This window comes from Nicotiana tabacum, chromosome 23 (genome assembly GCF_000715075.1).
Source record: "Nicotiana tabacum cultivar K326 chromosome 23, ASM71507v2, whole genome shotgun sequence".
Taxonomy (NCBI): domain Eukaryota; kingdom Viridiplantae; phylum Streptophyta; class Magnoliopsida; order Solanales; family Solanaceae; genus Nicotiana; species Nicotiana tabacum.
In genome coordinates this window covers 119,923,818-119,995,906 of record NC_134102.1, presented here as the reverse complement: position 1 = coordinate 119,995,906, position 72,089 = coordinate 119,923,818, and the positions used below count along the sequence as shown (strand labels likewise).

Here is a 72,089-nt window from a genome sequence, read left to right as displayed (position 1 = left end):
GAACTTTGGAGCGAGGTAAGTCCCATGTCTAACTCTGTGAGGGAGAAACTACCCCTAGGTGATGTGTTTGTTATATGCTACTTGTTGCGGGGGCTACGTACACACAAGGTGACGAGAGTCCATACGTAGCTAGATTCATATTATATCCAGGTAGACTTAGGTTCCAGCCATGCTATAACTATACTATATGAGTTGTCTCTGGCCTATTAAATTCCTTTATTTTACATTACGACTTGAGACTAGGCTCGCGTAGAGTGATAGACTTGCTATTGTAGATATTTGACGGATTCATGATAAGCCGCTGATTATTTGTACTCTCCTTACGAAATACTCCCGCATTATGCGTTCTTATCGAAAAGTTTCCTTAAAATCTATAACTCACACGACTATTCATGAGTGGGGTCGAGGGCCCGTCAAAGCTTCTTATTCTAATGGGATTGGGCCGTTTGCCTCGGCAGGATAGATACACCTATGGTTCGTGTCGTTCGACCCTCGGTAGTGCGCACATTATGATGGATCGGGCCGTACAGGATTATGTACCACACTCTCATGGGAGCTGGCCGTTCGCCTCAGCAATATAATAGATGTATCTATGATTCGGAAATATCATGATGGATCGGTTCGTACGCCTCGACATTTTTATAAAATACTCTTATGAAATCATGCGTAATAATCGATAAGAAGGCAGTATATCTTCGAGTTTTCCTGATTTGAACTGTGGCGACCTATCTGGTGAGGTCCATTATATATACTCCGATTGAGGAGGTAATTACTAGCTGAGAGTTTGAGTTATTGCTGAGAGGAGAATTTTACCACGTATTTATACTTGTTATTTTGTTTATTTTCTCTGACTCACATCTTTCTACTTATACTGTAACTGTCTTATTGGACTACTAGTAAGTGTTGATGTCGACCCCTCATCACTACTTCTCTGGGGTTAGGCTAGATACTTACTAGGTACGCGTTGACTTACGTACTCATGCTACGCTTGCTGCACTTTTTGTGCAGGTACACACATGTCTGGTGATCTTTTGGGCGCATAGGCGCGGCTATTACCGGGACTTTACTGTGAGATGCATTTCATGTCACGATCCGCAGCCTGCAGAGTCTCTATCAGAGTTATTTATATTCCCCTATCTAATTTATATTCCATACAAATGTTATATTTTATTATATTTTCTAGTTGATGCTCGTGCACTTGTGATACCGGATTTTGGAGGTTCCTACGGGTTATTCGTTATTGTAATTCGTGTTATTCTATCTCATACTATTTAATTAATAAAAACTATGATTTTAAGGTACTAGAATGAGTGATTAAATTGACCAATCACTGTTGGCTTGCCTGACGGCGGTGTTAGGCGCCATCACGACCTACAGTGGATTTTGGGTCGTGACAGCTTGGTATCAGAGCATTAGGTTTACTTGGGTCTCACGAGTCATGAGCAAGTCTAGTAGAGTCTTGCGGATCGGTATGGAAATGTCTGAACTTATCTTCGAGAGGTTACATGACTGTTAGGAGCACTTCCCTTCTTGATTTCCTCATCGTGTGGTTTGATTCCATTGAGGCTTGTGCTTTTATTTCCTTCCTACTCAATCTTATGCGACGTGAAATGCTTGTTGTCAGTTGGACGTCGAGTAGTGGTATTGATACTACAGACGTGGTGCAGAATGCTTTTCCCTGCGTGTTCGGGCAGGATATTATCGGCGCCTTGCGGAAGGGTGTTCTGTCGTTTTAGTTCAATATCGGTACTTTCTAAGGTTTTGAGGCTATGCACAGATTGCTATGATGTTCATGCATTATTTTCACACAGTGTTGGTGTACTGGTAGGGTGCTCATTTATGTGTCGAGGCAGTGAATGACTTGAAAGGAGGAGTTCTCAGTGAGTGATTTAGAGGCTTAGCATTTAATTCCAGCAGAGGAAAGGAAATCGGACAATGAATGTTTAGGCTTTGGTTGATGGAGTAACGAGACTTGAGATTTTCGAGCGTGGTGGAATTTTCATTGTGATGGGATGTCGTCATCCTTGTTTGAACGCATTACGGTTTGCCGGAGTTATGGTCCTCTTTGATTTTGCTTTCGGGGCAGGGTGTTGTGAAATGGTACCTGAGAAGCTGTTGTCATAGATAGCGGGGTGTAGCGGTTTTAGAATCAAAGGAGTGTTTATAGTGTTGATGGCTTGATAAAGATGATCTTTTAGGAGGTTTAGAGTTGGTAGCAATTCATTAGATCCGGTGCTACAGGTATGGATTTGATTTGAGGCAATATTTGCGCAGCAAAGTATGAGGAAGGACATGGCGGGAGGTGTCTAGCGGCAGATGAGTTACTTGCAGGTGAAGTATGAGAAGTAGAGGTCGATAAGTTGCTTAAATGAGATGGTTTGACCGAAGTAGGAGTGGCAGAGTATCATATGGATTCTGTGGTAGGATAGCCACGTACCTTGAGGATGATTTGAGCAATTTGGAAGGCATGGTGGGAGTGACTAGGTCCACGGATTATAATTGGAATGATGGTTACTGTACGGAGAAATATTAAATATGGCAGAGAGGAGTTTGCTTGAAATAAAGAGGGGTGTAAAGATTTGATTATCGTTACGGATGCAACACAGCTTTGAGTTTGGAAGGTATTGTTGAACTTTCAGTTGATGTCAGCGGGGAAGGAACAGGCTTGTACAACTGGTGGACGAGCATGTGCTCAGGAGAATTTACTGATTACGTAGTAGTTGTAACCAGTGCCGCACCGTTGGAAGATGTCGGCATGGAATACCATAAGCGGGCTATCTCCTTTGGACAGGTCAGCGGTTGTGTGATTTGTTGAAGTTTCTACGAAGAGTTCTACGTACTACGAAGCAGAAGGTCGAGTATATGATTATACCTGATAATTCGGGATGTTCATGAAAAGTTTAATAATAAACTACAAGAAGTTTGGCGGGTTAACGGTACGGGATTATGGTAAATAAGAAGGAGGAATCGTTGTGGGCTCTACATTATGAGATGGTAGCTTAAAGCTAAGTGGGGGAGCTCCACTGTCTACGATTGAATCGCGTAGTTGTCTGCTTGTGCGGTTTATGGTTATCGATGCATTGGTGGATTATTTATGACTAAGAAAAGAAAACATTAGGGTAATTCGAGCAAGGAACTTGATGAATGTGTGTTATACTTTGCCTTATTGATTGAGGTGTAGGATATAGGAAGACTCAGAGTTTATGCTTCTTATGGATGTAGTGTACAAGGAAAAGAATTCAACCAGTTGCTTTTTTGATAGGATGTTCATGTACTAGTAGAGCATTGAAGTTCGGTTATGTTCGAGATCAGGTCAGAGTGGGTGACTCTCAAAAACGGTCCTAGTGGGTTCAAGAACTAAAGTGCAGTGCCTAAGGATTTTGGGTCCGTTGTGTAGTTAAGGACTAAGCTTTTGCAGTGGATTGCGAACGAAACTTGGAATGTTCTATGTCACTGTCGGTTATGCGATGCAGTATTGGAGTAAAGGAAGAAATAGCTTCGGATTCGCGGAAGGTCTTGCAAACTGGGGTTACCAATTGGAGATGTTATTGTGCGCTTGAGAAGGGTATGAGGTGGTTCATGGGTATTGAGACGATGTGGTCTCGCGATTTGGGTCACTCGGGATGAGTGTGGATTGAGTTCATTATGTTGTGAATGGGGCTATTATATTTCTAAGTCTGGTCAAGAGTAAATTGAAAGAAGTTGGGTCGGTTAGTAATTGGCTGAATCAGCATAATCGTGGCAATGATCAGTCCCTTCGGTGTGTTAAGTTATACATGTGGTTTGTAGTTGTACGTGCGGGCTTGACAACCACCATAACTTGAGTGATTTGGGAAGTATTGGATTCAGATGGTCTCATTGTGTAAATGGATTCCGGAAGAGTCCCGACGGTTTAGGTCATGACTTGAGGTTGGTATTTTCTGCGATTTGGGAATTCAGTTGCGTGTTGCATGGGTTCTTTGGAAATGAGTTAAGTGAAAGGCGTCTAGCCAATGAAGTGGTTATTCTACTAGTAGTTCAAGGGTTATGGTGAATGCGTGTGTTATCACGTAGCGGCATGATGGGTGCAGTGAGCGACAGGGGAATTTGAAAGTGGAAGATCAAAGTTGTGGTTCGGTGTTGATAAGAATGTCACGAGCTCGAATTAGTAGGGAAGAATTCAGATATTTAGAGTATGCTGGCGTTATCTAAATGTCTCCTGAGAATGGTGTTCTGTGGAAGAGGCATTGTGTATTGATTTGCGGGCTGTGATTTGCCTTACAGAGTTAGTACGGTTGGTGGTATGGATGTGCAGACTTTGCTACCTGGTGCGAAAGATTTTGGGAGAGTATTCCACGGGGAAAATTGTATAAGTATGTCGTATTAGTCACTTGATTGTTAAAGAATGAAACCAACTATGGAGATTCTGATACTGTCGCTAATGTGAGAGTTTATGATTGGAAGACGCCCTAGTCCCTTGGTTGTGGACTGTGGGAGTTTGTCCCGGATTGAGATAGCTTGATTATTCGCACACGTAGTCCCGTGTCGCTTGTGGTATTAGATAAGCAACATGGCTCTCGAGATGCATATCATTTATCACAACTTAGTCGTGCTTGGGTTTTGTGGCGTATTGCGCTATCCATCTCCCCAAAGTTGTACTTTTTTGCACTTAGCGTGCTTATGGCCGATATTAGGTATTCCATTGGTAGAAGCATTATGGCTTGATGAGTATGTCCTTATTATTGTTATGAGTGGATCGGGTGGCACGCCGCCACGTGTGCGTTCTTTGGATCGGGTTGCACGCCGCAACTGTATCATATTTGGATCGGGTTGCGCGCCGCAACAGTATCATGTTTGGATCAAGTTGCACATCGCAATAATCATATATGAGTACGGTTCCCTATACCTATTCATGCGTATTTTGTTTCTCATTCTCTGATAAGGGTTCATAACATCTGTTCGGCCGTTTTATTCATTACAAGGGCTGGGTAATTCTTTTCCAGATCTCGTTCCTCCTTATGTGTCACATTCGAGTTTGTAGCTTGTTGGCGCATTGTAGGCGTCATATAAGATTTTTGGCAGTGTCTGAGATGGCTTATTTCCTGAGTAGCTTGTACTGGGTGAGATGAGATTATTGGACCGAAAATTAGTGCAATCAGATTTATGTAAGGTACATTACAGAGAAAATATCATTATTCAATTCGGAATGAGGTAATGGTTCATGTCTAGAGGGGAGACTCCATGATTTATTGATTCGGCAGGTGGTTATTAGTTTCTACACATCTCTGCCGTCGCGAAAGTATTTCGAAAGTTAGAACATGACTTATATGCGTCATGAGGTGTATTGTAGGCACCAGATTCGTGAAATTTCTAGTTATTGTGGTCGGAGAATGTTATTATGGGCAACCGACTTATGCGGTGCATGGTGTGATTTCAGTATAGGTGCACAATCATGTTTTGGTATAGTGTATGGTGATTTGGTACGGTGTTCGTATGTTAGAATCAGGTCTTGTAGAGAAATTCGGAGGCTGGAATTTGGTTCTAAGGCTTATAGATTAAATAAAAGGGGGGATCTTCAGTCTGACTCGAGCTAATATGTTCAACTGGATTGTGGTGGCACGGGTAGGTGCACAAGGTGTTAAACAGTGATTTCGGACACTTCAGAGCAGTCCTTAGCACGTTCGAGGATGAACATATGTTTAAGTAGGGGAGAATGTAACGACCCGGCCGGTCGTTTTGAGCTCTATCGTGTCATTCGGCGGTTTGAGGCTTTGAGTAGCTTCACTTCAAGTATATTGACTTGTACGTGTGGCCGGAATTGGATTTCGGAAAGTTCGGGATGGATTTGGAAAGAAAATTCTAATTTCTGAAGCTTTAAGTTGGAAGAATTAGCTAAGATTTGACTTTTGAGTAAACAACCTCGGAATTGGGATTTGAAGGTTCCAATAGGTTTGTATGATGATTTCGGACTTGGGCGTATGTTCGGGTTGAGTATCGGATCACCTAGGAGCATTTCAGCGCTTATTATGGGAAGGTTGGCATTTTAAAGGTTTAAGAATTTCACAAGTTTGGTTTGAAGTGGATTTTAATGTTATCGATGTCCGTTTGGGGATCTGAGCCTTGGAATAGATTCGTTATGTCAATTATGACTTGTGTGCAAAATTTGAAGTCAATCAGACTTGATTTGATAGGCTTCGGCGTCGAATGTAGAAGTTTGAAGTTCTAAAGTTCATTAAGCTTGAATTGGGGTGTGATTCATGATTTTAGCATTGTTTGATGTGATTTGAAGGCCCGACAAAGTTCGTATTATATTTTGGGACGTATTGGTGTATTTGGTTAAGGTCTCGAGGGCCTCGGGCGAATTCTAGATGGTTAACGGATTTATTTTTGGACTTAAGAAATGCTTAAGCTGGGCAGCAGCTGGTGTGATCGAGTCTGCGATTTCTTGGTCGCAGAAGAAACATCTCAGAAGCGAGTTCGATCTCGTTGAAGCGAAATGGGAAGGGGCAAGGCAGTGGACGCAGGTGCGAAGATATTCCCGCACCTGCGGAATCGCAGAAGCGAGAATGAAGACGCAGAAGGGGCTGGTCCCCTAATGCGCAATTGGCCATCGCAGAAGCGCCTGCGCAGAAGCGAAAATGCTTCCGCAAATGCGAGGTCTCAGATAGGCAGTGTACTCCGCAGATGCACATTTGGACTCGCAAAAGCGAGGCCACAGATGCACAAAAATGTCCGCAGAAACGAAAATTGGCGGAACATAAGGGAATCGAACTTGGTCATTTCGTCACTTTCATTTTGGATTTTTAGAGCTCGATTCTTGGGCGATTTTGAGGAGTTTTCATCATGCAACACAAGGTAAGTAATTTTCCACTTGTTGTGAGTTTAATGTAAGGTTTATATGTGGATTTAAGGAGGGAAAAATTAGGAAAATTGTAGGATTTTGGTAGAAGACCTAGAATTTATAATTTTGGATTTTGACTATGATTTTGGAAATGGAATTAAGAATAAATTACATATTTGAGTTATTAATGTTATGGGTAAGGTTTATCTTCAAAAAAATTTGGAATCCAGGTACGTGGGCCCGAGGGTTGACTTTATTGACTTTTCGAGCGGAGTTGAAAATTATTTAAATTGATTAATTATGGGTATTAGAATATATTTTGATTTGTTTGCACATTGTTTGAATAGTTTTGGATCGACGGGCATTGGGTTGAGGTGTTAGAGAGGCTTTGAAGCTGGTTATGGAACTTCGGGGCGAGGTAAGTCTCTTGTCTAACTCTGTGAGGGGGAAACTACCCTCACAGAGGTAAGTCTCCTGTCTAACATAGGTGATGTGTTTGTTATGTGCTACTTGTTGCGGGGGCTACGTATGCACGGGGTGACGAGAGTCCGTACGTAGCTAGATTCATGTTATGTCCGGTAGACTTAGGTTCCCGCCATGCTATAACTCTATTTGAGTTGTCTTTGGCCTATTAAATTCCTTTATTTTATACGACTTGAGACTAGGCTCGCCTAGAATGATAGACTTGCTATTATAGAGATTTGACAGCTTCATGATAAGCCGCGGATTATTTGTACTCTTCTTACGAAATTCTCCTGCATTATGCGTTCTTATCGAAAAGTTCCCTTAAAATTCTATAACTCACACGACTATTCGTGAGTGAGATCGAGGACCCATCAAAGCTTCTTATTCTAATGGGATCGGGCCGTTTGCCTCGGCAAGATAGATACATCTATGGTTCGTGCCGTTTGACCCTCGGCAGTGCGCACATTATGATAGATCAGGCCATACGCCTCGGTAGGATTATGTACCACACTCTCATGGGAGCAGGCTATTCGCCTCGGCAATATAATAGATGTATCTATGGTTCAGAAATATCATGAGGGATCGGGCCATACGCCTCGGCATTTCTTTAAAATACTCTTATGAAATCATGCGTAATAATTGATAAGAAGGCAGTATATCTGCGAGTTTTCCTAATCTGAACTGTGGCGACCTATATGGTGAGGTCCATTATATATACTCCGATTGAGGAGGTAATTACTAGCTGAGAGTTTGAGTTATTGCTGAGAGGAGAATTTTACCACGTATTTATACTTGTTATTTCGTTTATTTTCTCTAACTCACATCTTTCTACTTCTATTGTATCTGTCTTATTGGACCACTAGTAAGTGTTGATGTCGACCCCTCGTCACTACTTCTCTGGGTTGGCTAGATATTTACTAGGTACACGTTGACTTACGTACTCAAGCTACACTTGCTGTACTTTTTGTGCAGGTACACATATGTCTGGTGGTCTTTTGGGCGCAGAGGCGCGGCTATTGCGGGGACTTTACTGTGAGCTACATTTCATGTCACGATCCGCAGCCTGCAGAGTCTCCATCAGAGTTATTTATATTACCCTGTGTAATTTATTTTCTAGACAGATGTTGTATTTTATTATATTTTCTAGTTAATGCTCATGCACTTGTGACACCGGAGTTTGGGGGTTCCTACGAGTTGTTCGTTATTGTAATTCGTGTAATTCTATCTCATACTATTTAATTAATAAAAAATATGATTTTAAAGTACTAGAATGATTAATTAAATTGGTCAATCACCGTTCGCTTGCCTAACGGCGGTGTTAGGCGCCATCATGACCTACAGTGGATTTTGGGTCGTGACCAAAATATCTCCTAAAACCATACCCCAACTGTCATTGAAGAAGGCAAAAATTTAGTAGTTACAATTTTGGTTCTTTTTGTTAGTTACAAAACCTGTTCTCATTCTCATGACTATACATATTTTTTGTTTTCTGTATTTGTAGAAATTTTATCTACATTGTGTATATTTATTGTTGGTTATCAACTTTTCTACATTTCCCTGGAAATTCTATATTTCTTGTATATTATTCAAAATAATTTTTTTAGGAAATGTACTACATGATTTAGTTGGTTATATTGGTTATTATTTGCTCTATTTGAAGATGTTAGTTTCATTTTCTCTAGTTGTTAGTTTCTAATTTCTTGCTCTAAACATAATTTTATCAGTGCATTTGTAGCTTCAATGTAGTCAGTTGTTATATATGTTTACTAATTTTATATCTTACTTATATGCAATGTATTAATGTCTTTCTGACTGTAACTAAAGTGTAGTAGAATTGTGATTATTTTGTTTTTTGGTCTTTAAACAAGTTTTATTAACTTACTGTTTCTTTTGATGCATAATCGAACATTTTTTGCTCCACATGATGTTGATTATGGCATCACTAGGTTCCAGACATTATCCGACCCTACTGTTCCTCCCCAAATCAAGGTGTTATTGTATGAAAATGGGTTAAAGTTGCTTAAGAAGGCATGTTTTGGGCACTTTCTTTCCCTGCCCAAAATATGTATCCAAAATCAGGCCATTCACCTTCTCATAAAGTATGAATTGAACGCATCTGGTTCTCATTTTTTTACAACATAGATAAAGGGTGAGAGGCTGAACTTTGGGTTGAGGGAGTTTGCCCTTATCACTGGCCTTAGGTGTTTTATAGAAGTAACGGACTTTGGTTACACAACTAAGTATGACAGTAAAATAATGAGGAGCTATTTTTCGAACAAGGAAAAGTTGAGAAGTCGTACTTGAAACAAATTGTAACTAGCCGTAGATGGGTGAATGATGAGGATGCAGTCAAGCTGTATATTCTCTATGTGATAGAATTCTTCCTTTGTCCTTCATAGAAAGATAATGGTTTGATAGACCATTTTAGGTTCTATTTGGTGGACTCGGGGAAGTATGTGAATTTCACATGGGGTATTGAATCTTATACACAATTGCTTCAGTCTGTTAGGCATAAGCTGAACCCTTCTGTGCATTTTTATCTCATTTGAGGTTTTTCACTCGCTATGCAAATCTGGTTGTATGAGTGTTGCTTTACATCAACACTGATATAGCTACAAGGGTTGGTAATTCGATCCCCCGCATACTTAACTGGACAGCTAATAAGGACAAGATATGGATTTCTGCATTGGAAGATGTCAAGATCCAATTTTCCCTCCGTTGGGTATCGTGATGGCACCTAGTCTTAGGGACTAGGTAAGCCTAGCATTAATTGAAACAACAATATTATTTAAATAACATCTAATAATTTTAAATAGAAATCTCTTAAAATTTATAATTCCCAAAACCGGTAGTACAAGTCATAAGCTCTACAGAGCGTTTGCTAGAAAACTTCTAAATACAACTGTCCAAAATAAGAATAAACAGTGCAAAATGAAAACTTGAAGGTGACTCCGAAGCATGCGAACATAGCAGCAGGTTTACCTTGAGTCTCCACAGCAATGACCCGCATAGCTGCTAATGAACAAAAACCTGGATCTGCACAAAAATGTGCAGAAGTGTAGAATGAGCACACCACAGCGGTGCTCAGTAAGTATCAAGACTAACCTCGGTGGAGTAGTGACGAGGAACAGTCAAGACACCCACTGGTCTAATAAATTAAACAAGTATAAGTATATGAACAGCAGAAATATGATATCTACATAAAGACTATGCAATATGGCTCACAATACAGTAATGGCAATAAGAAAGGAAACAACAAGTATAAGCGGAATACCATAAAAATGATACAGAAAAGTGAATGAAACACAACCTAAATCTGGAATCACAAATACAACAAGGACAAGTAATAACTCAGCAACTACAACCGCTTTTACATCAAGTTTTAGTCATCAAACTCCATGAGGTACCGAACCTCGGACAAATCACAACTCACGGCATAACTCACGGGTCTCAATACCTGAACCCTAACACTTGGCATCCTGTGCCCTCATTACACTTCATAACCGCACTGACGACTCACGTGACAATAGAGCCATTCTCACATAGAAGGCAAGTAAACAAGGGTGAGCATCTATGCTCAACAATATCAAGAAAACCTCTTATCTGATAAGAGTGCTTAACTACGTGTATACTTGTGCAAGTGTCCTAACATAGTTCATACCAGCTAGTGAGCATAAGGAAAAGAACAGACAGCACGTAGAATATTTTCTCACAACTTTCACAAGATAAAGCTCACACAGGTAAGTGTACCACTACACAAATATCAATAACAAGAATGCCCCCAGGCCATCACAAATCATCACAAATCATTCCGACACATATCCCCCCTTGTCTCGCCACGTGTGAAATAGTAAAGTAAATGCCCGCTTTGTCTCGCCACACATGCATAATAATGTTCCCACTTTGTCTTGCCACATGCACACACACACACACACACACACACACACACACACACATATATATATATATATATATATATATATATATATATATATATATATATATATATATATATATATATATATATATACACACACACACACACATTACGCCGCATGTACAAATATCAATAGTAACAATAGCACAGCGGAAACCTCGTGCAACCCCATAACAACAACCGCACGGCAGAAACCTCGTGCATCATAATAACCAAAACCGCACGGCAGAAACCTCGTGCATCACCACAATAAGTACAACAGCAACAATGATAATAATACAAGGATACGATAAATACGTCAACTCAGAAATTCCAGAACTCAAGGAAATGAAGGAACTAATTCACAAGGGGTAGCCACAATAGAGAACGCTAGTCATAATAAGAACAACTCAACAAAAAAGGAAATATTATGTAACAACGGTCCACAATGTACAGTTTGACAATGAGGAAGCTAACACAAGACGAATAATTCAAAATATGGACAAGCCAACAAAAATATGGGATATCTAACTTCTTTTAAGGTTGGGCCATTAAGAGAGAGATACAACAACTTCAATTAAGGATAAGCAGTATAAGGATAATCATTTGCCTCAATTAAGGATGAAAAATTACAGAAGAGATAATTATAAATTTAGATAAAGATAAGCAGTTAGGGAAATGACAACACGACAATATAAGAGATAACAATTTCAGTTAAGGCACATATGAATCAAATGAACAACAAGAGTGGATTATGAGGCAATTAATTTAAATTAAAGCAGGTAGAGGTGAAACTGGAAATTTAGAAATGTAATTGTAACGAGAACAACTGCATATTCAATGAATATAAGGACCTAAGAATCCCTAAAAGGCCAATTTTCCACAATTAAGTCCGGGCACGTACTCGTCACCTCGCGTACACGGACTATAATTAGCATAGAAGACTCAAATCCTAAGGGGTAATTCCCCCACATGAAATAAGGCAAGATACTTACCTCAAAGAAGACAGACCGATACTCAAAAATGAACTTCTCGGGTAAAATGACCTTCGGACGGCTCAAATCTAATCAAAATAACTTCAAAGCACAAATAAAACTCATAAGAGACTATTCAGGATCATAAAGCCTCAATCTTTAACAAAATCTAAAAATCGGTCCATAAGTCGACCCCCGGGCCCGCACCTCGGAACCCGACAAATTTCACAAAATCCGAACACCCATTCCGATATGAGTTCAACCATACTAAAATTATCAAATTCCGATACCAATTCGTCCCTCAAATCATGATTTTTTATTTTGCAAATTTTCTTCAAAAACCTCCTTTTTTTCCCAACTCAAAGCACAAATTAAATGATAAAAACATAGAATATAATAAATTCTAGGTGAAGAACAGTTACCTAATTGATTTTCTTGAAAACCCCACAAGGAATCGCTAAAAACCGAGCTCTATAAGTCAAGATATAATAAAAATGACCTAACCCTCGATTTGGAAATCTTATATTCTTCCCAGGTCTTTAAGCATCGCGAACGTGGAAGAACAATCGCGTTCATGAAGAAGAAAAACAAAACCTGCCCAGTTGTGCTTCGCCAACGCGACAACATGTTCGCGAACGCGACAACACGTTCGCGAACGCGGAGAGGAAAAATCTGATGGCCCAACGACTGCTCTTTGCGAACACGTGGAATGGTACGCGAACGCGAAGAAGAAATAGTCAACAGCCCCCAGCTCCCAATTTCTACTACGAGAATGCGAGGGAACAAATACGAACGCGAAGAAGGAGAAAGGAGACTTTCGCGATCACGAACGTGATCATGCGAACGCGAAGAAAAATGAATTCCTCCTCCAAAATTACTCTTTACGAACGCGAAAGAAGGGACGTGAACGCAATTAAGGAAACCAGATGACAGAAAACAACAGTTCAAAAATAGAAGGAAAGGGCCCATCGCCCATCCGAAACATAACCGAGGCCCCCGGGACCCCGTCTAAACACACAAACGAGTTCCATAACCTAACACGGACTCGCTCGAGGTCTCAAATTACATCAAACAACGCCGAAAATACTAATCGCACCACAAATAGAACTTTTCAACTTTTAAAACTTCCAACTTTGAAAACTCGTTCCAAAACCAATCAAACCAACCCGAAATGATGTCAAATTTTGCAGGCAACTCCCAAATAACATATAGGAGCTGTTACAGCTCTAGGAATCGCATTCCGACCCCGATATCAAAAAGTTCACTTCCGGTCCAAATCTCCAAAAATTTATCTTTTGCCATTTCAAGCCTAAATGAGCTACCGACCTCCGAAACACAATCCGGACATGCCCTTAAGTCCAAAATCACCCAACAGAGCTAAAGGAACTAATGGAACTCCATTCCGGAGTCATCTTCACACACTTCTGACTACGGTCAAAATCCTGAGACTTAAGCTTCCGTTTTAGGTACTAAGTGTCCCAAATCACTCTGAATCATCCGGTAACTGAATTCAACCATGCACGCAAGTCAATACACATAATACGAAGCCGTTCAGAGCCTTATGCTGCCGAATGAGACTTAAATTCTCAAAACGACTGGCCGGGTCGTTACAGAAGAGAGGATAACAAAACTATCATGGATCAAGGTACATGTTTTCACTTCTGGACAGACAATATAATACAAATTATCTACACATTTTATACATATGATGACTAGGTTCCTCACTTTTGTTTCACTCGGTTCACCGACATGCTTGAAGCCCCAGAAGAGCTTTCTAGAATGACTTTGCCAAACAAAGTTGAATACATCCTTGAAAAAGCTGAAACAAAGGCCGAGCATCCGACAGATGCTCCATCTCCATCTGGACATAAGCAAGCAATGGGAATAGATGACAAGAAATATATTGTGAAATAACTAAAAAAATAATAAGAAAAGATGTTAATAAGGTAACATCTTAAGATAATCCTAGCTGGTTTCTTTAATTTATATTATGCAAATTATTTATATAACTCTTTCTATTTTAATACGTAGGTCGGTTTAGACCTTGGATTGTTCAAGAAAGAGGTATACCTAATTCTTGATTTTTAGTCTTCTATATATATCTGTAAGCCTCTAATTGTCAGATACATTATAACAACTTTTTTTCTTTAGGTTTTTCAAGAACTAGTTAGTATTCGACTGCTACTCAATGATTCCATCAAGTCTGTGTTACAGGTAATAAAAAGTCAACAGGATACTAACATTGATGCTAAGGTTTCATACGAAATATATTTATTTTGGACAATAATTTTTACCATATTTATGTTTATATTAGCATTCATAAAGTATATAGCCTAACAAATTATGCTTGCCGTTTACTAGCAGTTCTACGAAAAATGATGAGCATTACAAAGAAAAGAACAAACAATAGAATCCTGGCAGTAGTGCTAAATCAGTGTTGGGCAGCAGCAGTAAAACATATATTTTAACAATTTTAACATAATTTGATGACAAATAATCTACATTATATTTATATTATATCTACATTATATCTACACATAGCCTAAATTACCAACAAATAATCTACATTATATTTTCTATTGTTGTCTTAGATACAGGACACATGTCTGACATTCAAAATGAGGAGAACGTTCCTATATCATGCCTTGTAGGTGTTGACATATCTTTCCAATTTCAAGGGGCATTGGAGGAAGAAACTGCAGGTATGATTTAGTACATTTTATCTACATATTTCACAATACATATTACATCTTAGCTACACGCTAGAATTTTAACAAATTAACTACATTTAAATTATAATTTATCTACAGTGTTGTTTCTATTTACTACAAATGATCTATAATTTTATTAAGTTGTACACATTTATCGTAACAGAGAAGGAAACTATGTATGTGGACTCTCCAAAACAAGATGCAAAAGTTGGCATACAATGAGAGCATTTAACTGAAGAGAAGGAGACTATGCATTTACAATCTCACATTCAACAAGCAAATATTATACAACAAGGAGACGATTGCAATGAATATTTTAGTGGTATTATATGTTACAATATAATTGTAGGAAAAAAACAACAGATTTCATATAAGTTTCAGTTTTCCCAAAAGAACTATTGCAACTAACATACAATGTTGTTCTTTTGTTTTAAATTTTGTAGGTGAACCATCCGACTACATCAATGTATGTGATTCGGACAATGACTCCAGGTCTGGAAAAAGGGCAGTAACACTTGATAATTTTGAGCTGCCAGAGAACTTCTCATAGATTGTTAAGTTCGGCGAGGTTAATGAATATGAAACAACCCTTGTGCATCAAGGAAGAATAAGGATTCCTGGAAAGTATGCCAGATCCCCCTTTCTCCCTTATTTCAGTTTTGGGGGAAGCACTTCTGTTGGACCTCCTCCAATTTTCAACATCAAGCATTCATTTACTGGGGTTATTGGCAACGATGTTGATCCTGACTTGTTGGAAGAATTTAATAAGTGGTTATATTTAGGTACCAACACGGTTTCAAAGAGGTTAGATTATATAATTTTTTTCATATTATCGAGTGCATATAATTTATGGATTTTCAATTGAAATTACATAATAATTAAACTTTTTATGTCTTTAAATAGGAGGAAGGCGCCTTATACTTTAAAAGATAACTATCTCAAGTTGTGGTTTGATATTGGAGTGGAGAAAGTTAATAAAAAGGACTGATTTTATACTTTGACACATCCCCGGCAAGTCCTCAACAACACGGTACACACATACCCTGGCAGAATTTAATGATTAGCTGTAGTATTCTATTATTTTAGAAATCTATAGATTTTTTGTTTGAAAATTGTAGTTAAATTGTATGAAGCATTGAGAAATAATGAAATCTATTTTTTTGCAGCACATTGATGTTATTTTATACTATTTGAGGAAGATAGAAAAGTATGGTCCTGAAAACATAATACGGTTTACAACTACTGATTGTATGTTCAAGACTAGAATTGAACAAATTTATGAGAGGTACATTAATGCTCCTGCCGATAAGAAGCTTGTTGTTGTCAAACCTCACAACGTCGTATCCGAATACATATTGGGGAACCGATTACTTGCAAATGTTGCATGGGACAAAGTTAATTTTGTGATTATGCCCATAAACATTGTGAAAAAATTTCATTAGTTGTTGGATTTGTTTGACATTACCGATAGTTCTATATGTTTATGATTCTGTGGTCTCTTTACGAAATCACAAACTTGTTGAATCTATTGTCGACAAGTTTGCTATTATGATCCCTCTCTACTTGTAATGCACCGACTTCTATGGCAAGCGTCTAGACATCAACTACAAGAACACAAAGGCATACATTGAAAAAGGTGCTACTGACCCTCTTGACATTCAGTGGTTGGTCGGTGAGATACCACAGCAAAAAGAGGGATCACTTTATGTGCTGCTTTTCCTTCTATATATTTAACCAATTGTATTTTATATTGAATGCTAAATCTTTTTTCCTATTATTTTTTGCAGTGACTGTGGTGTATACATGGCGGCATTTGTAGAATATGTCAGCATTGGAGAGTTATCGATTTCAAAGGAAGACCTTTCTGATATTGATCAACAACATAGACACTATGGAGCGATCATTTGGGATTATGCTAGGAAAAAGAAAGAGCTTGATGCAATTAGTGAAAGTGAGGTGACCGGCAGATTAGCAAAAAGAAAAGGTGCACCAACTGTGAACGAGAGAACACAAGTCCGGAAAAAGAAGAATTAGTTACCTTTTTCAGTAGAAAAATTATAGTTCAAGTGTTTAGTTGTAGCTGGATTATAGTAAAGTTGTAGAAAAATTATTTATTAAGAACAAGTCAGCTGCAATTCATTTGTATCAGATTTGTGCTACAGTTGTTTTACCTTTTGTTTTGTTATTTTCTCCAGAATTCTACTACTTAGAATAGAAAACATCTGTGACTTTTTTTGGTTGAAAGTTGTTAGTACTTGATCTCGAAATTGGTACTATATAAGTTCTTTACAGTATAACTACAATTATGTCAACAACTACTATACAAAAATACATAATCTATTCAATTTAAGCAGTGTTGTTAGGAAAGGCTGAAAAGTAATAAATAAACACAATATTTGAACAAAACAACTACAAACCAATTGCATTAAGAGTTGAAATCTGTTATCAAACATTCATTATAGGAGACAATATTTATTCAAATTAGCAACACAATTACACCACAACTATAATTCTCCAGAACAGAACAAATACAACTTCATATGTCTTAAAGGACAGATTATCATTAACAGTACTCAGTAAAAAAAATCTTTAAAGTGTATCAATTTTTATTTCTTTTTGGGAGCATTCCTACAAGATCTTTTGGTATGCCCTTCTAGTATGCAGTTGCCACATGAAACCTTGTACTTCTTTGCATTTACTTTATCATATGGTTTGTATCTTTGTTTTTGAGGTCTCCCTGGCTGTCTTTTCCCAGTAGGTGGCATTACAACTTCTTCAGTTATATGTTATGATACATTCCATTTGCTTTCATCTGGAAGCGGGTCTACTGGTATTTCATAACTCTGCAGAAGGCTCTCCCCCGTGTAATAAGGAGAACAATAGTTTTCATAAGACTTGTTCTTGTGCCTCAAAGCTGCCAAAGCATGTGGACATGGAAGTTCATCAAGCTGGAATTGTCCACAACTACATCTCTTGTTTTGAAGGCAAACAATGAAGCGCTTCACACCATCTATCACAGTATGGATGTAATTTGTTAAAGCTCTCACCTACAATTTCATTACAAACACACAATAAGTTGTCAGCAACAGATACAAAACAAAATAACTACAATTATATAACAACATTTCTACAATTATCAGTATATATTTCGTTTGATGGAATCAATGATCTGATGTTATTGGCTATAACTTACTCTCATATTATGCGATAATGTCCTGTTGTCCTCCAACTCTTTATTGTATTTTTTTCCAAGGTATGTGAACGTACCCTTTCTATTCAATAACTTTTCATTAGTCCAATGTTCAAGAAGAGTCCTCATGTACTCTAATAGTTCTACTACGAGCAACTCTCTTGCATCTTTGGTTACCGCATTCAAGGAATCTACAATGTTTGATGTCATCGTCCATGTTCTGCTCACCGTAGCATGCCCTCGAGACCATCTGTGATAGCCAATATCGTATAGGTATGCTTTAACATGTGTGTCGATCTCTTCAATCTTTGACATTCTTTCATTAAATTCATCAAACGTGTATGATCGTGCCGTGGTAAAGTACAATTCTCTTAACTTTAGATGACCCTTCTTGGACTTTGACTTTACATTTGTTCAAATATTCCACATGCAAGCATAATGTGGCATGCCGGTATAAACAGTAGATGTTTCTTTCAAAATATTCTCATTCTGGTCCGAAACAACATAAATATTTGATTTTTCACCATATGCATGTTTGAATTGCTCAAAAAACCACCTCTATAATGCGTCATTTTCTGAATCCACAATGGCGTATGCTAGTGGTATATGCTACCTATCACATAGATATCAAAAAGAATGTCACGACCCAATTCTCTTATAAGCCGTGATGGCGCCCAGCGCCGCTAGGCAAGTCAACAGTGAACTAACCACGTGATTTCTCTTTTTTAATAAATTCCCAAGTAAGTAAATTTTTCCTTAATTAGAATATTAAGACATAGCAGATTCAAATAAATAAAATGAAAGCAGCTGAGTGCAATCTTAACCATAGTAATAATCCAAAAAACCACAAAATCTGCTAGTATGTGTGCCAAAACCTGGCATCATGAGTGTATGAGCCCTATTAGATTATACAAAACTCTAGCTTTTGTCTAAAATGAAAATAGAAAAAACTGAATGCAAAGGAGAGACTCTAGGTGTTGCGGAATGGCTCAGGAAGCAGCTCACCACTAGGCCTCCGGGTAACGAAAAAGCGCGCCGGTGTGATCGCCAGATGCACCTACCTCAGATCCTACACGGTCAGTGCAAAAGTATAGCGTTAGTACATAAACAATATGTACCCAGTAAGTATCAAGTCTGTAACAACCCGGCCAGTCGTTTCGAGAGTTATAGCCCCGTTTTTCCATTTCTGCTTCTTTTGTGCTTTACAGCTGTATTATGTCTTATCGAGTTAATTGGTTCGGGCCCGGAGTGATTTTGAGTGAATTGAGACAATTAGTTTCTTAATTGGAAGCTTAAGTTGAAAAAGTTGACTGAATGTCAACTTGTAGGAAAATGACCTCGGATTTGAATTTTTATGGTTCCGTTAGCTCCGTCAGGTGATTTTGTACTTAGGAGCACATCCGGGATGTGATTTGGAGGTCCGTAGTAGAATTAGGCTTGAATTAGCGAAAGTTGGAATTTTGGCGATTTTGGCCGGTAGTGGAAATTTTGATATCGGGGTCGGATTGGATTTTATGGAAGTTGGAATAGGTTCGTGGTGTCATTTTTGACTTGTGTGTAAAATTTGAGGTCAATCAGATGTGGTTTGGTAGGTTTCGGCGTCGTTTGTGGGTTTGAAAGTTTAGAAGTTCTTTAGGCTTGAATCAGGGTGTAATTGGTGTTTTGATATTGTCTTGAGTGATTCGAAAGTTCGACAAAGTTCGCATGGGGTTATATGACTTTTTGGTATGATTGGTTGAGGTTTCGGAGGCCTCGGGGTAATTTCGGGTGGTTAACGGCTTGATGGGAGTTGAGGAATTGCAGCTGAAGCTACTGCTGCTGGTGTAACCGCACCTGCGGAGTAGGAATCGCAGGTGCGAGCCCACAGAAGCAAAAGAAGAGCTGCAGATGCGGCTAAGGAGGACATGGGTAGAGGAAGCAGGTGCGATGACATTCCCGCACCTGCGATGGTCGCAGAAGCGGATATAGGCGCGCAGGTGCGAGTTTGGACCGCAGGTGCAATATAGTTCCCGCACCCGCGAAGACGCGGTCACTTGATCGCAGGAGCGGAGGCAGCGTATAGGGATTTTCTTCCACAGAAGCGGGGCTTTGCCCGCAGATGCGGCTCCGCATATGCAAAAATGGAGCCGTAGGTGCGAGAAGTCTGGGCAGAACCTATAAATAGAACACTTCGAGATTTTTCACCATTTTCATCATTTTTGAGCCCGGACTTTGGGGATTTTGAGAGAGATTTCGGAGTAATCACTAAAGTAAGTTCCTTGTGCCTATTTATCTTCAATAATGATGTTTCTCCACTGATTTTGCACCTAGTTGACGAGTGTTTGAGGTGAGATTTGGGAGATTAGGGCTTGGGAATTGGAGAGTGAATTTTGAGATTTTGGAGGGGCAATTGAAGTCGGATTTTGATAAATTTGGTATGGATAGACTCGTAAGTGAATAGGCTTTCGGGTTTTGTGACTTTCATCGGGTTCCGAGACATGGGCCCGGGGGGCGGGTTGAGCCGATTTCGGATTTTGCGATATATTTTAGTAGTTTTCTTGTGGAATTGATCCTTTTAACCAATATTGATTATCTCGTACTGTTTGTGGCTAGATTCGAGGCATCTGGAGGCCGATTCGAGAGGCAAAGGCATTTCGGAGTAGGATTTCTGCGCGGTTGAGGTAAGTAACAGTTTTAAATATGGTTTTGAGGGTATGAAACCCCGAGGATTGGTATGATGTGAGTGTTTGGAGGTGACGCACATGCTAGGTGACGGGTGTGTGAGCGTGCACTATGAGGGATTGTAACTTGGTTCGTCCGGTGAGACTGTAAAGTCGAATAGCCATTGTTATTACTTGTTTTTCTTGTCTTTGAGCAATTGACTGCCTTTCATGTTAGAAACCATGCTTAGGCCATATTATATCACTGTTGGGACCCACAACAGTCGTATACTTGTTGAATTGACTGCTAATTATTGTCTTGTACTCAGTTACAGTCTTACTTGTGTGTTATATCTCTGTTTCCTCTCAATCCTTGTTGATACTTGTTGTATTCTCTGCTTGGGCTGGTGATTATGATATTCTGTGAGCCCGAGGGGCTGGAGAGGTTAATGACTGATATAGGGCCTGAGTGTCAAGCTGTGAACTATGTGAGGGTATGTGGATCGAGTTGCACGCCGCAACGAGCCTTATGGCTACTTATGGACTGTGGATCGGGTTGCACACCACAACGAACCTTATGGCTACTTATATGATTGGGTTGGGCTGCACGCTGCAGCGATATAGCGCTTGGGCTGGAAGGAGCTCCTCCGGAGTCTGGACACCCCCAGTGAGCGCAGGTACCTATTGAGAGTGTGTATTGAGGGCTGAGAGCCGAGAGTATGAGCTAATAAGATGAGTTGAGTGATTGCTGCCTTGAGAGGCTGTACTTACTTTTATTTATTGTTGCACTTAGTTGCTATCTGATGTTGTTGTAAAATTTCTGGAAGATTCATATCTGTTTTACTTGGGCTCGAACTGATTTGACTTATACCACCGGATTTGAAAGCATATTCACTCTTTACTGAAAACTTTTGAAATGATATGTATTATTTTAATTTGTCACTGCTTCTCAGTTCTTTATTTAATTATGTTACTTGCTAAGTTGATTGTACTCATGCTACACCCCGTACTTCATGTACAAATCTAGGTGTGTACGGTTCTGGGGTTCACTGAGTTCGTGCGCGGGCTGATTATCGGAGACTTACGAGGTAGCTGTCGGCGTCTGCAGTCCTTGTTTCTCCTTTCTTATTATATTTTCTCTCTTGTATTGGCATTTGGCACAGACTATAGTAGACTTTATTTCTAGATTGGTTATTATATGCTCATGACTTAGTGACACCTCGATGTCGGGCTATTTTTCCGCACTTATGGTTTATTTGGGTTTTACCCCCCTCCCCTCTTTTTATGAAAAACTTCAGTTATTTTAAATGTCTTAATTCATTTCTGTTAAATTTTTAAAGTGTTTTGGGAAGGTCGGCTTGCCTAGTATCACGATAGGCTCCATCACGACGGGTTAGGTTTTGGGTCGTGATAAAGTCTAACCTCGAAGAAGTAGTGACAAGGGGTCGATATTGACACTTACTCTGGGCCAACAATAAAAAACATAAAGAAGATCCAATTAAGCATGGATTATATATATAACTACAGCATTTCAATAACAAACAAGAAATAAATAATTCCTTTACACATGCTAAATCTCAAATAGCTTTCTATCTGATAATATCCTAACCTCTCAAGTCATGAAATGATATCAAATAAATAATTAAAATCCAAGTATTATCATGCACGATTATGTTGAGGATGTACGACCCGATCCAGAATAACGTATACACTGTCGAGAATCATGCAGCACGAACCATAGATGCATCTATCTACTGCCGAGGTGTTCGGCCTGCTCCACAAGAAGAGAGGATACTTTATGAACATCCGATTCAAGAGTTATTACAAGGCTAATACGCAAAGAAGCACAATTTTTATTAACGGTCAAGTAATTCGCTCAAAATTCAATCAAGTGAAATTCGGCATTTTGCAATTTCTCTAACAAGTTCTAATATAATTTAGGCACTTTAATTAATAAGTAGGGTGCAAATATTATAAGTAATTCATAATTTGGGTCCTAAACTACCCGGACATAAGCATAAATAGTAACTATGCACGGAGTCTCGCCACCTCGTGCGTACGCAGCCCCCCACAATTAGAAGCAAATAGCATTTTAATAACTTATGGGGTAAATTCCCTCTTACAAGGTTAGGCAAGAGACTTACCTTGTCTCAAAGCTCGCTTTCCGGTCTCACATTCGCTCTAAAGCCTCAACTCTGTGCCGAAAAATCCGAAACTAGTCAAATGTTGTATAAATTAATCAATATATGTTTCAAAGTTCATAATTTAACTATTAGAGTAATTACCTAACTGATAAAAGAAAAATATCATACATAAAATAAGTAATTATTTAATTCCTAATACTAATAGTGTTAATTTTCTTTGCAGGAATACTATATTTTAATAATAAATTCAATATGCATCAACTATGGAGATATATGGCAAAAGAAATTAAGTCTTGAAGCTTTCAAAGAAAGAAAGGAAAAATAAGAAAAAGAGGGATAAGAAAGCAAGTTGCAGACACTAACTTGCCAAGTTGAAGGCAAAAGTTTGGTTTTGCAACTTGAAGCAAATCTGAAGTAAATCTAATACTTTATTAAGAAAATCTGAAACTTTAGATTTCATGAGCCATATTTACATGCTATGCCACGGAGAATTCAACTATAAATAGAGAGGAACGAGCTTCACACGAAATATATGTTCCGGAGAGCTTCTTCTTTTTTCTTATTTCTTTCACTACTTTCTTTTCTTCTTTTAGCCATTACTCTGGCTTCATTTCTAGTTCCGAATAAATTATAATATTGAAAATTACTCTAGTTCATGTTTTTATAGAGTGAATTATTCTCTTGAATATTTTTTTTATTTTCTTATTTAATGGGCAAGAATATTTCCGTTGTCAGTACTAACTCCATTATAGAGTAACTTTTTTTGTGTTGGGAGAATGACAGATCTTAATATTTGTATTTAATAGTAGATATTATCCCTCAATTTCACATGCTTGAGTTGAAGATTTTTATTTAAATTTTATTTGCTTTATAGTTAGGTGTTATTTAATTTGTTAATATCTATCTATTTCATACTACATATTAACTTCTTACTAATTCTGTAATCGAAAGAGGCGGAATAAGTAATATAGTTAATTTTGGTATTGATAGATATTAACTTTTAGTAACATCTAGCTCTTATATGTTAAAATTGATTCTACACTTATTTGTAATCGAAAGAGGCGAATATTGTTGTAATCAGTTATAACAAGTGGGTTAACCCAAAGGGCCTTACTAAAAAAGAGCATGTTTTAGTTCAAGTATACATTTCTGGTTCTTTAATATTACCTTTTTAACGATTAATTTGTATAACCGAGAGGAGTGCAATTAATAGTTCAACTATAGTAATAATATATAAATGTAATCGTGAGAGGCATTTATACATTTATGAGAAATAGTAATTGAAGATAAATATATCTACTATTTAATAAAAATATAAAGTGAAGACAGAATCCCAACACCTTTTTATTATATTTGTGAAAAATAAAATATTTTTATTGCGCCATTCATGCATTTTAAGTTAGTTAATTCACAACTCAACTCTTTCTGATTTTCTCAAATAATAATTAAAACAAGAAACGTCTGTAGAATAGATGAACCAATCTCTGTGGGTTCGACATCTTTCTATGCTATTATTTGACAGAGTACGAGTTAGAATCTTACATACACCAGACACTCGTCACCAACCCAAATTAGAAGATTCTTAAAATTCACCCCGGAATCATGTGCCCAGATTCCGAAAATTTTGGAAGAAAGTTGTTACCCATAACCTCACGAACTCAAATATATAATTTTCACTCAATCCCATAATCATTTTCGTGGGTAAATCCCATTTTTATCAAAACCTTAGGTTCATATTTTCTACAAGTTTCACAATCTTTCCATGTTAAATCTAGTTAAAACACGCGTAATTAACTCAAAAATGTGTGGGAGTTACTTACCTTAGGATATTGATGAAAATCCCCCTCCAATAATGTCAAGACCCAAAATCTATAAAGGTCGTGATGGCGCCGGACTCCACTGTCATGCAAGCCAACAATAAATACTTAATTGGGTTCTCATTTTGTTACTTTTGAAATCATATTTTTTCCTTTAATTTAAATCGTAAAAAATAAAGTTTACAAAATCAAATAATAATATCTTTAACATTTCCAATACAGCACAACCCATAATCCTCCCAAAACCCGGTGTCACAAGTGCATGAGCATTAACTAGGAATGTAGAATAAAATACAATAGCTATCCGGAATACAAATTGGACAGAAAAAATATAAGTACTCTGAGGGAGACTCTGTTGGCTTCGAATCGCCGAATAGAATGCAGCTCACCTAAGTCCCCGCCATAATCGCGCCTATGTGCCCACAAGGCCGCTAAACATATGTGTACCTGTACAAAAATATACAGCAAGTGTAGCATGAGTACGTAAATCAATACGTACCCAGTAAGTATCCCGCCGAACCTCGAAGAAGTAGTGACGAGGGATCGACTCGAACACTTACTATGGGATATAATTAATATCAGGTATAGTAAAGAAGTGAATAGATATAAAACTGAGTAAATTTATGAAATACCATGTATAAAATATGTGGCATAATTCCCCTCTTTATAATTTTACTCGAGCTCTCAACTAGCAAGTTCTTTCCGTAACCGGAGCACATATAGAGATGGTGGATTTCATCAAAGAGATGGTCATAATTTAAATCAAGTAAAAACCTCAGATACACCGGCTTCTTGCCAATATTACGCACGATTCCATGAGGATAATATATATAGGAAATGTCGAGGAGTCCCGATCCAACATAAAAGTAAACTATGCACTGCCGAGGATCAAACGGCGCGAACCATAGATGCATCTATAAATTTCCTCGCTCGTGAATCTTACATGCGACGCTGTCCCCGCTCGCAAATCATACATGCGACGCGATCAAATATAAATTCAAGGAAAATACCCCACTCGCGAATCATACATGCGACGCGGTCAGATATAAATTTAAGGAAATATCCCGCTCGCGAATCATACCTGCGACGCGGCCAAATATAAGTTTAACACTTAAATCAAATCTCTTTCTTGATTCTTTTCAAAATAAGAAAAATTCAACTTGAAACTTTTTAAGGAAACTACCCCGCTCGCGAAACATACGTGTGACGCGGTTACACATAGATTTTTTAAGCTATTATAGCATTACTCAATCCTTTTCGGAATTCTGAAGTTCAAATGAAACTTTTTAAATCTTAAGTTCTTCAATTTCAACTCCTTTCAAAACATTTAATAAGCAAACTCAATCTTACTCCCTCTCAAGGCAGACAATAAACATAAATTAATAACAATATCAACAAGGCATGATGTGAGCCTAAAACTATCCGGACATAGGCACAGCTAGTAGCTACGTACAGACTCTCGTCACCTCGTGCGTACGTAGCCCCCACAAATAGAAGCACACAATAATTTAGTTCACATATGGGGTTAATTCCCACTTACAAGGTTAGAAAGGAGACTTACCTTGCTCCAAAATTCCATAACTGGCTCCAAGGTCGCTTCGACAATTCAAACTGATGCCCATCGCTCCAAAACTAGCCAATGATTATACAAACCCATTAATATATACTCATATACTCAATATAATCCAATTTATAACAATTTCTAACCCCGATCGAAAAGTCGATAAAATCACCCTCGGGCACACGTGCCCGGATTCCAAATATTTTCGAAGATAATCATTACCCATAACCTTATGAACTCAAATATATGATTTATTCCCCATTCCATACCCAAATTCATGGTCAAAATCCAAAATCCAAAATACCAAATTCTAGGTTTCTACCAAACCCCCCACAATTTCTACTAATTTTCATGTTTAAATTCTTATACAAACCATGTATTTAACTTATAATAAGGGGGGATCACTTACCTTGAGTTGCTTGCTGAAACTCTCCCCTTGAAGCTCTTCAAAATCGCCCAAACAAAATGAAAATGGGAGAAAAATGGGCCAAGTCCCGTTTTAAAGAAACCCCACTGCCCAGCGATATTTTCGTACCTGCAGCTCTTAGGCCGCTCCTGCGCATCTGCTTCTGCGGAGCTCCATCCGCACTTGCGGCCCTTGCCGCTTCTGCGGACTGACATCGCACTTGCGCCATCGCAGGTGCGCAAATCCTTCCGCTACTGCGGTTCTCAGCAGCCTTGGCTCCTTCCGCTTCTGCTAGTCATCTCCCGCACCTTCGGGCTCGCACCTGCGGCCCTCTTCACGCAGGTGCGGTTACACCAGATGCTCAGCTGCTTCAGCTCTTCCTCAAATTCCAAATTCGATCCGTTAACCACCCGGAATCCACCCAGGGCCCCCGGGACCTCGTCCAATCATACCAACCAGTCCCATAACATAACATGAACTTACTCGAGACCTCAAATCACATCAAACAACATCGAAATCATGAATCGTACCCCAATTCAAACTTCAACTTCTACAATCGATGCCGAAACCTAACAAATCACGTCCGATTGTCCTCAAATTTTGCACACAAGTCACATTTGACATTACGGACCTACTCCAACTTCCGGAATCGGATTCCGGCTCCGATATCAAAAAGTCCACTAACGGTCAAACTTCTCAAAAACCTTCAAATTTCTAGCTTTAGCCAAATGACTCCAAAATGACCTACGGGCCTCCGAATCCACTTCCGAACGCGCTCCCAATACCAAAATCACCATACGGAGCTATTCCCAGACCGGACATCGATAACATTGAAATGCACTTCAACCCAAATTTATGAAATTCTTCCAAAATGCTAACTTCCACAATAGGTGCCGAAATGCTCCCGGGGCATCCAAAACCCGATTCATACATACGCCCAAGTCCGAATTCATCATACGAACCTGTTGGAACCTTCAAATCCCGATTCCGAGATCGTTTACTTAAAAAAATCCCACCTTAGTCAATTCTTCCAACTTAAAGCTTCCGAAATGAGAATTTATTTTTCAAATCAACTCTGAACTTCCCAAATTTCAATTCCGACCATGCGTACCAATCATAATACCTGAAGTGAAGTTGTTCATGGCCTCAAACTGCTGAACGACGAGCTAGAGCTCAAAACTACCGGTCGGGTCGTTACATTCTCTCCCACTTAAACATACGTTCGTCCTCGAACATTCTAAGAACTGCGCTGGAGTTGTCCGAAATCACTGTTTAGCACCTCGTGCACCTACCCGTGCTACCACAACTCAGTTGAGCACACTAGATCGAGTAAATCTGAAGATTCCCCTTTTGTTTAGTCAAATTAGCCTTAGAGTCAAATTCCAACATATGGAATCTTCTACCAGTCCTGTTTCCAACATACGAACGTCGTATCAATCACTACACGATGCACCGATACATGATTGCATACCTTTGCTGAATTCAAACTATGCACTGCATAACGCACATGACCATAATAACATCCTTTAATAAGAATAGCCGAAATTCCACGAATCTGATGCTCACAATGCACCTCATGACATATATAAGTCTTGTTCCAACTCTTGCAATACCGCCACAACGGAAGAGATGTGTAGAAATTCATAACCAACTGTAGAGTCAACAAATCATTGAATCTCTCCCTTTGACTAGAATCATCACCCCATTATGAACTAAATAATGGTATTTGCTCTTTAATATACCTCATATAATCCGATCGCACTGATCCTAGATCCAAAAATCTCGTCTCACCCAGTATAAGCTGCTCGGGCAATAAGCCACCTCAGACACGATCAAAAGTCTCATATGATGCCGCAATGCGCCAATAAGATACAAACTTGAACGTGATACATAAGGAAAACAAATCTCTGGAAGGGACTACTCAACCCACACAACTAAACCGAAAAGGTGTTATGAACCTTCCCCGGAAAATGGAAAACAAAACACACGAAAATAGATATAGGGGACTGTAATCAACATCCCATTGTTGCGGTGTGCAACCCGATCCAAACAACATACCCGTGGAGGCGTGCTACCCGATCCACACATAAAATCTACATAAAGAGATACTTACCGAGCTAGAATGCTCATTACTACAAAATACCCGAATATCAGCCACAAGCACGCTAAGTGCATAATACCATCCCTGGGGAGACAGATAGCGCCATACGCTACAAAACTCAAGCACAACTAAGGTGTGATATATGATTTGAATATCGAGAGCCATCCTGCTCACATAACACCATCGCTATGCGAAATCTCAACACATAAGAAATGTACCAAGCCGTTTCACAACTCACACGGCACAATATAGTATTACATGAAATATCCGACGGCGAAACGACATCCAACGTCCGAATACTCCTTCATAAGGAGCGCTATGCTGAAATGAACACATCCGGCCTGATGTAGAGCCCATATTCATATTCAAATCTATCCACAGACCTCATGCCGATTCTAATCGCACCGTACTAGGCTAATAACCTTTCAAGGATCCATAATAACCCTTTTTCCCATAACACACAAGAACAGCCATCATAACTAGAACAAACTTCCACAGTCCACAACCAAATTAACCGACCGCCCTCCAGGCATAAATTCTCACATGAACAATAGTACCGCAATCTCCATACTTTGTTCCAATCTTCGATCAATCAAGTGACTACATGTCACACATGTACAATCTTCTCGTGGGATGTGCTCCCACGACTTTCTGCACCAGATAACAAGTCTGCACATCCATACCACCGGTCACACTAATGCTGTAAAGCATATCAAGAATCTGCAATCAGTACGCAAAGCTTCTTACACAGGACACTGATCTCAGGTGACGCTGGAGACAATACCAACTTATTCTAAACATCTAAATTCCTTTTCCTGCTCATCCGAGCTCGTGACATCCTTGTCAATACCGAACTGCAACCTCAATCCCTAATATTTCAAATTTCATGCCGCTCACCGCACCTATCTTACCAATACACGAGGACCCAAGAATTGCATCATAGCTCCTAAACCACTATTAGGATACACACTTTACTTTGTTGAAACCTTTCACTTTACTCGTTTCAGGAGAATCATTGCAACACATGACTAAATTCTGATAACCGTAGAACACACAAATCCTCAAGTAATGATCTAAACCACCATAACCCTTCCAGGATCTGGCTACACATAACAGGCCATAATACTCGAATGCATCCAAATACAATCAATTATGGTGGCTGTCAAGCCTCGCACATCCCGCCACAAACCACATGCATAATCTAATCATGCTGGAGGAACTGATCACTAACACCATCATGCCAATTCAACCAAGGCTAACCGATCCGACTTCTTCTAACTTATCCTTAACTTGTCTTAGAAATAATACTAACTCCAGTCAACATATAACAAACTCAATCCGCATTCATCTTGAGTGTCCTTGAATCACAAGACCATGCTGTCTCAAATCCCATGAACCATTTCACGTTCTCTTTAAGCGCACAATAGCATCGCTAACTGGTACACCCGTTCTGCAAGGCCCTTTCGCGAATCCGAAGTTACCTCTTCACATTCCTCAAATGCCACACCGCAGACCGAAGATAATGTAGAACACTCCAAGCCACATTTCATAATCCGCTGCAACAGTTGGATACTTATCCATACTACAGACTCGAAATCCTTAGACACCCCACTTTAACCTTTGAATCCATTAGGACTGTTGTTGAGAGTCACCCATTCCGACCTGGTCCAGAATACAATCAACTCCAAGGCTCCGCTAGCATATAAACACTCTCTCAATAAGCACCCAGCTGAATCACTTTCCTTGTACATCACATATACACGAAATATAAACTCTGAGTCTTCCCAAGGCCTGAACATGAATCGATAAGGCCAAATATAGCACACATTGATCAATTTCTCTACTCGAATTACCCCTTATGTTCCCTTTCCTTAGTCGTAATAACCCATCAATATGTCGATAACCAAAAATCTTACAAATAGACGACCATGCAATCCAACTGTAGGCGGTGGGACTCTCCCACTTAGCTTGAAGCTACCATTGCATAACTCTAGAACCCGCCAAGATTCTTTCTTCATCATTGACATGATCTTGCACAATCAACCCACCAAATTTCTCGAAACCTTTCTGTTAAACTCTTCATAGCCACTCTGAATCACTAGCCACATGCACATATTTGACCTCTTCCTGAATAGTCAGTAGAAATTCTTCGCAGAAGCTTCATCAACACCACGCGGCCGCTAACCTGCTCACAAGAGATAACCCGCCTGTGGAAACTCCGTGCCAACATCATCCAATGCCGCTGCACTAGGTACAATTACTACGAAATCAGTAACCCATATGCTACTCTGTCACTCTCCCACTTTGGTCAAACCCCCTCCTTTAAGCAACTACCCGATTTCTGCTTCTCACACTTGGCCTTCTAGAAACTTAACCGCGACAAGACACTTCCCACACATTCTTCCTCATCCTTCGCTGCCCAGTTATTGCCTTAAATCAAAATCTACCTCTGTAGCACTTGAACCCATCGATCGCTACTGACTTTAACCTTTCCGAAGATCATCTTCCTTGAGCCATCAATACTAGAAGTACCAATTCAATTCCGAAACCGCTACACTCCGTTATTTCTTACAACCGCATCTCAAGCACCATTTCATAGTACCCTGCCCCAAAGGCAAATTGAAGAAGGCCATAACATCGGCGAACCTTAACGCATTCAACAAGGACGATGACACCACATCACAGTTTGGGAACTCTACTACGCTCGAAAATACCAAGCCTCGTTACTCCATCAACCCAAATCTACACATTCATAGGCCAATTGCTTTTCCTCTGCCAGAAATAAGATACTGAATCTCGGAACTATGCACTGAGTAAACCTCCTTCCAAGTCATTCACTGCCCCGACACATAGGCAAGCATCCTACCATCACATCAATACCGTGCGACAATAACTCTTGAGCATCATAGCAACCTGTGCATAGTCTCAAAGCTCCTAGAAGTACGGCTACTGAGCTAAAATGATAGAATATCCTTCCGCAAGGCGACGACGATAGCCCAATCAACTACGCATGGAGTAACATCCTGCACCGCATCTATAGTACCATTACAATTCCTCAATTTTTGATTTATAACAAGCGCTTCACATCGCATAAGATTTAATAGGAAGGAAACAAAGGCATAAGCCTCAAGGAATCAATTCATACAATGAGGAATTAAGAAGGAAAGTGCTCCTAACAGCCCTGTAGCCTCTCGAAGATAAGTACAGACATCTCTGTACCGATCCGCAAGACTCTACTAGACTTGCTCATGACTCGTAAGACCTAAGTGAACCTAATACTCTGATACCATGTTGTCACGACCCAAAATCCATAAAGGTCATGATGGAGCCGGACTCCACTATCAAGCAAGCCAACAATAAATACTTAATTGGGTTCTCATTTTGTTACTTTTGAAATCATGTTTTTTCCTTCAATTTAAATCGTAAAAGATAAAGTTTATAAAAACAAATAATAATATCTTTAAAATTTCCAATACAGCACAACCCATAATTCTCCCAAAACTCGGTGTCACAAGTGCATGAGCATTAACTAGGAATGTAGAATAAAATACAACAGCTGTCCGGAATACAAATTGGACAGGAAAAATGTAAGTACTCTGAGGGAGACTCTGTTGGCTGCGAATCGCCGTATAGAATGCAGCTCACCTAAGTCCTTGCCATAATCGCGCCTCTGTGCCCACAAGGCTGCTAAACATATGTGTACCTGCACAAAAATATGCAGCAAGTGTAGCATGAGTACGTAAATCAATGCTTACCCAGTAAGTATACCACCTAACCTCGAAGAAGTAGTGACGAGGGGTCGATTCGGACACTTACTATGGGCTATAATTAATATCAGGTACAGTAAAGAAGTGAATAGATATGAAATCGAGTAAATATATGAAATAACATGTATAAAATACGTGGCATAATTTTCCTCTTTACAATTTTACTCGAGCTCTCAACTAGCAAGTTCCCTCCGTAACCGGAGCATATATAGAGATGGTGGATTTCATCAAAGAGATGGTCATAATTTAAATCAGGGAAAAACCTCAGATACACCGGCTTCTTGCCAATATTACACACGATTCCATGAGGATAATATATATAGGAAATGCCGAGGCATACGACCCGATCCAACATAAAAGTAAATTGTGCACTGCCGAGGGTCGAATGGCGCGAACCATAGATGCATCTATAAATTTCCCCGCTCGCGAATCTTACATGCGACGCGGTCCCTGCTCGCGAATCTTACATGCGACGCGGTCCCCGCTCGCGAATCATACATGCGATGCGGTCCCCGCTAGCGAATCATATATGCGACGCGGTCAAATATAAATTTAAGGAAAATACCCTGCTCGCAAATCATACATGCGACGCGGTCAAATATAAATTTAAGGAAATACCCCGCTCGCGAATCTTACCTGCGACGCGGCCAAATATAAGTTTAACATTTAAATCATATCTCTTTCTTGATTCTTTTTAAAATAAGGGAAATTCAACTTGAAACTTTTAAGGAAATTACCCCGCTCGTGAAACATACGTGCGACGCGGTTACACATAGATTCCTTAATCTATTATAGCATTACTCAATCCTTTTCGAAATTCCGAAGTTCAAATGAAACCTTTTAAATCTTAAGTTCTTCAATTTCCACTCCTTTCAAAACATTTAATAAGCAAACTCAGTCTCGCTCCCTCTCAAGGCAGACAATAAACATAAATCAATAACAATATCAACAAGGCATGATGTGAGCCTAAAACTACCCGGACATAGGCATAGCTAGTAGCTACGTACGGACTTTCGTCACCTCGTGCATACGTAGCCCCAACAAATAAAAGCACACAATAATTTAGTTCACCTATGGGGTTAATTCCCTCTTACAAGGTTAGAAAGGAGACTTACCTTGCTCTGAAATTCCATAACCGGCTCCAAGGCCGCTCCGACAATTCAAACTGATGTCTGTTGCTCCAAAACTAGCTAATGCTTATGCAAACCCATTAATATATACTCAAATACTCAATATAATTCAATTTATAACAATTTCTAACCCCGATCGAAAAGTTGATAAAATCACCCTCAGGCCCACATGCCCGGATTCCAAAAAATTTTGAAGGTTATCATTACACATAACATTATGAACTCAAATATATCATTTATTCACCATTCCATACCCAAATTCGTGGTCAAAATTCAAAATACCAAATTCTAGGTTTTGTACCAAAACCCCCACAATTTTTACTAATTTTCATGTTTAAATTCTTATACAAACCATGTATTTAACTTATAATAAGGGGGAATCACTTACCTTGAGTTGCTTGCTGAAAATCTCCCCTTGAAGATCTTCAAAATCGCCCAAACCAAATGAAAATGGGAGAAAAATGGGCCAAGTCCCGTTTTAAAGAAACCCCACTGCCCAGCGACATTTTCGCACCTGCGGCTCTTAGGCCGCTTCTGGGTGTCCGCTTCTGCGGAGCTCCATCCGGACTTGCGGCCCTTGCCACTTCTGCGGACTGACATCGCACTTGCGCCATCGCAGGTGCGCAAATCCTTCCGCTACTGTGGTTCTCAGCAGCCTTGGCTCCTTCTGCTTTTGCTAGTCATCTCCCGCACCTTCGGGCTCGCACCTGCGGCCCTCTTCACGCAGGTGCGGTTACCCCAGATGCCCAGCTACTTTAGCTCTTCCTCAAATTCTAAATTCGATCCGTTAACCATCCGAAATCTACCCGGGCGCCTCGGTACCCCATCCAATCATACCAACCAATCCCATAACATAACACGAACTTGCTCGAGACCTCAAATCACATCAAACAACATCGAAATCATGAATCGTACCCTAATTCAAACTTAATGAACTTCGAAACTTCAACTTCTACAATTGAAGCCGAAACATATCAAATCACGTCTGATTGTACTCAAATTTTACGCACAAGTCACATTTGACATTACGGACCTACTCCAACTTCCGGAATTGGATTCCGACCCCGATATCAAAAAGTCCACTTCCGGCCAAACTTCTCAAAAACCTTCAAATTTCTAACTTTAGCCAAATAACTCCAAAATGACCTACGGACCTCTGAATCCACTTTCGGACGTGCTCCCAATACCAGAATTACCATACGGAGCTATTACCAGACTCAGAATTTCAAACGGACATCTATAACATTAAAATGCACTTCAACCCAAATTTATGGAATTCTTCCAAAATGCTAACTTCCACAATAGGTGTTGAAACGCTCCCGGGGCATCCAAAACTCGATCCGGACATACGCCCAAGTCCGAATTCATCATACGAACTTGTTGGAACTTTTAAATCCTGATTCTGAGATCGTTTACTCAAAAAATCCCACCTTAGTCAATTCTTCCAACTTAAAGCTTCCGAAATGAGAATTTTCTTTTCAAATGAACTCTGAACTTCCAAAATTTCAATTCCGACCACGCGTACCAGTCACAATACCTGAAGTGAAATTGCTCATGGCCTCAAACTGCTGAACGACGCGCTAGAGCTCAAAATGACCGGTCGGGTCGTTACAAATGATCTCTCAAAATTCCCTAAGACTAAATGAAAAAGTGAGATAAAAGGCCTAAGTCCCGTAATAAAAGCCCTTACTAACTCCAGCGATTCCGTTTTTGCGGACCTTGGGCCGCACCTGCGGCGCCGCTTCTGCGGACAGAGGTCCGCTTCTTCGGAAGGCACCAGTCCCAGCACTGGGCGCACCTGTGGCGTGGAGCCGCACCTGTGATCCCGCTTCTGCGGCTCACCCATCGCACCTGCGACCTCGCCCACGCTGGCCCCCTCCGCACCTGCGATCCCCCACATCGCAGAAGCGAGTCCGCTTCTGCGGACTCTGATCCCCCTTCCTCTTTCCTTTTCTGTGAGCCAGGCGTCGTACCTGCGCTCATGCGGCATTCCCACCGCAGGTGCGAACGCACCAGATGCCAGGCACCAGCAGCCCTTCTCAAAATAGGAAACCAAACTCCGCCGACCCTCCAAACCTAGTACGGGGGCCCCGAGGCCCCGACCAAACATACCAACAAGTTTAAAATCATAAAACGGACTCGCTCACACCCTCAGAACGAGGAAATCAACATTAAAACTAAGAATCGCGACCCAAAACCAATAGAATCAACTTATGAACTTCAAATTCTTCCAACTTACTCTGAATGCGCCGAAACATACCTAAACTATTCGGAATGACTCCAAATTTTGCGTGCAAATCTTAAATCACCATATGGAACTATTCTCAGGCTCAGAAGCCCAAACGAACCTTGATAACAAAAAAATCTACTCCAAATCAAATTTAAAAAACTTTTAAACCTTCAATAAGCCAACTTTCAACATTAAGCGCCGAAACGCTCCCGGATCATCCAAAACCCGATCAGAATATACGCCCAAGTCCAAAATTATCATACGAACCTATTGGAACCGTCAAATCCCGGTTCCGAGGTCGTTTACTCAAAATGTTGATCAAAGTCAAACTTAGCCTTTTAAAAGTCAAACTAAGGAACCAAGTGTTCCGATTTTAACCCGAACCTTTCCAAATCCAGAACTTACCATCCCCGCAAGTCATAAAACAGTAAGAGCACATACGGAGAGTCTTATTTAGGGAAATGGAAATCTAGAAAGCAAAACGACAGGACGGGTCGTTACAAAGAAATTTAATTTCTGTAATAAAACTTGAAAATATAAAAAATACAGTCTCAAAAATAACTTCATAACAATAGTTTTACAATTAATCTACATTACTTGTTGTATCCATTGTGCTAGATATTAGCATGATTCCCCTATATGTCGACTTCAAGAAAGTTCCATCAACTACTACAACTGGCCTACAATGCTCCCAGCCCTTGATGGACGTACTAAGTGCAACAAATGCATACAAGAAACAGTTATCTTCAGTCTTTTGCAATTTCACTACCGATCCCGGATAAGTCTTCTCCAGAATATACAAATAACTCAGCAAGCGACTGTAGGAATCAGTAGGATGACCTCTCAAAAATTTCAAAGCCTTTTCCTTTGCTCTTCAAGCTTGCATGTATGTTAAGTTCATACCATGATCCGACAACATGTCCGTTTGTATGTCTTTTGGTGTGTATATTATCTTAGGATCCGCATATTTTGGCATCACCATGCTGCCAACTACTATTGCAGTAGATTTGCATTGTATATATGTGTTGTCCATCAAAGAGCATGTGTACAAGCTGTTGAATTTTCGAACCTTGAACAATGCTGAATCATTTATGTTGGTGGACTTAAAGTGTCACGTACAATTGTCTCCAACACATACGAGGCAGTAGCTACAGAATAAAAATAATTCAAAAAATGTTATGCAAATTGTAGCTACAGAATACGAGGCTATTTATGCACAACAACTTGTCTTAAATAATTTATATACAAAAAAATTACAACTTATACAGAATATGAATTTGACAAATAAAATGTTCCTACCTTCTTGCACTAGATCTTTTCACCTTAAATTGAAACTTATTCATGACAGAACAGTGCTTCATTATACTGACAATTGTTTGCTTGTCTTGGTAAACTTGGCCTACTTCAATTACATTTGGCGTATGTTCTGTTATGATGATACTTTCATATTCCACAATTGCCGGAGATGTTTGCATATCAATCAACTTCACTGTTCCTGATATTTCTCCAATTGTGTTACAGTTACTTGACAATTGTACCACGTTAGTATTATAATAATCAGATGAACCTGCACTCAATTAAAAGTATAGTAATTCAGACGTCTGTATATTCATATGTTCAATATTTGATAATAATGTTTCAAATAGTATATAGGAACGAAAAAATCCAATTTGAATTAGAGCTCATATTTTAGCCCATGGAAAATGAGTCTAAAAATGGCCCATGTATAAATTGAACACGTAGCCCGAATAACAAAGTATCAAATGGGTGTGGATTTCAACAAAAAGGAATTAACTTAAATAGCCAGCCGAGAACTTAGTATACATTGTAAAATAAATTTATGAAGTTAGTATATAGGATAAAATAAATTTATAAAATAAGTATACAGGATAAAATAAATATTTTAATTTTAATTATATATCGTGTTAACTGGAGTTTTCAGTAAGCATACCGCGTAGATTATCCTTTAATTTTTGAACCTAAAGTTCTTTGCCCGGGTCAAAAATTAAAGTTCTTTGATGAATATATCTAATAGGAATAACTATTGAAATACAACAACAACCAAGTATAATCCTACTAGTGGGGTCTGGGAGGGTAGTGTGTACGCAGACCTTATCCCTACCCTGGAATAGAGAGGTTGTTTCCGATAGACCCTCGACTCCCTCCCTCCAAGAACTCCTCACCTTGCTCTTGGGGTAACTCGAACTCACAACCTCTTGGTTAGAAGTGGAGGGTGCTCACCACTAGAGCAACCCACTCTTGTCCTAGGAATAACTCTTGAAATGATTCTCATTATACAAGCTAAAACTTTAGATATGTATTATAAAAAAAGAAAAAAGATTATTAAAAATCTCACTATTTATTTATTTATATCACCACAATTCATCGCCTATACAGCCCATACAACATCACAATTTTCTTAATCTTCTGAGTATCGTTTATTCGATGAATATATATATATATATATCTTTAGGTAAAACACTTAAAGGAGAATGCAATCACATTACATTGAAGAAAAGAAAATGAAAACAATTAAAGTAGAAAAAGCAAGCCAAGCCTAGTGCCTAAGTAGTTCTCTATGGGGAATTTAGTCGAGCAGAAGGTTGGTGTCATAAGCAATGCCAGCCTTCCATTCGTCGGGAAGAACATCGGCGAGCTGCACCCACTTGACCTCCCCATAGGCAGAGAAACTCAGTTGAACCCTGAATGTGAGTGATCCTGTTGGTGGATTTGGCATGTCCCATACTGCTCCATATGCCTTTCTCATCCCCCTCCACTCCTTGCAATCAGCCTGCACAAAATCAAGCAAAGCTCCACCTTCAAGATTTTTAGCAGTGAACCCCGGTTATCATTATCATCAAAAGATTCTTAGAAATGAACCTATTATAATATTTATATACTTTTTCATCTACCGAATGTAAATAATTTCTGGTGCGGACTAAAAGGTAAGTTCATATCTACTATTTGTTACAATTTCAGTTGATAAGAAGTTATTTAATGATTTTCGAACATGTACTTGTTTTGAGTTCCTATTTATTTTCTATCGGAATCTATGGATTGATAAGTCGAAATATTTGATTTTTTTAGAGTAATTCATGCAAAATTTGTTACTTTAACGTAACCAAAAAAAATTGTAACGTTATTATTATATATAGTGGATAAAGTTCAGTAAATTATTAGGGAATGCACCATAGCCTATCATTAATTATTACTGGTACTACTACTAAAGTGGTCTAAAAACAACCAGACACATATATATGTAGGACTTACCTGCCAAACTTCGACAGCTTGAACGTCAAATGCACCACTTAAATAGATTGGGACAATGGCCAAATAGTTAGGAAACCTGCTGTTTTCATGAACTTTGATCATAAAATTGTAACCATAGTAACGGCAAGGAATCCTGCGATATTCAATGTCAACAACTCCGTAGGCCAATAAATGACTAGCCATTCCTGGACTAGCCATTTCTGAATAGGCACGTACACTTAGTATAAAATCTGTATGGTCTCCTTCCCCATAATCTGTCACTACTATTTTTGTGCCCTCGTCTGTGCAATGACCTGATACCTTGCACCTAACCTACAGTTTGTAATTTACAGAAACAAAATCAAAATAAAATGAAGAATATCAACATATAGGAAACTAAAGTACAAAAATAATATAGGAAATGAAAATTTTTGTTTCTTTTTGGGTTGTTTTTTAAATTTTTTGATGGTTTCGTGGAATTAAAAAGACAGTGTTATAACAACCAGACTACAACTCCTATCTCGAAAAGATAAAAATTTGTGAGGGAAATATAAAATTAATTTTTATTTTTTTTGTGCTTCTCTTCCCTAACTTTGATCATAATTAATTTACCAGAAATTACAAATAAGAATGTAATCATGCATGAACTAATCTTTTGATTTCCAAATTTTAAATAAAAAATTCCACCAAAAATAAAAAACTTCCCTTTTCCACCATTTTGATGGTTAAGTGGGTGTCATTTTCATCGCTTTCTAACAGTTCAAAACAGAAAGGATTATGTTTAGTATAGCTACTATAGTATATGATTAGCCAATGACTAATCAAAAACAAAGTGCAATTGGATGGTTTTAATTATTTGCGAACGCATATGAAAAAAGACAAGTGGCATAAAAGGATATATAATTAATACCTGGTAGCAAGCACCGCAGCCAGTTCCATTTCTGTAGAGCCTAGAAACTCCACTCACTTTCCCATCATAAATTTTCCTCCCATATTCACCAAATCCACATGCTCCACCTGTATTATATATTTTGTAACAACATTTTTAATTACCTTATAACCTTAATTGTACCATAATATAAGTAAAATGCCGGTTTATAGACACACAAATACAATACGAGTTATGGAACTGTGAGCTCTTCTTCTAACTATGAGCAACTTGTATTTAACTTCCCATACTTCTTTTCATGTATCCCCCGGATTAGTTATTTATCATCTATCCTATTTTTTTAGCTTTATAAATATATGAATATGTTAGTAACATTTTGTTTTAACCCATTCTTAACCCGCCCAAATTCAACCTAAAACACCGGATTGTTGGCGGAGCCAAGAATTTTGCAAAAGATGTTCAATGTTTAATATATATCTATTAAAAGTAATTTTTGACCTATATAAAAAGGGCAGTTCGGTGGACAAATCGTTCCGCATTCACACGGTCGGGGAAAGGGTTGCACCCACAAGGGATATGATGTAGATAGCCTATCTTAACGTAAGCATTAGTGGCTGCTTTCATTGCTCGAACTCGTGACTTATAAGTCACACGGAGACAATTACTTGACCTACATACATAATATAATTTTTTATATACTTGTTGTAACTTTCTGACGAAGGATGTTCAATTGAACACATTTTACTATATGTGGCTAAGCCACCACGTTTGCCACGTCTATCAGTACTTTATAGGGAAAAAAATGCTAGTGCAGATAATAAGAAGAGAATGTTAAAAAAGAAATAAAATACATACTAGGGGTTCCATAGCAATCGGGGCTGCCATAATAGGTTGCTCTAGTGTAGAGGGAATTGGCTTCTTCACAATAGCAAATTGCAGGAAAAATCAGTGTCACTAGTAGAAAAATGCAGTGGTTTTTGAGTGCTACTAAACTCATATCTAATGCTAAAGTTCAAACCTACTTAGACAAATATCCAAAAGGAATATCAATCAAGATTCTAAGTAAGAAGTGGGATGTGAAGTGATGAAATGAAACGGCTATATATATAGTTGAAGTTTTGAACTATTGGAAGCAGCCAACGAGGCCATTTTTGTTAATTTATGCATTATTCTTTTTCTACATGATTTATTCCACTAAGGAGTAGGGAATTGCAAGTGGAAGATGGGGGTTAAGTACTTAGACTTGATACATTATTTTATGTAGAAGAAGACATCTGTATTGACTCCAAAAGACCATTTCATCATTCTTTACTCCAAATTAATGGCATGCCATATAGTATGAAAAGTACAAAAGGCATAATTTATATTTTATGCAAATAACAAGGTATATCTAATTAATTATTTCGTACTAAACATTTATTTTCCAATTATTTAACTCATTGTGTAACTTTTAGCTACCATAGCACCTCCAGTTCTATATACTATTAGCGACAAGAAGAAATATCTTTACTTGCACCTCTTATAATCTAAACTAATGTGTATATCCACCATCGACATTGGAAGAATTATACTTACGTCTTATTTCATTTTCTGTTTTTTAATTTTTTTTATTTTTATTTTTATCCATCTCACATGACAGAAAAACATTTATAATTAGAAGTCACTATTATTAGACGAAATTAAGTTCTATGCATTGATGATTTTAAAAACTATTTACAGGTCACTTAAGTTAATTATAGGTAAATTTCTAGAATATGTAAGCATTAATTGGTATTAACATATAATTAGAATAAAGTGATAATAAAAAAAAATTACACTATCAATGTATATAATGTAGATCCCTGTTGAATAATACTATATTGAATTGATTGGTTAAGCTAGTGCAGAGGAAAGTATAGGTGGCCAATATCCAGACTGCTTTCTTCCTCTTTATCCTCCTATGCGTCTTAGAATCAGTAGTGTGGCGGCTAAGGAATAAAATCATAAAAAGAAAAAATGGAAGAAAAGTATTACTGGACTTTGTAATAAGATAATTTAACCCTTGATTATGTCATAACATCTTGTACTAATTTACATTATGAAAAACGTAATCATGACGATTGCCCACGAAATCCTATCCCTCCCAACTATTTGTTTAAAATTTTTACAAGCCAAATTAACTTGAACCAATAGACATTTGGCTCAAAGCCAGATTACAAATTTTGTGCAACTCATTCAACTAAATCCAAATGGTATATATACTTGCTTAGAACTTAAAGGTGAAAACAGATAATGAGATTGCAGGTGTGAATGATACAAATATTAAACCATTAAGGTAACGGGTGAAGCAGCCCATAGCAATTATAAACAATTTTAGGAGATTGTTGCATAATATTTGTAACAGCCCAACATGTTAGTGATATTGTCTGTTTTTGGCCTAACCCCGTACGGCTTTAAAACGCGTCACTAGAGTCTAAGGCATGTCGATATACCCATCATCACTCTCGTGTTTTGTCGCTGTGAGATTCAACTAGGATGTCACATAATATATGTAACAGCACAACCCTCTAGTAATATTGTCCGCTTTGGGCCTAGGCCTACACGACCTTAAAATGCGTCACAAGGGTATGAAGTGTGTTTACTTATATAACCAGCATATTTCTTGTATTTTGTCGACGTGGGATTCTCTTAGGACCTCAAGGTCCTTGCTGAGGTTTAATTTGCCCCACCACTATTCAAGGTTGCACGCGGAGTGACTCTGATACCATATGGCAGCCCAGCCCTCTAGTGATATTATCCGCTTTGGCCCTAGGCCTGCACGGCTTTAAAACACGTCACTAGGATACGAGACCTATTTACTTATATAACCAACATATTTTCTGTATTTTGTCGATGTGTTTGTCTAGGGTGTCACAATATTATATATCTCTAACAAGGTGATATGAAATAGCGAATGATAGGACATAATAAAAAAGAATATCTATAAGCACATAATTTAAGAATATGTTCATGATAATATGTTTACTTAAAACCCTATGCTTTTTAGGAGTCTCTTAACCTTATCAAAGAAATTTATGCCCAAAAATACATATAATCGACTTCTACTTGTTTAGAATTTAATCATTGTTGTTGGTGTTGCAGTTGTTCTAACAAGGGGATATGAACTTGCTTACTAGGCAATATTGGATTAAGTTGCCAGGTCAGGTTTATGAGCAATTGGGATACTAAACTACTTGTAAGAACCCCAATGTTTGGTTCAAACGCACTAAGAAGCTGTCAAATAAAGTAAATGCTCTAGTCATATGTATCTAGTAAGAATACGTACAACTTGATTAAAAAGCACAAAACCAGACTCAAAATCTGGGGGAAAAGCACTCAGCTTCTTATTTATTTCGTTAACTTTTGCTTGGCTACTTGGAAGAAATGGTAGGGTGACTTCCAATATTTGTCATCCACTTGGAGTTATCAAAAGCATTATTATTTAATTGGTGTTCCTCTAATCAATAGCGCTTTGAGTTGTACACTGATTACTTTTATTAGAGATTACCATGCAATAAAGTGACGATATAAGGAGTATGTTTAACTGATTAAAAGTAATTGATGAGCAATTGAGCATCAAGTGATAATAATTATAAATAATTATTTACATGTTTGAAGATTTTTTATTTTTTTTGTTAAAGTGAGTGAAATGAACTTAGGATTTTTAAAGTATTTATACATGAAAAAGAACGAACAACGAAAGTTGAATGAAAGAATTAAGGACTTTGTTCTGTAAGGTATTTTGGAATTTGAAAAAATATTAGAAATAAAATAATAAAAATCTTGATCAAACCAAAAGTGTTTTTAACTAGTATAAGTGGCTAGTGGCAAACTTGTGATATTTGACTAACTTTAGCTTATAAATACTTAACTTGCAAATATTTTTATGTTGAACAAATGTATAGATAAGCCAAAAAGTGCTTCTACACACTCAATTGACCAACTTATAAACCTGTCCAAACATCATTTAAGATGCATGTTGTCTAAATGACACTTTACACATTGATGCAATGGGCACCAACATATTTTCTATTAGGTACTTTCAGAAGTTGAAGACTCCAACATGTCACTATACAAATCTCAATTTCAAGTTTAAAAGTTGTTATCAGTCGTGATTCAAAATCTCAGTGCAAATAACTTAAATAGAAAGATAGTTCCATACTACATTGTTTATCAATAGTTTAGAAATAATAAGAACAAAATTTATTTTAATTTACATCTGGGTCGATTTAGTTTTATTCAAGTCGGAACCAAATAAATATAAAAGTTTTAAGCTTCAAACAAACTCCACTCATCTTCAAGACTATCAGATTAAGGAATTAATTAACCAATCCCACCCAAAGAAATTCTAGGAAGTTACAGTGCACAAAGCATCTCGCATCCATGCAAGGTACGGAGAAGGGCCGCACACTAAGGGGTGTGATGTAGACAGTCTACCCTAATGCAAGCATTAGTGGCTGCTTGCACAGCTCGAACCGGTCACATGGAAACAATTTTACCGTTGCTCCAAGACAACTTTACGAAGTTGGTAAACATAGTCTGCAAAATTCTAACAAGAACCTGGCATTGCCCATCTTCCCAAGTGAGAGCTTTTATAATGCAAGTCAAGGCATGTTAACCACCAAGTTACCGACCCTCTCAAATTCACATAAAATCAAAGTAAGGAGCATAATAAATTTGCAACTCAAATCCCCTGTACTTTGGCACCATATATGAGAAGATGAAACAGAAAAAAAAAAAAAGATCAAGAAGCTGACAGTAAGCACCAAAAGCAAACACAGTACCGAATTCTTGGACAGTGACCCTAATGGGCTTGAACTGGTAAGCAAAATTCGACTTTCCATGAATGGGTCCAATCCGCTATGAAAAATTATGTAAACACTTGTAAAGCTTAGAGAAATCAGTTATAAAAGTTCAAATTCAAGCTGTCACTCTTTAATATCTGCTTCATACACTTGTCTTATTAGGATAAATGGAGAAGGTCAGCTATTATGAGCTTAGAAACTTAAACAGGAAAAAGTCAGAGAGAAAAGTTATAATGAAGCTACTAATCAACCAGCAAAAGGGTAACAATCAAAAGTTGTTGCTGCGAGTTGTAAAGCAAAATCCCCACCAAGTTAAAACTAGAAATTTCCTCTCTCCAGATGTCTCTCTTTCCAAGTTTTGCACCAGGAAAAGAGACAATTATTGAAATGGTGGAGCGCCCACGAAAAGAACTAGCAATTTCAGTTCTAGAATACGTAGTTGGTCATGTAGTGTGTACCATTCAGTTAAATTAAATATGGGAATCATCAACATTAAGTAAATGGTGGAGATGAATGAAGACTTGTGCAGATGCAAACATCTGTCTGATTGAGGAATATGATGGATTGATGGAAAGTCCAGATGGAAGGTCTCAATTTATCTGCCAACAAAACCTTCGCTAGTCATTGTTACAAAAGAAAGATGGACTAAATGAAGTAATTGATACTTCAGCATTCAACAATGAAACATCAGTCTCATTGTTTTGCCTTTCTGAGGTCTCCACTTAAAAGTTAGTGTACAGAGACTTGCAGTTGAAATATCATACTGAAATGTTGGAACATCTAAGAACTAAACTGTCTAAATAGTTCCAATCTTTACACGCGTTCTATAAGCTATTCCGCTGAGCTAACACAGAATGCAGAATCTAAGTGACTAAGATCCGTATAAAACAATTACAATAGCTGTCACAATTGGGGACCTCACACAAAGTTCGAGGAAATCTGTGGACAAAAGGAAGTGCTCACAACTAGAAATAGCCTTGTTGATGAATTGCCGGTGAAAGGTAGGTGCCAAATGTAATCCTGAACCTAGAAATGAATTATCAGGTTTGAGATTGCTTACTTTGCGAAGCAAAATAATATTAGTTAGTGAATTCTTACCTCAATCCTGTGGTTTCATGGCTGATGGGACTCTGACTACTTTTAGATAAGTTGGGCCTTCTTTAGATCGGATATAACTCCTCTATCTTCTCTTCCCCTCTCATTGTATAGAACCTTTAGACATTTAAGTTAAAATGTAAACTGCAGGTCCTTTCATATCCGGAAGCAAGTAAAAACAAAAATTGATAGTTATTTCATGGAGATACCTTATCAATAATTCCATATTCTACTGCTTCACTAGGACTAAAGTACTTCGGACGTCTTATGTCTGCTTCAATCTCCTCAGGTGATTTTCCAATATGCTTTGAATACAATTTCACCTTAAAAATAAATGTGTACAGTTAGAAAAATAGGCTAATTAATACAGTGCTCATCTTCGATCCTGCAGAAATGTGTATCACAAAACAACAACAACAACAACAACAACCACCACCACCCAGTGAAATCTCACAAGTGGGGTCTGGGGAGGGTAGTGTGTACGCAGACCTTACCCCTACTCCGGAGGAGTAGAGAGACTGTTTCCGATAGACCCTCGGCACAATAAGATGAAAATGAGACAGTGTAGCAGTAACAGCAAAGGATATCACAAAACAGAAAACAGAAATCCTTAAAAAGTGCAAAGTTGTCCCTTGAACTTTTGTCACAGTACGCAAGCATTAGCTTAACAGAAATTTTAAAGATTACCAATTCCGCTTTGACGTTCTTTACTTCTTTCCTCATGAGCTCGACATCTGTTGCTTGACCCTGAAACCGAGCAATTGGCTGCAAAGGTATATATGCATTAGAAATTCCATCTTTAATATCAGTCATGATTATGTGTTTGTAAGATTGCATTTTTTTAGCGGAACTCAGGGACAGGTCATAGTCTTATAGAGAATATTTTAGACGACATAATCAAGGAATGGGAAGAAAACAGGGAGAAAGGAAGACAGAAACACAAAAGGTCTCCAAATGACCTGCTTAATCATAATTGTAGATGAGGGCAATGCAGCACGATTTCCTTTTGCACCAGCTGCTAAAAGCAAGGCAGCTTCTCCCCATGCATTTCCAACACAGAGAGTAAATATAGGTGGCTTGACATATCTGCAGCAAAAAGTAAAGGTGTCTGTTGCAGATTGCTACAAGAAACAAAGGAGTCCCAGAAGAATAATGCTTTCATTAAGTTCCTCAAGTGTAGCGGAAGCGAGGGCGGGCATGAGAGCAGAAATTTCAGAAGATGTTGATGTTGAGGGCACCTATAAATAATATGCATACAGAAATTTTTATGTCGGCCATTTTTGCAGTTAAAAAACGTGCTTTAATTTTCACACATTACTTGTTAAACTGCTAATAAAAAACTATACAAACTGTTGAATTGTGTGAACCACTGCATCTATAAGCTTAATGTGCTAGAGATTGGACATTTTAATTATTTTAGGCCCGACATGCCCCCTCACACGTAGCATGATTCTTTTCCTTAGGTTAAGCGTGTGAAAATATTTTTTAGATGGGTGGTGAGACTCAAACCAAGGACCATTGCTTGCTTTAATACTACGTTGAACTGTGTGAACCACCTCATCTACATAATTTAACTGTTACAGAGCAGACAATTTTATTAATTTATTTCAGATCCTTAATACAAACTTTAGCTGAATAAAAAAGATTTCAAGAATGGCTATAAATTATAAACTCGGATAACGAATAGTTTAGTATGAAAAAGAAGAGTCTAAAGTTACATTTTGGTACAAGCAAGGAGCACTGTCTTGCAAATTGTGAGAACTGCAAAATAGGAAACACAGACAGGCAATTGCTCATTTCGACTGGAGACCTACGTTTTCTATGGCAATACACTGTAAAATACTACACGACTTGGGTTTAAACCACCCACCCTCTTCTTTCTGAAAATCCAAATTTTGATAAGCTAAAATATGATGCACACCTCTTACCTTGTACAAATCATCCGGTATTTAATCCTACATATTCAGTTGCCAAAATAACTTGACAGTGCATTCTCTAGTTGCTTCTTGCCATGTGATTATAACGAAAACTAGAATATGGCAAGAGTGCAAGCACAATGGCTCCAGTCCTCTGTACAATATACTTTTTTTATAAGCTGTCCCAAATATGCTTCTGAGTGAAGATCCTTCGGAGCAAATATACAGAACCATACTTATCAGCAGATCAGCCTATCACAGCTTTCTCATTTTCTGGTGCACCTTTATCACATCAATTTATTACTTGAGAGAAGCTAACCAAGGTCGAACACTTTCACATCTTTTTTTCTTTTTTTCCCCTGGTAAAGATATATTAAGAATGGCAAGTCCAAAATAACCACCAGACAAATCTCAAGCATCCATTCTAAATCTATCTTGTTGAAGAACCAAAAGCCTATCTACACAAAAATCTTACCGTTCAGGTCTTTTATCACAGAATCACTACCAGAAAAACAAATTAGTAAAAAAAAACATAAAACAACGCTAAAGAGACATCTTCAAATATGACTCGAATGAGCAAAATGGATAGAGAAGCAATATGTAACCTCATAACATCATATATGGCAAAAGCCTCTGTCTCATAACCCAACTTCTCACCACCCTGTAAAATAGAAAATTATCTGAAAGTAAGTATGATAAAAACATGTTCGAATTATACGTAATCAAAAGTAAATAGGGTTCAAATTAAGTCTAGTAGAAACTCAAACTTAGCTTACAACAGCTATATATTTAGGATCTCATAGAACTGCCTGTATAGTGCATTTCTGAAACTAGAAATGCAGCAAGAGTGGCTTTCACAATCAATTGTCAATATCACACTCACTTTCCTTCAAGTTGGAAGAATATAAGGGTCAAATTGGTAAAACAAAAGGGTCTTAGTTGTTTCTAACATGATCCTAACATAGATCAAGCACAGTGCCTGAAGCAATAAATTATAACCAGTTTGAGTTTATCCTCTAGCAAGCAATACCTACAGAAGAACCGCAGATTAGCAACTATTAAATGGAAGAAAACCCCTCTCTATTTGATACATTGATACCAAACTCCAACTTCTTGTATAAAGCTATCTCGTTGGAAAATTAGTGAAGCGAAAATTTCAATACAACCAGCTGCGTTTGACCGGAAAATCAAGGATATAAGATAATGAAAAATACAAGGCAAAATGAAAAGAAAGCAACCAGTTTTTACCTTGGTTGTGCCAGTAGAATTTACATAAAGATAGATTGGCTTTTCCTCATCCTCATACTGAAGGTAAAGAAATTCAGCTAGTATCAATTCCGTCACTGATGGAACTAGAGACATGCCCAAGTAAACGATTCGATTCTTATACAAGTAAGATGCTAAATCTGGAGGAGGTTGCTCCCATGCACTTCCCCTTGAGAAAGGAATAACCTGTCACCAAAAATGTGCACATGTTTAGAGCACTAAAGTCCCAGTACAAAATACCAATACTACTTTCTGTTAAAAATTCCATCACATTAATGAGGAAAAATAGGTACATACAAAAGTGTTCTTTTTTTCTTTTTGAACTGTAGGTATCATTCAAAAGTTTGTGTACTTCCTCCGAGGCCGCTGCCTCCACTAATTTCTATTCTAGTGACCCAAAATCTTCAAGTCAATCGAGAAAATATCATCAGCAGTTAATATAAATATGCCTTTTTCTCCCATGTCACCAGACAATCCATCTAACAATATTTACAGTGGATAAGAAACATAGAACCCAATGAATTGCAGATCACTTTCCCAAGGCATATCAAACCAGTTTGAACAGAGTTCCTAATTTAACAATTGTAGCCACATAAACTGTTCCACGTTCTATTTTGCTTTATCGCAGTCCTATCTATTTTTTTTTTGTACCTCTGCTATCATCAAACTCTTCAATAAGGTCTTTTGTTCAGGCCACACAGTGACTTAAAACTCTAATGCAGCCAAAAATAAAATTCTTCAGATCAAATGATTAGCCCTGACCATGTTAATCTTTTTTTTCTTCTATTTTTTTGATGAAAAGGTAGGAAGTTTATTAAATAGTACCAAGTAAGTACTGAAAATAGAGCATCCTTCTATAGATTGAAGAACTGCATAAGATGTAAAAGTGAGTCCAAATAACAATACTCTTCTTACTCCACACATAAAATCAAATCTTTCTATAACAGTCTCGTTTGTACCGACATTTTTTGTTGCTATAGCGAAGTGCTGTTATAGAGAACATATATTATAACATAACATGAAAAATTAGTTCCAAGGAAAACTTGACCGTTATAGTGAAGTTTTGTTATAGAGGATGACTGTTATACAGAGGTTTGATTGTCCCGGATTTTTAAACATCCGGCCTATACAATTGAAATATCGTCCCTCCTATCACAAAAGCACCCATTATTTCTCTCCATCCTAGCATTCCAGATGTGTAATTAGGAACAGCATTCCACAACTGTCCACTGCCATTGGAAAAGATCTGTTTATACCAGCTGCTTAGAGAAAGCTTGATACTTCCTGGCATGACCCATTTGGTCCGTGTTTCCTGACAATTTCAATCTTCAAACTACCTAAAGGTAGATAAAGCTGCTGAACCTTAATTGCAAAGTTTGGAGTTTAGTTTGGCAATAACAGTTACCGGTTGGAAGTATTGTCAGACAACAATTGGATGTTTTCTAAATGTTTCCCATTGCCTATCATCTTCTACACCAGATTTGCAATAACTTCTGAGAATCCCTTTTTATCAAAAGAGAATCATGTGCTTGACTACATATGGACAATGGCACAATATAGCTTTGGAGCACAAACACTCATCCATGATATCCAGAGACCAAATCTCTCAAAAGAAAGCACTGATTATTAATTTCTTCCTTTTTTATATGGACTTCAATTTAATTTAAACAATTAAACTCCTTCACCATAAACCATAAAGCTCTTCGACATATTCTTGGGTGTTTACAGTTTTGTTTGAGGAGTTTAGTATCTAAATTCAATTATTCAACCCATCCTATGTATTTCAAAAAAAAAAAATTCTTACCAGAAAACAAAGAGGCGTAACTCGTCATCCGGTATGACGGTTTCATTTTCCTAGTTGAGTTGACTAACTCATGTTTTGGATGCTTTTACATATGCAAGAGAGATCTTAACTTTTATATGCTTGTGAAGTTAGCTTAGTAATCCATTTTCTTAGAATGTTTAGTTTAGTTTACTTTTTGGATGTCTTAAAATGGTTCGGATCTTTGAATATTTCTACACATATTCTCATTATCCACTTTACGAAACCTTTTTGTGCTACTACGATAAATATGACACACAAACCAAATCGCTGAATTACCATAGTTATGTGCTGGCAGTTTCTACAAAACCAAACCAAACAATAAACTGCCAAACTGCTAAGTCCCAACATTTTAAAGGCTATCATATCCAAACAACTAAGGCAGATGAACTTTGAGTTTCTAAATTGTTCTTCTTTTTTTTTCTATAAAGATAGTGCTTGTCAGCTAGTGGTCACCTTGACTATCCCACTGGGTATGTACTACCTCCCCCAGCACAACTGCATCGGAACCAGGTAACTATACCCACCAAGGCTTAGGTGGATGGAAAGAAATCATCTACATTTTTAGTTTATTTTTTGGTACCGCTGTTGAGATTTAAACCCTGTCTCCTGTGGTTTTCGTCCTAAGGACTCGTCGAGCTATCGCTGTAGCACCCCCGAGGGAGGACAACACTTATTAATAAAACTAATTTAATACTTAACTAATTTACTAACAATCACAATATGTCAATACTAATTAACAAACTCCTCAATTCTGCCCATATATCATTACTCAACCCCTCCCTACAATGTTTTTTTATGACATCTGGTGTCCGGGCCAGCTTGGCGCACCTCAACTATTCTGCCGGCTACCTACTACCTTCCACTAGCACAACCCCTCCATACTATGTTGCACCAACCAATGTGTGATTACCACATTTTACTAGCATATAAGTTCCACCACGATAATTCATGGACCTACCCATCATTGCAGAGCTTCACCGGAGCAACACGCCATGTTAAAATTATCATCATTAAGTATTTTCCTTGTTTGTTCAGATTAAAAAATATGCCAATAGAAACAAAAGCTTGAAAAAAATTCCATTTCCTTTCAGATTGTACGTCTCAACCGCTCCTTTTAAATTTACCAATCAGTAAAAAACACCAAATTGGAAGCCAAAGCCGGTACTTACCATAGTGACAACGCCACGTTTGGGGCGAGAGCTAGAGGAAGAAGGTCGAAGAGAATCGGGTCGAATTCTATGACCCGAGAAGTCCGCGAGTACACTACCGCCGACGAATGGGGAGATAAAGCTCGTCGATAGAGAAGATTTCGGAGACGGCGAAAAACTCAGAGTCCGTTTGGGAGCTGACGAACGGCAGCTCGCCGGTGATGATAGCCGGACTCCCGTCGCCGGTGAAAATTGGGAAGCGATAGTCACAGCTTCCATTGTGTTTGGAACTCAAAGAGAGTGAAGAGTGAAGGATTGGATTAGAGTCTGGGGTTCGAATTGATGCAGACTCGGAGTAACCCGACTCGTATTAGACTCCGGGCCATACCACTTTGGGCTGATCCAATTCTCAAACAATTATGTATTGTATTTGCGTAGAAATGACGTGCTATAGTCACTTTTTAATATGGTATTTAGTTTTTATTCAAAACTCAAATTAGATGATAATCGCGAACTGTTTCTTCGGTAAACAGAGTTATGGAGTTATTTTTGCTTTTCATTTTCTTAGTTAAGACTTAAGAGGGATGCTATTACTGTGTAGCTTCGTCTCATTTAATTTTACAACTTTAGTTATGCAGGTATTAGTTATGTATGTATTAGTTATGCAGGAATAAGTAATGCAGGGATTAATTATGCATGTATTAGTTATGCAATGTTGAGTCATGTAAGGTTGAGCAATGTTGGGATTAGTTATGCATGGATTAGTTATGTGGGGATTATGTTAAGAGAAGTGGAAGTGTTAAACTACAGTTAGTTTAGGTGGTTAAGAGTAGAGTTAGCTAATGTTATTAGTTAAACTGTTAGAAAGATTGTTAGGAGGTTAGTAACTAATTTGTAGTATAAATACACCGTAGATACTACAATGTAAAGCAAGAGCTCATTTCCTTTCTCCCTCAATAAAACAGTTACTCTGTTTCTCTGAGTTCTCTCTTAGATTCTTCTTCAAGTCGAGCTTCCAGCTTAGAGCTTCCTTAGCCATGGAAGCTAACATGGTATCAGAGCTCATGATGACGATCTCAGTCTAATTCCTCGCTCAATTATGTGTATGTGTGTTACTGCGGTTCAGTCAAGCTATACTGAATTGTCTGAAAGTAACAACACCTCTGAGCTAGGGTTTGCGATTTAATCAATTAGAAAGCTTCATCAATGGCGATTGGAGACGAAACAAATGAAAGTACATCGAGACATGTGAATGCATCAGTAGCACATGTTGTTTTCCCCATAATTGATCATAATCATCCTCTTTTTCTTCAACCGACTGATACACCAGATAGCTCGCTCATTTCTCTTCAGCTAACTGGCTCAGATAACTATGATTTGTGGAGTCGATCTATGAGAATAGGTATATTAGGTAAAAGTAAACTAGGTTTGTAAATGGTCGATACCCAAAATCTAAGTTTGAATCTGAATTCCACGAGCAATGGGAAAAGGTAAATGTTGTAGTGCTCTCTTGGATTATGAATGATGCGCGCCTAGGGCTATTGAGTAGTGTCGTGTATGCTTCTAATGCTCATAAGGTGTGGGAAGATCTTAAGGAGAGGTTCGATAAGGTAAATGGATCTAGGGTTCTATACCTGCATAGAGATATTCATACACTAACACAAGGAACAATAAGGCCGATTACTTCTCTAAACTAAGGGGCCTATGGGATGAGTTTGATGCCCTCATGCCCTGTCCTGGTTGTCCATGCCCAGAATCAAAGAAATATGCTGAGCATTTTGAGTATCATAGATTACTCCAATTTCTGATGGGACTGAATGATACTTACTCTCAAGCTCGAAGTCAAATCATGATGATGTCACCAGTGCCTAGTATTAACAAGGCCTATTCTCTTCTTATGGATGTGGAAAGTCAAAGGAATCTGGCCAATTTCACTCAAATGATGCAAGTAGCAGAAGTTGCTGACAGCACTGCTCTGTATAGCAACAAAAATTCAACTACTGGTAATGGACAGTTTAGAGCTCAGAAGAAGACAGTGGTTTGTGAGTTTTGCAACTACAAAGGACACACCAAGGAAAACTGTTTCAAGCTAATAGGATACCCTCAAGTCTTCAAGTCTAACTTTAAGACAAAGAAGAAAGGGGGCAACTCTGAAGCATATGCTAATCATGTCAACACTACTCCTAACTACAATCCTACTGTGCAAAAAACTCAGATGCAGATGCAGTTTGGAGGTTTACAGGCAAAGGAGAAGGAATAACAGGTGGGCTACAGCAAATGCAAGTGCCTTCATCAACTGGATTTCAGCATGTGCCTCAGCAAATGCAGATGTCTTCACCAATTGGATTTCAGACTCAACAACAAGCACCAACTCCTTTCTTTACTTAGGAACAATATCAGCAGATAGTTTAGCTGCTTAACAAGGGGGCAGATGAAGGCCCTTCTGTCAGAGCTGCAACTGTAGGTAAACTGATAGCTCTATTATCCAATCATGTTAATAACAATTGGATAATAGATTCTGGATCTTCAAATCATATGACATCCACACTAGAGATGTTAAATTCTTGTTAGTCAGTTCCACCTCAAAAGGGAAGTAAGGTTCACTTGCCTATAGGAAATGTTGTCTCTATTTCACATATAGGAAAAGCAAGTGTGTTTAACTATCAGGATATCAGTAATGTGATGTACATACCAGAGTTTAAATACAACATGTTGTCTGTGTCTAAACTGACCAAGGAGTTGTAGTGTCTTGTGACATTTTTTTCCTGACTTCTGTATCTTTCAGGATTTTTACAGTGGTCAGGTGAAGGGGATTAGTAAGGAGGATCAGGGATTGTACCTACTGCAAGGCAAGTCATTAATAAGTGGTATACTGAAACATGATCCAGCTCCACTAAGGAATAAAACTCCTCAACAAGTATATGAGGTAAAGTCTGTACATAAAACTACTATGTATGGGAATAAGTTTGGTTGTGTGGCTAATGAATGTTCTAGTTCTAGTGTAATCTGGCATAGAAGTCTAGGTCACGTACCTCTAGATGTAATCAAGAAGTACACATCACTGAGTAACCTGAAAGACAGTCACACTCACTGCACAGTATGTCCTTTAGCCAAGCAAACAAAGTTACCTTACAAACTGAGCACAACTATTTCTAATACTGTTTTTGAACTGTTGCATTGTGATGTATTGGGGCCCTATGGGGTACCAACATATGATAGTAAAAGGTTCTTTGTTACTATTATGGATGGCTGCTCTAGGTTTACCTGGATTTCTTACTTGTCTCTAAGTCAGATACAGTGGTTGTTCTGAAAGATTTCCTAGCAAAAGTGAAGAATATGTTTTCTGCATGAGTTAAGACTCTTAGAACTGATAATGGTAGTGAATTCTTCAATCATGAAGTCCACAATCTCTTGTCATCCGTGGGCATTATTCATCAAAGTACATGCACTTATACACCTCAGCAAAATGGAGTTGCTGAGATGAGACACATGACAATTTTAGAGATGGCCAGAGCTCTGAGATTTCAGGCTGCTATTCCTTTAAAATTCCGGGGAGAGTGTGTGTCTACTGCTGTTTATTTGATCAACAGACTTCCCTCAAGAGTCATTGGTGAAAAATCACCTTTTGAGATGCTTTATTTGCATGCTCCATCCCTCTCACACCTCAGAGTATTTGGTTGTTTGTGCTATGCAACCTCACCCAAGGAATTGGACAAGTTTGCCCCAAGAGCAGTACCTGGAGCTTTTTTGGGCTATTCTTCAACTCAAAAGGGCTACAAGGTCTATGGTCTTTACTCAAAATCCTTTATTGTGAGTAGAAATGTGGTATTTCAAGAACACATTTTTCCCTTTAAACATCTACAAACCACTGTTACTCCCATGTTTCCTGTTCTAGACTTGCTTCATTCTACCACAGAAAAGCAGCCTTTGCATGAGCCTTATGATACTTCTTTATCTCCCCATCCACCTCAGAGTCCAACTATGGACACATTCCCAACTGCCTCTCCACATGCTCAACATCATTCAGAGGAACCTGCTTCTTCAGGTTACTCTCCTTTTGCTATTGAACCTTGTGTTCCAGAGTCTTCACAGGCTTCTGCTATGAACCTTAGAAGGTCATCAAGACCTATCAAACCACCCTTGTGGCTACAATATTACGTGACACAACCAGTCATCTCTCATACCTGTAAATAACCTATTTCCTATCTCAAACCATCTCATATACATACTCTTCTCTTACATAACCAAAATTCTTCAAAGAAGCAGACACAAACACCAAGCAGACTGAAGCTATGAAACTTGAAATAGCTGCTCTAAAAGACAACTACACATTGAGTATTGTGGACCTTCCTGCAGGCAAAACACCTATTAGGTACAAATGAATTTTCAAGATAAAGTTTAAGGCTTCGGGGGAAGTTGAGAGCTACAAGGCCAGGCTGGTAACCAAAGGCTACAGTCAGAAAGAGGGACTTGACTATACTGAAAATTTTCTCATGTTGCCAATATGGTAACAGTCAGGACAATCATTGCATTAGCAGAAGCTAAACAGTGGGACATCTACCAGATGGATGTGCACAATGCCTTTCTCAATGGTGATATTCTAGAAGAAGTGTACATGCAGATTCCTGATAGGTTTGCTAGACAAGGGGAGTCTCACAAGGTCTGCAAACTACACAAGGCCCAGTATGGGCTCAAACAAGCCCCAAGGCAATGGAACAAGAAACTAACTGAGTGTCACGACCCGAAATACCCCAGGGCGAGACACTAGGTCTAATGAAGCCCTTATCAAGCAAATCTTTCAACTGCTCCTTCAATTCTTTCAACTCTGGCGGGGCCATGTGGTATGGCGGAATAGAAATAGGCTGAGTGCCCGGAGCCAAATCAATGCAGAAATCAATATCCCTGTCGGGTGGCATCCCCGACAGGTCTGCAGGAAATACCTCTGGAAACTCACGAACAACCGGCACTGAATCTATGGAAGGAACCTCCGCACTAGAATCGCGGACATAAGCCAAATAAGCTAGACACCCCTTCTTGACCATATATCGGGCCTTCACATAAGAGATAACCCTGTTGGTAGAATGGCCAAGATTCCCTCTCCAATCTAATCGAGGCAACCCCTGCAAGGCTAAGGTCACCGTCTTAGCGTGACAATCTAATATAGCATGATAAGGTGATAGCCAATCCATACCCAGTATGACATCACAATCAACCATGTCAAGAAGTAGAAGATCTACACGAGTCTCAAGACTCCCAATAGTGACCACAGATGAACGATAAACACGATCTACAATAATAGCATCTCCCACTGGTGTGGACACATACACAGGAGCACTCAAAGAATCACGGGGTACAACCAAATAAGAAGCAAAATAGAATGACACATAAGATTAAGTAGATCCCGGATCAAATAGAACTAAAGCATCTCTACTGCAAACTGAAATAGTACCTATGATAACAGCGCCAGATGACTCAGCCTCAGGCCTGGTTGGGAAAGCATAACATTGGGGCTGGGCCCCACCACCCTGAACTACATCCCTGGGACGGCCTCTAACTGGCTGGTCTCCACCTCTAATGGCCTGCCCTCCACCTCTAACAGTCTGGCCTCTACCTTTGGCTGCCTGACCCCTGCCTCTGGCTGGTTGAGCAGGTGGTGCAACAACTGGTGCCGGAACCATGGCACGAGAACTCTGATGTTGTGAGTTGCCCGTTGCCCGAGGGTAAAATCTAGCAATGTGCCTTGTATCACCACAAGTATAACATAACCTCGGTTGCTGTGACTGCTGACCCTGAAACTGACCTTGTCGACCTGAATAACCACCCCGATAACTTTGGAGTGGAGGTGCACTAATAGGAGCTGGTGGTGCACTGTACGCTAGCTGGTCGGAATAATGCATCTAGGGCCACGACCACCTGAGGCACTGTGGGATGCCTGGAGCACTGAATGAAACGGCCTGGGATGATGGCCTCTACCAAAAGTACTCCTGCCTCTAGATGAGGCACCACTGAACTCACCGGAATGACGAGGTCTCTTGTCATACCCCTAACCTCCTTGAGTAAGAACCATTTCGACTCGTCTGGCGACATTAGCAGCCGCCTGAAAAGAAATCTCACTCCCAATATCCTTAGCCATCTGCAATCTGATAAGCTGAGCAAGTCCATCAATAAACCTCCTCACCCTCTCTCTCTCGATGGAAAGCAGAAGAATGGCATGACGGGCCAAATCCACAAAATGGGTCTCATACTGAGTAACAGTCATATTGCCCTGCTAGAGATGCTCAAACTGACGACGACACTCCTCTCTCAATGTGATAGGCAGAAACTTCTCTATGGAGAGCTGAGAGAACTGGTACCAAGTAAGAGCAGGCGACCCAGCTGGTCTGGTCAACAAGTAATCTCTCCACCATTTCTTGGAGGAACCAGTCATATGAAATGCAGCAAAATTGACCCCATTGGTCTCCACTATACCCATGTTCCGTAGAACCTCATGACATCTGTCAAGATACTCCTGGGGATCATCTGAATGAGCACCACTGAAGTGAACAGAAAAGAGCTTGATAAATATGTCCAATCTCCATAAAGCCTCAAAAGCCATAGTTGGCCCATCTCCGACCTGTGCCGCAATAATCGGGTAAACTAATCTGACTGGCTGAGCTACTGGAGCCTGATACTGGGGAGCTATCTGCTTTGTACCAGAAGTGGTAGGAGTCTGGGCTCCTCCTCTAGCATGAGAGACTGCTGGTGCCATGGGAAATGCGCCAGTCTCGGCCACACTCTCCATAAGGCCCACCAAATGGACCAAAGCGTCCTGAAGTACTGGGGTAACAATGAACCCCTCCGGAACCTGAGTTGGTCCGGTAGGAACAGTCTGGCTTGGAACCTCCTCGTCAAGCTCTATCTGAGGCTCCACTACTGGGGATGCTGCTCGGGCCCTAGGCTGAGCCCTGCCCCTTCCGCGGCTTCTGGCAAGGCCTCGGCCTCGACCTCTGCCGCGTAGGAGCTGTCACTGGAGGCTCTGGCTGCTGCTTAGCTGAGGAAGTGGTACGTGTTCTCTCCATCTGTGAGAGAATATGAGTAGAAGAGTTCAATCAGTATTGAGAAAGCAAAATTGCACGACGGAGAAGAATAGAATTGAAACTTGTTCCTAAATTTCATAGCCTCTAGAAGATAAGCACAAACATCTCCGTACCGATCCTCCAGACTCTACTAAGCTTGCTCGTGAATCGTGAGACCTAGGCAACCTAACGCTCTGATACCAACTGTCACGACCCGAAATTTCCCACCGACGGGACCGTGATGGCGCCTAACATTACACTTGCTAGGTAAGCCAACATTAGAGAATCATTAAACTAATTCCTTATTTCCATTCAATAAGTAACAATAATTAACTAAGATGAAATATAAGAGGTGCAGAATTTTATAAAACTGTATTAATTACTACCACCCAGATCCGGAGTCACAATTCACGAGCATTCTAGAGTTTACTACAATTAATATTCTGAAAGAAATACAACTGTCTGAATGAAAGAAATAGTAGAACAGAAAAGATAGACGGGGACTTCAAGGTCTGTGAACGCCGACAGATCTACCTTGAGTCTCCGGACAGCGGACCAATAGCAAAAATCTCGATCAACCCAAGCCGGTATCAAAATCTGCATATAAAGTGCAGAGTTTAGCATCAGTACAATCGACCCCATGTATTGGTAAGTGCCGGGCCTAACCTCGGCGAAGTAGTGACGAGGCTAGGACAAGACACCCACATATAACCTGAACAGTATAATCATGCTAGTGGCAACAATAGTAAATAAAAGAATAACGCAGAAATAATGGGAAAGGGACATACAGAGGGGGAATACAATATAAAGAGTGAGAATAATGAAAAGACAGAATTAAACCAAAAATTCTTAAACAAATTGAGCAAATAAAAACAGCAAAGAAAAACTGCACCGACATCACCCTTCGTGCTTTTACTCTTAACCTCACCAAATAAATAAATAGAACGGCACGACATCACCCTTTGTGCATTAAACCTCTCATAATATACACGGCATCACCCTTCGTGCTTTACACTCTTCCTCACAATATAAATAATGCATGCACGGCATCACCCTTCGTGCTTTACACTCCTCCTCACAAATCACAGAATCAATAACAACGGATAGATAGGAGTATCACAAAGAAACCAGTATTTTACCCATAATTAATAGCACAATGTGACCTCAACCTTGAATCAATATTCGAAAGTTACCAAATCTCAGTGAAACCAGATATAAGTCACCCACCATTTCAAATAACTCGCTAAGCATGGATAGTAGAACTTAAGGCTACAAAATAGACAAGAATAGAATTTCACTTGCATGCAATGACTCGACAACGATGCATAGATGCTCGTCACCTCACATATACACCATATTTAAGAACCAAACACGTAGCAAATAAACATATAATACCTATTCCCTCAAGCCAAAGTTAGACATGACACTTACCTTGCTCCGAAGACCACTTAATTCTCAATCACAGCTTTTTCTTTGGAATTCACCTCTAAACCACTCGTATCTATTCTAAAATAACTCAATAACATCAAATATTGCTAAAGGAATCAATTATATTTCATAAATTAAATTTCCCAAATTTTCTTCCAAAACATCAAAAACTCGACCCCGGGCCTGCTTGGTCAAAACTCGAGGTTCGGACCAAAATCCTTTTACCTATTCTCCCCCGAGCCCGAATATACAAAATTGGTTTTTGAATCCGACCTCAATTCGAGGTCTAAATCCCCAAATTTCGAAATTCTAAGTTCTACCAAAAAATCCTAATTTCACCATAAAAATTCTAGATTCTAGGTTAAAATCTTGTTATAAGATGTAAAAGATTGAAAGAAAAGAGTTAGGAATCACTTACCTATAATTTGGGGAAGATTTAGTCTTTGGAAAATCGCCTCTTAAGGTTTAGGTTTTGAAATTTTGAAGAATGAATGAAAAATCCCGTCTAACTCCCTTTTACTCAGCTGCAGGTGTCGCAATTGCGACATGAGCTTCGCAAATGCGAAGGAACAATCGCAATTGCGATGCCCTTCACAATCCTGCTGCCTTAGCAAATGCGAGGAAAGTGTCGCATTTGCGACCACTGAACCTCGCAAATGCGAGTGGATGTTCGCATTTGCCCTTCCCAGACTCCCTTCGCAATTGCGGAGGTAACCTCGCAAATGCGAGAACTACTGGTCCAGGCTTATGATCGCAATTGCAATAAAAGCCTCGCAATTGCGGACCCTGTTATGTTTGCATTTGTGATGTCTGATCTCGCAATTGCGAGATCAGAGGCCTGCAACAGGTTCAGTTATACCAGCAAAAGTTTCTAAGTTCAAAACATCCCGTGACCTATCCGAAACTCACCCGAGCCCTTGGGTCTCCAAACCGAACATGCCCACAAGTCTAAAAACATCATACAGACTTGTTCGTACGATCAAATTGCCAAAATAACACCTAGAACTATGAATGTAGTACCAAATCAAATGAAATTCTCAAAAACACTTTAAAATTCATATCTTCTCAACTGGACGTCCAAATCACGTCAAATCAACTCTGTTTCTCACCAAATTTTACAGACAAGTCTTAAATATCATAATGAACCTGTACCGGGCTCCGAAACTAGAATACGGACTCGACACTAACAATGTCAAACATCAATCAATTCTTTACAACAATTAATTTTTAGACTTTTAATTTTCATCAAAAATTCATAACTTGAGCTAGGGACCTCCGAATTCGATTCCAAGTATACGCCCAGGTCCCATAATTCGATACGGATCCACTGGGACCGTCAAAACATGGATCCGGGCCCGTTTACCAAAAATGTTGACCGAAGTCAACTAAAATTAACTTTTAAGGCATAAATTCTTATTTTCATAAATTTTCAATATAAAAGCTTTTCGAAAACCTGCCCAGACTGCGCACGCAAATCGAGGAGGGTAAAAATGAGATTTTTAATGCTTAAGAGCGCAGATTCGAGTTCTAAAACATAAGATGACCTTTTGGGTCATCACACTGAGGCATTACTGCACATGGAATTTCAGCAAAGTCGCTTTGACTACTCCATATTCACCAAACACAAGGGTGGTGATTTAGTTGTGCTGTTGGTTTATGTTAATGATCTACTAATCACAAGCAACAATGTGGTGCTACTTAACCAAACAAAAGCAGATCTGCAGAGAAACTTTAAGATGAAAGATCTAGGTGATCTAAAGTTTTTCTTGGGCATTGAATTTGCTAGATCAAAGGAAGGGATAGTCATGTCTCAAAGAAAGTATGCCTTGAAACGCATCTCTGAGTCAGGGCTTGGGGGGGCTAAGCCTGCAGGCACACCTCTTGAGCTGAATCAGAAGCTAACTTCTGAGGAGTATGACAAGGCTGTAGCAAGTGTAGAAAGTTCAGAAGCAACAGATGCAACACTCAAGGATCCAGACATTTATCAAAGGAGGCTACTTTACTTGACTATGACTAGGGCAGACCTAGCATTTGTGGTTCAAGTCTTGAGTCAATACATGCAAAATCCTAAGGTGTCTCACATGGAAGTAGCGTTGAGAGTTGTAAGGTATATAAAAGGGGCCCCTGGGTTAGGACTCTTTATGCCAGCACAAAATACTAATTAGTTGTTTGCATATTGTGACTCTGACCGGGGTTCCTGCTTACAAACTAGGAGGTCAGTCACAGGTTATGTAGTTAAGTTTGGTGATGCATTGATCTCATGGAAATCAAAGAAACAAGAGACTATATCCAAAAGCTCTGCAGAAGCTGAGTTTAGAAGTATGGCATAATGTACTGCTGAGATAGTTTGGCTAATTGGTTTGTTCAAGGAACTTGGAATTCAGCTACATTTACTTGTGAAGCTTATGTGTGATAGCAAAGCTGCAATTCAAATTGCAGCCAATCCCATATTTCATGAAAGAACCAAACACATTGATATAGACTGTCATTTTGTTCGAGAAAGAATACTGCAAGGTGTAATGAAAACTCAGCATGTCTCCACCAAGGAACATCTAGCAGACTTACTCACAAAGATCTTGGGAAAGACTCAACATGACTACCTACTAGACAAGCTTGGAGTCAAGAACATCTTCAAGCCTTCAACTTGAGGGGGAGTGTTAAGAGAAGTGGAACTATTAAACTACAGTTAGTTTAGATGGTTAAGAGTAGAGTTAGCTAATGTTATTAGTTAAATTGTTAAAAAGGTTGTTAGGAGGTTAGTAACTAATTTGTAGTATAAATACACTGTATATACTACAATGTAAAGCAAGATCTCATTTCCTTTCTCCTTCAATAAAACAGTAACTCTATTTCTCTGAGTTCTCTCTTAGCTTCTTCTCCAAGTCGAGCTTCCAGCTTAGAGCTTCCATAGCCATGGAAGCTATCAGATTAGTTATGCGGTAGTTATATAAGGATTAGTAATATAAATGTAATGTGGGTATTATTTATTATTAGCTTAATTTATTTTATTAAAATTGTTAGTATAGTTTAAATATATATTTTAAATAAAATAATACAAGTTTGAATAAAGGGTATTCTTATCATTTTGTATTTTAATACAAGTATTACTAATACATGTATAAGTTATTCCACCTTCTACCCTACATAAATAATACATAGATTCCCTCATAACTTATACATGTATTAATTATGCAGAAAAGAAAACACATGAACCAAACATTGTATTAGCATCGCTACATTTTATGTAGAAAAGAGGAAAAAATAACCAAACATTGTATAACTTATGCTAGTTTCTATGTGGAGATTAGTTTTTTCCCTTATTTTAACCAAACAATGTATAAAGTTATCCTAATTTTAATACACGGATAACTCCTCTCTAACCAGCTACCAAATGACCCCTAAGGACATGACGTCTTTAACATTTATACTGCGCGTATTAAGTTAAGGACGACATGTCCTTAACATTTACACTGCATATATGAACATAAGGATATGGTGTCCTAAAGTTTAACAACGGAAGGTGCAAATATAGGACACTTTGTCCTTAATATTTACACATCATTCATGAAGTTAATGATACCATGTCCTTAATATTTATACAGCATCCATGTCTAGCACATAGATATTTTCGTCCGGGCAGGTAAAAATTTATTAAGCACTAGCTAAAGAGTAAATATATTTTAAATAGTGGCTAAAGAGTAAAGACATCTCTAATTAGTGGCTAACTGTGCACTTCTCCACTCCATGAGATCCATAAGCCCGTTTACATTGTTCAAAAATTAACCTGACAAAAATTAAGAGTTTTAATTTTTATACTTTCAAACTAAAAGAATTTAACAATGACAAAACACTATTTTTAATAGGCAACTAAAGATGATTGCCTATAAAAAGTGTGCATTAAATTCAAATAACCATCACTCATTACTAAAATTATTTTTTCGAACCACGATTATCTGCAGAATTGGTTAATGTAGAACCTCTTGAGAAAAGAAAGTGTAAGTAAAAATGTTACACTATTATTAGTAACTCATTGTGTGGTATTAGGGGTGGCAAAATGGTTAAAAGAAAACAGTTAACCATCCATATTATTCACTCTAAAAATAGATTAAATAATTATTTTTTTAACAACAACTCAAATATGGATAAGAACCATATTATTCATTTAGAAAATAAATAACTATTGGATAACTAATGGGCTTAACTTTTACATTTGTAAACCCTCAAATTGGCGGTTTCTCAAGTTTGGGAGACTAAGAATTCTCTCGAAAGTGATCATATTCAAAAAGGGAAATTTATCTAGCTATACTATAATAGAAACTTATTTATCACTTTTCTTTAGGTTCCTTAAAAATTATATTCTCTATCTATATTTACTATTTATATACTAAACCTTAATAAAAAGAGTATCCTTATAACTAGGATGTAAGTGATACATTGCATCCCTTCCCTCTCCCCACGTCAGTCCCCCCCTCCCCCACTCTCATGTATATCAGTTATACAAAGCCCCTAAAATTACGTTTTCTTCTCATTTTCAAAAAGATTTTGAAATATTTCTCTATTTCATACAAATTAATCCAAATCTCACCATCTTCACACAAATTCATTGACATTATCTTTAAAATTGCAGTAGCAAAGATTTATCCATTGACAACCATTAAAAAACTTCGAAACATTGAATTCAACATTTGGGTTTTACGAAATTGTAATTTATTCTCATCCTCTTCACACAAATTCACCGACATTATCTATGAAATTGCAGTAGCAAAGAGTTATTTATTTACAACCATTAAAAAGTTTCGAAACTTTTAATTCAACATGTAGGTTTTACAAATTAGTGAGTTGTTTGGATTGGGTACTCTTGAAAACGATTGAGAATATAACTTGCAGTTTATATCTCAATATGAGGGAGATTGGTTAAGTTTAGAATTATTTTTAGGTAATATTTCATATTGAAACTCGAAGAAGAAAAGTTTCTGAATTGTATTACGATTGTATGATAATCGTATTACAATTGTATCAAAGTTGTATTTGACTTGTATCTGATATATCAATATGTAAAATAATACCTAATACAATACTAATACAATATTGTATCAAAATTTAAGTTTAGAGTTGTGATTGAAACTTGAAGAAGATGAAGATCAGAATTGTATCACGATTGTATCATAATTGTTGCAGAAATTGTATCAAAAATATATGATAATTGTATATGGTGATGAGCAATTGTAAGTTTGTGACCAATTTCACATTTGGATTGTGTATGAATCATTATCGTATTAGTAATAATTTTGCTAGAGTTTAACAATTTTGAATTGTTAAAGAAACTTTTAGCAACTGATTTTTTTTGTCATCTCATGACATTTATGTCGTGTGTATAGATTTCTAACTACAAAGAAAAAGTATCTTTTTGGTATCTATTATGGAAATCAGTTTTGTATTATTGGATTTGTTAGATTAGGTATCACTTTCCTAACATTATAAGGATACTAGGAACATAGAATATGTAGTATGACATTATATCCAGTATTTGAAGGTTCCAACCAAAATCATTCAATAACTGAAGCAAAATTACTAGCTTCTTGTTGAAGACGTGCAACTATCGAAGACAGAGAAGAAGAGATCTGCGTACTGAAAAAATTAGGACGGATGAAATGAGGAGAAGTGTGAAAAAAGGAAAGGATATAATTGAATCCCTTAATTGAAGGTATTAATCATGGGATGAGAGCTTTTTAAGGGGGGGATGTATACAATTTGTAAGAAAAACCTAGATACTTTTTGAAAACTACAAACCTCGAAAAAATAAGTTAATAAGTTCCTATCATAGTATATATAGGAAAAATTCCCATTCAAAAAGCCAGGGATAATATGGTTACCCATATTATCTGCCGATTAACCCGTTTTTTATCTGTATTGAATATGAGTTGGGTCGGATAATTTATCTATTTTTTTATTACCCGTTTTGACCCGTCCCATATATGACCCAACCCACTCGTTTGCCACCTTTAGGTGGTGTAGAACCGCTTGATCACTAGTAATTCTCGATTTCAAATTTCTTCAACTCAAATATGAGGTTTATTTTAAAGAGTAGCTTCCTTGTATAGACCTTAAAGAGCAGAGGTGGATGCAACATAGTATTACTGGGTTCAATTGAACCCATTACTTTCAGCGCGGAGCATAAATATGTGTAAAAATTATTAAAATTATAATAAATAGTAGATATGAACCCATAACTTTAAAAATATAGTGGGTTCAATACTAAAAACGTTAAAGGTGAACTCATAGAATTAAAATCCTAGATCTGTATATGTTAAATAATAGAATAAATCAATAAAAATGCAGAGATATGTTGGTATACGTATGTTCATAACAAATGTTAATATACGGGCCCATAAGACATGATTTGACTCGATTAGTTAGTTAAAAAAAAGAAAGGCAGATTTTAATAAAGATGGCAGAATACATAAAATACCACCTGAACTTGTACCTAAATCCCTGTTACACACATATTGATCACGAAAATATTTTTACACACCTAAATCTTTCAAAAGTGTGTCTGTTACACACCATTTTAATTACATGGCAAGAGCGTGTTTTACACATAGAGTAGGCGAGTGAATAAGAAAAGAAATGTGTGAACTCTCATCTACACGCCTCATATGTCCATTTTTAAAATTTTTAATTAAAAACATCATTGTCTTCGTCATGAGCTAAAACAAACAACCAGCTCTCGCAACGATGGAGAAATTATTCCTTTTTTTCCCTCCAAAATCTCACCATAGAAAACTTCCCTCCCTCTCCCATTTCTTCTATATTTTCTCCTTTGTTTCCTTCCATCCTTTCTTCGAAAAATCCATTTTAAAAAAAAATCTCAAGAAAATCAGAGAGATTTTAGCCCCAAAAATCCTAGACATTCAGCATCTTTCACTGTTTATTCCGATTACATGAGGCAGTAGGGTTGTTCGTTGGACTTTGTTCTATGATGAAGCAAGGACTATGTGAAAATATAGTTTTAATGGAGGAGGTGGATGTGGGTTCAAGGATAGATGATGAATAAATGAATGTAGGTGAAGGAATATTGTACTTATAGTGTCATGGAATGCGGAAAAGTGCCAATGAAGAAATATGTTCTTCAAAAGAATGTGGTGGTGTAGAGCGGCGCCTATTGTTGATTGATGGCGGAGCAGCGGTGGATTGAAAAAATTATGGTGGTGGGATTTGATGGTGGAGAGGCGCCTGAGGTTCTTGATAGGGGTGGTAATGGAGTATCTGTTTAGGGTGGTAATGGAGTCTCTGTAATGGGGCGGTAATGGAGTTCTTGACTGGGGTATTTGGGAAGATGAAGCAAATGGATTTTTTAAAGTGTTTTCTTATATTTCCTTAGTTAATCCATGTGTCAAGATTCAATTGGCGCGTGTCACGACCCAAAATTCAACTAGCCGTGATGGCACCTAACTCAACCTGTTAGGCAAGCCATTTTACAAATATCCGATTAAAAAATAATATTTAATTGACTCTAATACATTCTCCAAGGACTAGTAGTACAAATCATGAGCTTCTAAGATTAGAATTTACAGAACTGGTATGAAATAAATACATCATCTGTTTAAAATATATATGAACAGATTAATAATTCTGGAGCTACCATGAACTAGAGGCAGCAATAACTGGAATGCAGGTACATCTTCAGATCCAGCTCCCGTTGTACGCATCAACATCAGCTTCAGAAATCTGTACGCAAGGTGCAGAAGTGTAGTATGAGTACAACCGACCTCATGTACTCAATAAGTAACAAACCTAAATTTAGGTTGAAAGTAGTGACGAGCTTGTACCAAGGTCAGAGTCTAACTCCAATAACCAACAATAATTCATAATAATATAATTTAAAACATCACAAGTAATAACTCAGAGGTAAGATGCTCAGCTCGTATATAGTTCTAGAAAATACATATTTTCTTTTTTCAAGTATAACAGTAGAACTCAAATCTTTTGCCAAAAGTCACCAAAATTATGAGTAAATCTGAAATCTGTGAATTTTTCTCAACAACTTTAACGGTAGATAAGAAGTCTCATTATCAGATGGCATGAGGAAAAATACATCTCTATGCCTACATATCAAATATGCATATCTAATGCAATAACAATACATAAATGTAGGCATGCTTTAAAATTCAACAGTTGCTTTCAGTACAAATAAAACAGATCAATTCTGAACAATACGAGGAATATGACATCTCTGTATCTACATGCCAATGTACATACTGTATGTGATGCACCTTAGTGTCACAATCTAAAATACAAATCACTCAGTACTGTATATGGCCAATCCAGCCCAGGGGAAGATCCATCCACAAATATCAATGATTCGGACAAGATCCAGGTCCAGAAAAAATCCATCCCTCAATATAAATGCTTCGGGCAAGATCCATGCCCAAGGAAGATTCATCCCTCAATATAAATGCTTCGGGAAAGATCCATGCCCAGGGAAGATCCATCCCTCAATATAAATGCTTCGGGCAATATTTTGGCAACCGCAAAACATACACCAATTTATTTCCTTATTAGTGGCAAGAATGGTCGCTGTCTTCTTTAGGCTAGCCTTCCGTTCAGGGGCGGATGTAGCATATACTGCGCGGGTTCAACTGAACCCATAACTTTCGACACGGAGTGAAAATTTATATGTAAAAAATTATTAAAATTACAAAAATAATAGAGATGAACCCATAACTTTAAAAATATAATGGGTTCAATGCTAAAAAATTTAAAAGTTGAACCCATAGAGTTTAAATCCTGGATCCGCCTCTGCTTCAGTTGGTTCTGCCACAAGATTGAAGCCCCGATCCATATAATAATAAATCCTATAAGGCCTGCTACAGGCGGGCAACCCCTATCCATATAATAATGTATATAAAGCCAATATGGCCTGCTGCGGCGTGCAACTCGATCCCATAAATATCCTCACAAATGGATGAATATGACTGAGTATGAAATGTACATTTTAAAATAATTAATTTAACGGCAACACGACCCTATGATCCCAAAATATCGGCACGTAGCCTAAACATGATCTCTAATATGATTCTCAGCTCAATTTCTTTAACACATGAAAGTGCATGGATAATGCCAAGATTATTTGACTACAAAATTTCCATGGAATCAATTACGTCACAAATTTCTATGGTGCACGCCCGTCACCTAGCATGTGCGTCACCTCCAAACAAATCACATAACACGTATATTCAGGATTCATACCCTCAACACCAAGTTTAGAAGTGTTACTTATTTGAACAAGCCAAATCCAATACCGAGCAAGTTATACAATACTCCGAAAATTTTATTCCGCATGTATCAACTTTCATACGCCTTCCTATCTCCTCAATTCAAGCCAAACGATTCGTATCTATCCAAACAACGTGCAAATTAATCATAATTTACTCTAATGCTTACAATTTAATAATTTACAAAAATTCCCTACTCCGCTCGAAAAATTGATAGTGGGTCCCATATCTCGAAATCTAACAAAACTCACCAAATTCAAAAATCCATTCAATTACAAGTCCAACCATACTAATTTTACTCAAATCCGACTCTGAATCGATGTTCAAATCTCGAAAATTTATTTTATGGAATTGTAGAAAATTCCTCTTGAAAAATCAATAATCTAACGCCGAAACGAAGATTAATTCATGGAATATAATCACAAGGGAGTCAATAACACTTATCCCAAGTTGTGTGGTGGAATTGCCTCTAAAAATCGCCCAAACCGAGCTCCCAGGCTCTGTTTTTGTCAAAAATGGCAAAACCTCCCGTTTATAGGGATTTTTGATGTTTGAGCACCACAGGTAGCGTGGGGCGCTACCTGCGGCCCAGTTTCCAGAACATCAAAATTCCGAGCGCCAGGGCTATCACCCCACGCTACCCTGGGCGCTAGCGGCAGGAAATGCTTTTTTTCCGGCACGGAAATGGGCATAACTCTCTCATATGATGTCTGAATTCGACGATTCTTTTTGCTATGACTCCGTAATTTCAATACAAATATAATGCTTCAATCAAAACTGAATTTGGAGCTCATTTTCTTAATGTGATACCATGTATTCTTGAATAATCGACGTCGAAACATTCTAGAAATATCCAAATTAAATTCCATTAACCATCCAAAATCCACCCGAGGCCCTCGGGACCTCAACCAAATATACCAACAAGTCCTAAAACATAATACGAACTTAGTTGATGCCTCAAATCACATCAAACAATAGTAAAACCATGAATCATATCCCAATTCAAGCTTTATGAAACTATGAAACTTCAACTTCTACATTCGATGCTGAAACCTACCAAATCAAGTCCGATTGACCTCAAATTCTCCACACTAGTCATAAATGACATAACAGACCTATTTCGATTTTCAGAATCAGATTTTGACCCCGATAGCAAAAAGTCAACTCCCGGTCAAACTTCTAAACTTTCAATTTCCTATTTTTGCCATTTCAAGCATAATTTAGCTACAGACTTCCAAATAATTTTTCGGACACACCCCTAAGTCCAAAATCGCCATACGGAGCTATTGAAATAATCAAAACTCAATTCCGGAGTTGTTTGCACAAAAGTTAAACTTCGGTCAACCCTTTTCATTTAAGCTTCCAACATGAATTTCATTCATCTGAACTAATCCCGAAAGACCTAAAAATCAAAACTGACGATTCACATACATCATAATACATCATATGAAGCAATTCAACACTTAAAATAGTTCAAAAGGAGCGTAAATGTGCAAAATGACAAGTCGGGTCGTTACATTCTCCCCCACTTAAATATACGTTTGTCCTCGAACTAACACCAGCGAACCTTAACGTATTTAACAAGGCGATGACACCACATCACAATTGAGAACTCTACCACGCTCGAAAATATCAAGCCTCATTACTCCATCAACCCCAAACCTGAATATTCATAGTACAATTACCTTTCCTTTGCTGGGATTAAACGCCGAACCTCTACATCATGTACTGAGAAAAAACCTTCTTTCAAGTTGTTCACTGCATCGGCACATAAACGAGCACCCTGCCATTACATCAATTCCGCGAGATAATAACTCATGAACATCGTAACAACCTATGCATAGCCTCAAAACCATCCGAAATATAGCTACTGAGCTGAAATGATAGAACATTGTTCCGCAAGGCGACGACAATAGCCCAATCAATTATGCAAGGAGAAATATCTTGCTCCACGTCTGTAGTACCACTGCAACTCCTCGATTCCCAATTGATAACAAGCGTTTCGTGTCGCACAAGATTGAATAGGAAAGAAACAAAGGCATAAGCCTCAAAGTAATTAAATCGCACGATGAGGAATCAAGAAGGAAAGTGCTTCTAACAGCCATGTAGCCTCTCGAAGATAGGTACAGACGTCTCCGTACCGATCCGCAAAACTCTACTAGACTTGCTCATGACTCGTAAGACCTAAGTGAACGTAGTGCTCTGATACCATGTTGTCACGACCCAAAATCCATTAAGGTCGTGATGAC

At 38.3% G+C, this 72,089-nt stretch overlaps 3 protein-coding genes across 4 annotated transcripts; all 3 read right to left on the bottom strand.

Moving 5' to 3' along the window:
• Positions 1-17,672: 17,672 nt before the first annotated feature.
• On the bottom strand, positions 17,673-18,391 carry LOC142177351 (uncharacterized). The gene is made up of 2 exons (XM_075245826.1): positions 18,080-18,391; positions 17,673-17,933 (listed from the first exon to the last, which is right to left on the bottom strand). The coding sequence occupies exons 1-2, from the start codon at positions 18,389-18,391 to the stop codon at positions 17,673-17,675; spliced, it is 573 nt and encodes a 190-aa protein (XP_075101927.1).
• Positions 18,392-38,211: 19,820 nt separating this feature from the next.
• On the bottom strand, positions 38,212-41,131 carry LOC107831803 (expansin-like B1). Its single transcript, XM_016659597.1, has 4 exons — positions 40,865-41,131; positions 40,031-40,137; positions 39,142-39,453; positions 38,212-38,662 (listed from the first exon to the last, which is right to left on the bottom strand). Exons 1-4 carry the CDS (start codon positions 41,004-41,006, stop codon positions 38,459-38,461), a joined length of 765 nt encoding a protein of 254 aa, XP_016515083.1. The 5' UTR covers positions 41,007-41,131; the 3' UTR covers positions 38,212-38,458.
• Positions 41,132-45,396: 4,265 nt separating this feature from the next.
• On the bottom strand, positions 45,397-52,429 carry LOC107831804 (ATP-dependent Clp protease proteolytic subunit-related protein 4, chloroplastic). 2 transcript variants are annotated; one of them, XM_016659599.2, is made up of 8 exons: positions 52,104-52,429; positions 49,092-49,295; positions 48,449-48,504; positions 46,887-47,013; positions 46,615-46,692; positions 46,137-46,250; positions 45,931-46,044; positions 45,397-45,852 (listed from the first exon to the last, which is right to left on the bottom strand). In XM_016659599.2, exons 1-7 carry the CDS (start codon positions 52,359-52,361, stop codon positions 45,973-45,975), a joined length of 909 nt encoding a protein of 302 aa, XP_016515085.1. In that variant the 5' UTR covers positions 52,362-52,429; the 3' UTR covers positions 45,397-45,852; positions 45,931-45,972. The 2 variants fall into 2 exon arrangements, with proteins under 2 accessions (XP_016515085.1, XP_016515084.1); XM_016659598.2 differs by having other exon boundaries at positions 45,397-45,858; positions 52,104-52,428.
• Positions 52,430-72,089: the final 19,660 nt, after the last annotated feature.

Bases quoted from the DNA above. Each gene is read 5' to 3' on its own strand.
- LOC142177351 (XM_075245826.1), bottom strand. From the start codon at position 18,391: ATGTCAAAGATTGAAGAGATCGACACACATGTTAAAGCATACCTATAC. The intron at 17,934-18,079 runs GTAAGTTATAGC...ATGAAATTGTAG, and splicing joins CATTATCGCATAATATGAGA to GTGAGAGCTTTAACAAATTA.
- LOC107831803 (XM_016659597.1), bottom strand. From the start codon at position 41,006: ATGAGTTTAGTAGCACTCAAAAACCACTGCATTTTTCTACTAGTGACA. The intron at 39,454-40,030 runs GTATTAATTATA...TACAAACTGTAG, and splicing joins GCTGCGGTGCTTGCTACCAG to GTTAGGTGCAAGGTATCAGG. The intron at 38,663-39,141 runs GTAAGTCCTACA...GATTTTGTGCAG, and splicing joins AAGCTGTCGAAGTTTGGCAG to GCTGATTGCAAGGAGTGGAG.
- LOC107831804 (XM_016659599.2), bottom strand. From the start codon at position 52,361: ATGGAAGCTGTGACTATCGCTTCCCAATTTTCACCGGCGACGGGAGTC. The intron at 47,014-48,448 runs GTTACATATTGC...TTTTTGCTGCAG, and splicing joins GCCATATATGATGTTATGAG to ATATGTCAAGCCACCTATAT. The intron at 46,693-46,886 runs GTCATTTGGAGA...ATACCTTTGCAG, and splicing joins CTACAATTATGATTAAGCAG to CCAATTGCTCGGTTTCAGGG.